Genomic DNA, 72,089 nt, shown 5'->3' on the forward strand with positions numbered 1-72,089 from the left:
GACTAGGGAGGGGAGCGCTCCCTTCCTTCCTTCTCCTTCTCCCTTCCCTTTTTCCTATTCCATATGGGAGGTGGAATCCTACTAGGACTAGGGAGTCCTAGTAGGACTCCACACTTGGGCGCGCCCTATGAGGGCCGGCCTCCTCCTCCCTCCATCCTTTATATACGTGGCCAGGGGGCACCCCATAGACACACAAGTTGATTGTTCCAAGCCGTGTGCGGTGCCCCCCTCCACCATAATCCACCTCGGTCATATTGTAGCGGTGCTTAGGCGAGGCCCTGCGTCGGTAGCATCATCATCACCGTCATCACGCCGTCGTGCTGACGGAACTCTCCTTCGAAGATCTGCTGGATCGAAGTTCGTGGGACGTCATCGAGCTGAACGTGTGCTGAACTCGGAGGTGTCGTGCGTTTGGTACTTGGATCGATCGGATCATGATGACGTACGACTACATCAACCGCGTTGTGCTAACGCTTCCGCTTTCGGTCTACGAGGGTACGTGGACACACTCTCCCCTCTCGTTGCTATGCATCACCATGATCCTGTGTGTGCGTAGATTTTTTTTTTGAAATTACTACGTTCCCCAGCAGAGTATTCAACCCAAATTTATTGATTCGACACAAGGGGAGCCAAAGAATATTCTCAAGTATTAGCAGTTGAGTTGTCAATTCAACCACACCTGAAAGACTTAATATCTGCAACAAAGTATTTAGTAGCAAAGTAGTATGGAAGTAACGGTAACGGTGGCAAAAGTAACAGTAGTAGTTTTGTAGTAATCGTAACAGTGGTAACGGAAAAGTAACTAAGCAAAGATCAATATGTGAAAAGCTCGTAGGCAATGGATCAGTGATGGATAATTATGTCGGATGCGATTCCTCATGCAACAGTTATAACATAGGGTGACACAGAACTAGCTACAGTTCATCAATGTAATGTAGGCATGTATTCCGAATATAGTCATACGTGCTTATGGAAAAGAACTTGCATGACATCTTTTGTCTTACCCTCCCGTGGCAGCGGGGTCCTATTGGAAACTAAGGGATATTAAGGCCTCTTTTTAATAGAGTGCCGGACCAAAGCATTAACACTTAGTGAATACATGAACTAAACTAAGGGATATTAAGGTCTTCTCTCCGTTTTTTTCCTCCCAGAACGTGAATATATAGAGTTGGAGTTGACGTCGGTGGAGCCTCGGGGGGCCCACGAGACAGGGGGCGCGCCCCGGGGGGCGAGCGCCCTCCACCCTCGTGGACAGGGGGTGGCCGTGTTGATTCTTTCGTCAGTATTTTTTATTAATTTCAAAAATATTTTCCGTTAAGTTTCAGGTTATTTCGAGAACTTTTATTTCTGCACAAAAATAACAACATGGCAATTCTGCTGAAAATAGCGTCAATCCGGGTTAGTTCCATTCAAATCATGCAAGTTAGAGTCCAAAACAAGGGCAAAAGTGTTTGGAAAAGTAGATACGTTGGAGGACAAGAAACGGTGTGTAATTATAACAGAGCTGGAGGATGTTTTCGTAAATGCTCCAAAGAACCCTTCCTGCCGGTTCCTCTCCTCCTCAGTCCCCACCTCTGAACACCGGCGAGCGCCGCCTTCACCGCCACCAGCACCAACTCACCGAATCCAGAGCTCCCGCCTGTCATCCCGCCGTCGCCCCGGCATTACTTCCGCTGTCGTCTACCTCGTGCCTCCCCGCCCGCAGGTCACGCACGACCCCTCGTGTTTCCCCATCTGCACCGGTGACCTCGACACCCTATCTACACCGGCCTTCGTCTCGGTATCCCTGCTGTTCTGCTCTTCACTCTTGGATTCAACCCACATGCAATATTTCATCTTCCTCATTACTACAGCCTCCCCGCCCCTGCCTCTGCTATCTTCTTTTCCCGGTTTTAAATCCTTCCACTTCTGTATAAGGTTACATAATTAATCTGCAAAAATCATACTGTGTATATTTCAGCAATATAGGTGAAATTTTGAGGCATGGAGGATGAAGAAAACATCGAGGACGAACTTTTGCTGGTGGAGTCGCAACTCAATGGACTACAAGGTCATCACTATCATCATCATCCGCCATTATATTATTATCTCTTTATTCATATTCCATAATATTTCAGTTAAATGAGATCGTTATCTGTATCCTTTGTCCATAACAACTCATTTGTAGAATAACCACGGTAGATCCAAGAATGAGAGGCAGGAAGTTGATATACAGCACATCTAATTTCCAATTGCTAGCCATCTGTGTGGAAACGGGCCAGCCACACTTGCCTGTACAACAACCCCAAATAGTCTATCAGCCGTATGCCTGTATGGTCCCAAGGATAAGCAATGACACCTTTACTTAACTGATAAATACCTATCATGAACCACATTCATACTTCTAAACGTGTAGTTTTGAACATGGCAACTTATTCCATGTACGTATATGGATGCGGCTAATGTCGCCACTATTACTGCACTTGGCCCTGGGTCCCTCTTGTCCTCTTCAATTGATGTTAAAGGGCATTTTGTTATTTTCCAGCAAGTGGTGTTATTTCAAACATAGAATCAGATGTCACCAGCTGTCTTTTCTGGTGTTTTTTTCTTAATTACACCTTTAACCTGTTTGAGTGCTACTGAGCTAGTTTTCCTCTTAAAATTATTATATGCAGACAAAATCAAGACATTACTTGATCAGCAAGAAGAATTGTATGAGCGCCAAGCACAGTTGAAGGCTTTGCTGGAAATATCTAAAACTTCCAGAGATACATCAAATAGTGCCCCTTCAGTTGCTCTGGAAGATTGGTCTGGAAAGTTCTCATGGGATTCTCAGGCTGATGACACTCGATTCAATGTATTTGGTATTTCTTCCTACAGGTCAAATCAACGAGAAGTAAGTTTGTAGCAGAAATAATATATTTATTTTTAATATTGATGTTTACTCTTTGATGAACTGCTTATTAACCCGCAAAAATTATCCAGGATATATATAATTTTAACACCACAAGTGACATCTTATAATAACTTTATTTTGTGAAGAATCTTACGTTTGAAATTCTTCATATACGTAAGATACTGCTTTGTAGCATGTCAATTGTTTTATCCGTTATCTGTTGCTCAATGCACTTTGATGTCTTTTTATTTTTTATCTCCCATTTCTTGGTAGTGTTGAACCTAATGCTATATACCAGAAACTATCTCAGTATTGTTAGAATTGTGTAGTTTTTTCTTGTTTTGCATTCTCTAAGCATGCTGTCCTTCCAGATAATTAACTCAATCATGAGTGGAAAAGATGTTCTGGTTATAATGGCTGCTGGTGGAGGGAAGAGTCTGTGTTATCAACTTCCAGCTGTACTTCGTGATGGAATTACACTTGTCGTCAGTCCTTTGCTTTCGCTTATTCAGGACCAGGTGTTTAAGACTTTTCTGTTCTTTTGTTGCCCTATATATGCTTGTTCTCACTCTTGAGGATTTGTGCTATTGTAGGTCATGGGACTGGCGGCTTTAGGTATACCAGCTCACATGTTGACTTCCACTACCAACAAGGAAATCGAGAAGTTCATTTATAAGGCACTTGAAAAAGGTGAAGGGGAATTGAAGATATTGTATGTGACACCTGAAAAGATATCCAAAAGTAAAAGGTTCATGTCTAAGCTTGAGAAATGCCATCATGCTGGGCGTCTTTCTCTTGTTGCAATAGATGTGAGTGATGATATTTTCTCCCTTCGTTGCCAATGCCAAAATATATGCTGTAGTCTTTCGTTTATTTTTTGATTATCTAATCTGCTGGTTTCATTGAACTATACATGATTGCAACACTTTTACATTATGGACCACGCAATGATCACCTTTTGACTGGCTAAAGTTGGATCTTGTGTGATACTTGCAGTGTCTAAGAATTTACTATTTACTTTGTGCTGGTTAATGTCGATAATGTCCATGTTTATTCAGTCTGTCTCTAACAATATTACTGTTCAAATATGTGTACTTTGCCTATTAAAATACTAAACTTTCCCTCACAGACTAAAATAAGAGATGCACAAAAAAAGTATGGTTTGCTCTAATAATTTGTGACATGTTTTGTCTACTCATACAAGAAGAGCAATTACTCTTGATTATTCTGTTGACCGTCCACATTTTTATTTGTAGTTTGTACCTCATGTAAGAATTATAAGATCAACCGTGCTTTCAAGCACAATATTATCTATCTAGAGTTACCCACTGACAACTATCATGTAGGAGGCACACTGCTGCAGCCAATGGGGGCACGATTTCCGTCCAGACTACAAGAATCTGGGCATATTGAAGATCCAGTTTCCCAGTGTTCCCATGATAGCTTTAACTGTGAGTTATGCAAGTGAACTCAAGTTAGAAGATGTAAAAGTTTGTGAAGCAGAAACTTTTGTTTTTTGTAGGCAACTGCAACAAGTAAAGTGCAAATGGATCTGATAGAGATGCTTCATATCCCAAGATCTGTCAAGTTTGTCAGCACTGTTAACAGGCCCAACCTTTTCTATAGAGTATGCTTCAGTTTACTTGATACAACCATGAGAAAGTCTATTGCAGAAGCACACAGGAGGGGAACATAGGATTTAACCAATTTACATGCTGATGCTCATCATGTAGGTATATGAGAAGTCATCAGTTGGAAAGGTTGTTATTGACGAGATTGCAAATTTCATAAGCGAATCATATCCAAATAACGAATCCGGGATAGTGTATTGTTTTTCCAGGAAAGAATGTGAACAGGTTCGTAGACCACACAATACTGAGATGCTTTCATTTGAATTATTTGCTGGCATGTAAATTAATACCTGTCATTCCAATAGCTGTAACTGTAACCTCTCCATTTAGTTTTAATGTGTGGTTTACATTCTTTCAGACTTGCGCTATCTGTTAGGTCATATAGACCCCTCCATTTGGTTTTAATGTGTGTTTTACATTCTTTCAGAGTTTACGCTATCTGTTACTCCCTCCGTTCCAAAATAGATGACTCAACTTTGTACTAACTTTAGTATAAAGTGAGTCATCTATTTTGGAACGGAGGGAGTAGGTCATATGATCTGATTTGTCAAATAGTAAACTAGTTGACTCAATGCTTGAAATATTTGTGGGTTTGGGAGGGGCATACCAACCGCAGGGTTCTATAGCACTGGCGGTGCTCAGGGTCAGACAGCGTCGAGCGCTATGTTTAGGTCAGCCAGCCACTTGACCAGTATGGGCCTGGGCCTGGGCCTCATGGGCCAGCAGGGATGGGCCACACATACAACACTCCCCCTCAAGAGAGGTGGTAGATATCTATCATTCCCATCTTATCACACGCTAAGCTGCATTCTCTGGTTCCAGCCTTTAGTCAAGTAATCTGCAATTTGTTGCCCTGAGCTCACATGCTCTATCTTGATAATCCCAGCATCCAGCTTTTCTTTGATAAAGAATCTGTCTGTCTCCACATGTGGTTATATCATGTTGAGCTTGGTTGTTTGCTATAATTAATTGCCGACTTGTTGTCACACCATACATTCATGCAACTGGTCTTACATATATTCAGCTCTTCTAATAGGTTCATTGTCCTGAGACATGGCTCTGTATTCAGCCTTTGATTTGATTTGGAAACAACAGGTTGTTTCTTGCTTCTCCAAGACACTAGATTTCCTCCTACAAAAACACAATGTCCTGAAGTTGAATGCTTGACCTCCAGGCAGCTAGCCCAATCAACATCACAATAACCATCTACAACAAGGTGTCCATGACTCTTGAACAACAGTCCTTTCCCATGAGTACTTTTCAAGTATCTCAAGATTCTATGTACTGCCTTAAGATGTTCACTTCTAGGCTCATGCATGTATCTGCTCACAACACTTAGGGCCAGTTCTTTTTTAAGCCTCCTCCTCCCCAGCTTTTCCCATAAGCCGCCTCTCTCATCCATTGGGGCTTCTGCACTAGTTATGGGATAACTAATTTAGAAGCCTCAACAAATTTACGAAGTGGCTTATTTTTTAAGCTGGGGAGAGGTAGCTTATTTTTTAAGCCACCCAAAAGAACTGGCCCTTACTGCACATTCAATATCTGGTCGTGTGTGACACAAGTATAATAATCTTCCCACCATACCCCATGTCATACACCACCTGTCTAAACTTGTCAAACCAAGCTCTTGGAGACTGCTTCAATCCGTAAAGGGCTTTCTTTAGCCTGCAAACCTTGCCAGCAGCCTCAGAAGTCGAGAACCCAGGTGGGATTTCCATGTAGACCACCTCCAGCAAGTCCCCATGCAAGAAAACATTCTTCACATCAAGTTGATGTAAAGACCACCCGAATTGCTGCACAGTAGATCAGAATCCTCATAGTGTTCATCTTCGCTACTGGGGCAAAGGTCTCATCGTACTCAATGCCGTATGTCTGGTTGTACCCCCTCGCTACAAGCCTTGCTTTCTACCTTTCAGTCTTTCTTTCTGCATTCTGCTTCACGGTGTACACCCACTTGCAGCTGACTGCCTTCTTTCATGTTGGGAGGGGTGTTAGTACCCATGTCTTGTTCTTACATAGAGCCTTCAGCTGCTCCACCATGACCACACGCCACTTTGAGTCCTCCTTTGCCTTCTTCCAGTCGGTTGGAATTGACATAGATTGAAGAGAAGCAACAAATGCTTTGTAGGCCGGAGATAATGCTTCATAGGAAACATAATTTCCAATATCATTTACATCGAACCCATACCGTTTCTGAGGTATCCCTGCTGTTGCTCGAGCAGTTTTTTCTGAAGCAATTGGCCAATCAGTTGACCCTTTTGCAGCCACTGACCCTTCAGCCTGATCCCCGTCAGAAGATGGAAATCACAGCAGTACTACCCCGTCGTTTCGTCAGTGACTGAGGTGCAATACCATTATATCGCTTCCGTGAATACACCTGCAGTGGTTCTCTTGCTCTGCTGTCCACCTCGGCACACTATCAATTTCGCCAGTGCAACACCATCATCTCACTTCCGTGAATACACCTCTAGCTGCTCCTCTTGCTCTGTTGTCCACCTGGGCACACTACCAATTTGAGCCGATGCACCAACCTGCACATCACCGGTGGAAGTCGATGCTTGTATCACAGGAGCCACAGGAGTTAATATTGAGCCGCCTAGTTCGCCTAGTGACTATTGCATCTGCATCTGCTGTGTGCTACTACTCTCCCCTCTTGACCAACCTCCGGTTGGAGACATTAATCAAGTCCTTCCAACATGACACCTAGATTAGTTTTCTTACCATAAAAAAGTTCCGATTCACGGAATGTAACATCCATGCTCACAAATGCCCTCTCAGATGGAGAATGGAAAGTTAGAGCTAGGGAGACAAACTTTGGAATCGAAAGGTTTTAGGCTTAGTAGAACCAAAACTGAGTACATGAGGTGCGATTTTAGTACTATTAGGCACGAGGAGGAGGTTTGCCTTGATGGGCAGTTGGTACCTCAGTAGGACACCTTTGGATATTTGGGGTCAATGCTGCAGAAGGATGGTGATATCGATGAAGATGTGAGCCATCGAATCAAAGCCGGATGGATGAAGTGGTGCCAAGCTTCTGGCGTTCTTTGTGACAAAAGAGTGCCACAAAAGCTAAAAGGCAGGTTCTATAGGACGGCAATTCGACCCGCAATGTTGTAGGGTGCCGAGTGTTGGCTGACTAAAAGGCAACATATTCAACGGTTAGGTGTAGCGAAGATGCATTTGTGTAGTAGCATAATCTGAATAACTGTTTCCAAAGAAAATTCTGAATAAATGGAAGGGCAACTGAATACGTAGACAAGAGCACACATTATGAAATGAATACATAACATTCTCGCAAAACGTCCATTGGTTGGTGGGCATGGACAGGATTATTGGTGTACTACTTCACAAAAGGGCAAAATGAGCTGGGATGGTAGATGGTGAAGTAAATTTTGGAAATGTACAGCATATAATGAATAGGGAATTATTTAATGGCATATGAAAAAACGAGTGTTACTCAGCAGTAAGCACATTTTCGTAAATTATATTGTAATATTGAGTATTTGAGTTTCATATGCTAGTATTTGTTGATAGATCTGCCAGTCGAACATGACTCGCTCTTGTAGTTTAAAGTGGCATTCATTTTCTGCAGTCTGGACCAGCACAATTTTCCTTTGTGCTCTTGCACGTTTTGTTGAAATCATGCACTTTGTTAGAGTTATAATATAAGTCATGTAAACCCCTTTGTATTTATCCCGTAGTATAAGGGGTTTCCTGCATATGTACCACACCTGTACATGTATATATATCGGCCTATGGCCTCATGGGAATACAAGTTGCTTATTCCTAACATGGTATTAGAGCTTTAGGTCTCTTTTTCGCACGCGCAACTCGTGCTCGATCCCGTCCCCGCCGCCGCCGCGATTTTTCTTCGCCTCAGCGTCGCCCCTCCCGCCAGTCTCCGCCTCCGCCAGCCGCCCGGTGCCCCTCCAGCCCGTCCCCGCCGGCCGCCAGGCGCCCCCCCACGCTAGGCGCCGCTCCCGCCGCCCGCTGGGTGCCGCCGATCCCGCCAGGCGCTGCTTCTCCCGCCCGCCAGGTGCCGCCGTTCCTGTCAGGCTCCTCGCCACCCGCCAGGTGCTGCTTCCGCCAGGTGCTAGGGCGGCTCCCGATCGCGCCCTCCCACCAGTTGGATCGCCCAGCCCCTCCCGCCGGTTCGATCTCCTCCTGATCGGCTGGGCTGCCGTCTGCGGTCTGCTGCGCCGTCGTCCTCGTTCGGATCTTTGCAAAAAAAAAACATGTCTGCTGCATCGGGCTATGTTTCTGTCCCTCGCTGTCCGGTGATCTTCGATGGTACTAACTACACCGAGTTTGCTGGCTTCATGCGCATTCACATGCGTGGCATCCGTCTCTGGGGTGTTCTTTCTGGGGAGGTCTGCTGTCCGCCACGTCCGGTTCCTCCGGTGACCCCTACTCCGCCGACTCCACTGGTTCTTCCTCCGGATGCTACTCAGGCCGCCAAGGATGCGGCTCAGATTGCTGATGAGGCTGCTGATCGTGCCTATGATGAGAGGGTTTTGGCTTACGAGGAGGCTCTTCAGACGTATCATGGTGCTTTGTCTGTTTATACCCAGTGGCTTGATGATGATGCTCGTGCTGCAGCTGTTCTCACTGCTAGTGTTCTGCCTCAGTTTGCTTCTGAGTTTCTGGGTCTTCCTACTGTCTTCCAGATGTGGACCTGTCTTCGTCAGCGCTATGAGCCCTCTGGTGATGCCTTATACCTTTCTGTGGTCCGTCAGGAGCATGCTCTTCAGCAGGGTGACTCTACTGTTGATGACTTTTATGCACAGAGTTCTGCTATCTGGCGCCAGCTTGATTCTCTCCGCAGTGCTGGTTGTCGTACTTGCCCTTGCTGCCAGGCTATCCAGGCCGATTTGGAGTTTCATCGTGTTTATGAGTTCCTGTCTCGGCTCCGTAAGGAGTTTGAGCCCCGGCGTGCTCAGTTGTTTGCTCGTGGCCGTATTTCTCTCATGGAGGCGCTTTCAGGGATTCGTGCTGAGGAGACTCGTCTACGTGGTGCTGGTTTGCCGGAGGTTCCCTCTGTGCTCGCTACTCGGGTTTCTTCCACTCCACCTGCTGCACCGCCCCATTCTCGCTCGAGTGCTCCGCCGCTCTTGCCCACTCTTTCTGGAGGCTCAGGTCGGCCCCGTTCACATTGTGACTTTTGCAACAATGATGGTCATATTGAGTCCCAGTGCTACACAAAGCGGAAACACCTGCGCAAGGCGCGATCATCCTCAGGGACTTCGTCATCTCCCTCGCCAGCTTCAGCCATTGCTTTGACCGAGCAGGATATTCTGAGACTTAAGCGTCTGCTCGCGGCTTCAGGTTCTTCCTCGACGGGTACTGCTGGTTCTGTGACTGATACTTCCCGCACTGAGCACCCGCCCTCTACACAGTCAGGTACATCCCCATGGGTTCTGGATTCTGGAGCTTCTTTTCATAAGTCCTCTCATTCTTCCGCTTTGTCTTCTCTTCGTTCGCTGGATTCTCCGGTTCATGTCTTCACTGCTGATGGTACTCCACTTTCTGTTGCTAGTAGAGGCCATCTTTCTACTCCTTATTCTGTTCCTGATGTTGCTCATGTTCCTCGACTTACCATGAATCTGTTTTCTGCCGGTCAACTTACTGATTCTGGTTGTCGTGTCATCCTTGATGTTGACTCTTGTTCTGTCCAGGATCGTCGCACGCACACTCTGGTTGGGGCTGGCCCTCGCCGCCGTGATTCTCAGGGTCTTTGGGAGTTGGACTGGCTTCATGTTCCTTCCGCTGCCACCACCATCGCCAGTTCCTCCGCTGCTGTCGCTTCTGTTACTGGTTCCTTCCAGCAGTGGCATCATCGACTTGGTCATCTATGTGGTTCTCGATTATCGTCTTTAGTTCGTCGAGGTCTTCTGGGGTCTGTCTCAGGAGATGTCTCTTTAGAGTGTCAGGGTTGTCGTCTTGGCAAGTAGATTCAGCTACCATATTCTCATAGTGAGTCAGTGTCTCAGCGTCCTTTTGATTTAGTCCATTCTGATGTATGGGGTCCGGCTCCTTTCACTTCGAAAGGTGGTCATAAATACTATATTATTTTCATCGATGATTTTTCTCGTTACACATGGCTTTATTTCATGACTTCACGTAGTGAGGTGTTGTCTATTTATAAGCGTTTTGCTGCCATGGTTCATACTCAGTTCTCTTCACCCATTCGTGTTTTTTGTGCTGACTCCGCTGGTGAGTATATCTCTAAGATGTTGCGTGGTGTCCTTGCTGAGCATGGTACTCTTGCCCAGTTCTCTTGTCCTGGTGCTCATGCTCAGAATGGTGTGTCTGAGCGCAAGCATCGTCACCTTCTTGAGACGGCTCGTGCTATGATGATCGCCGCCTCTCTTCCGCCTCATTTTTGGGCCGAGGCTATCTCCACTTCTGTCTACCTCATCAACCTTCAGCCATCCGCTGCTTTGCAGGGTGGCGTTCCTTTTGAGCGTCTGTTTGATCGCTCTCCCGATTATTCGATGCTTCGCTTGTTTGGTTGTGTTTGCTATGTTCTTCTTGCCCCTCGCGAACGCACCAAACTGACCGCTCAGTCTGTTGAGTGTGTCTTCTTAGGCTACAGTGATGAGCATAAGGGCTATCGTTGTTGGGATCCTGTCGGTCGTCGGATGCGTATCTCTCGAGATGTGACTTTTGATGAGTCTCGTCCTTTTTACCCACGCCCATCTTCCTCGGTCTTTTCCGTGGAGGATATCTCTTTTCTCACTTTTCCTGACTCCCCTATCACTCCCGTCGCGCCTGTGCCTATTCGTCCCACTCCCTCTGCTTCTCCACCCCTTGTCGATTCACCGCCACCATCTTCCCCGGTCTCCTCACCTAGCATGTCACCGGATTCTACACCTTCATCTCCGGTGACTTCTTCGTCGCCGCCCCCTGATTCTACCTTGGCGATTCCTCCTTCTCTTGTTCCATCTCTTCCTCAGCATTACACTTGTCGTTCACGACCTGTGGATGCTTCCTTGGATGAGTCGTCCTCTTCCTCTCAGCCTACTTATGGCTTGCGTTCTCGTCCTCGTCCGCCTATTGATCGCTTTGGATTTCCCACCGCTGGTGCTGCTGTTCTTGAGCCGACTTCTTACCGTCAGGCTGTTGTTCATCCTGAATGGCAGTTTGCGATGGCAGAGGAGATTGCTGCTCTTGAACGCACTGGTACCTGGGATCTTGTTTCTCTTCCTCCCGGAGTCCGTCCCATCACTTGTAAGTGGGTCTACAAGGTTAAGACTCGCTCCGATGGTTCTCTTGAGCGTCACAAAGCTCGTCTCGTGGCTCGTGGTTTTCAGCAGGAGTATGGTCGTGATTATGACGAGACTTTTGCTCCTGTGGCCCATATGACCACTATTCGTACACTTCTTGCCGTTGCCTCTGCACGCCACTGGTCTATATCTCAGCTTGATGTTAAGAATGCCTTTCTTAATGGTGAGCTGCGTGAGGAGGTGTACATGCAGCCACCACCTGGGTATTCTGTTCCTGATGGCATGGTGTGTCGTCTTCGTCGCTCTCTCTATGGCCTTAAGCAAGCCCCTCGCGCCTGGTTTGAGCGTTTTGCTTCTGTGGTCACTACTGCTGGTTTTTCAGCAAGTGTTCATGATCCCGCATTGTTCATTCACCTTTCTCCTCGTGGCCGGACTCTTCTTCTTCTCTATGTTGATGATATGGTCATCACTGGGGATGACCCCGAGTATATTGCCTTTGTAAAGGCCCGTCTTAGTGAGCAGTTTCTTATGTCTGATCTTGGACCTCTTCGCTATTTTCTTGGGATTGAAGTCTCTTCTACCTCTGATGGCTTTTTTATATCCCAGGAAAAGTATATCCAGGATCTTCTTGCTCGTGCTGCTCTTTCTGACGAGCGCACTGTTGAGACTCCTATGGAGCTCAATGTTCACCTTCGTGCTACTGATGGTGATCCTCTCCCTGACCCGACGCGTTATCGTCATCTCGTTGGCAGTCTTGTCTATCTAGCTGTCACTCGTCCGGACATCTCTTATCCGGTTCATATTCTGAGTCAGTTTGTTTCTGCTCCCACATCGGTTCATTATAGTCATCTCCTCCGTGTTCTCCGATATCTTCGGGGCACGATCTCTCACCGTCTCTTCTTTCCTAGCTCCAGTTCTTTACAGCTTCAGGCCTATGCGGATGCTACGTGGGCTAGTGATCCTTCTGATCGCCGTTCGCTTTCTGCTTACTGTGTTTTTCTTGGCGGTTCTCTCATTGCCTGGAAGACGAAGAAACAGATTGCAGTTTCCCGTTCGAGTGCTGAGGCTGAGTTGCGAGCTATGGCTCTTTTGACGGCAGAGGTGACTTGGTTACGGTGGTTACTTCAGGACTGGTGTTTCTGTCACTACACCGACTATGCTCTTATCTGACAGTACAGGTGCTATTAGCATTGCGCGTGATCCTGTGAAGCATGAGCTCACCAAGCATATTGGTGTGGATGCTTTCTATGTGCGCGCTGCTGTGCAGGATCAGGTCATTGCTCTACAGTATGTGCCTTCCGAGTTACAGTTGGCGGATTTCCTGACGAAGGCCCAGACTAGAGCACAACATGGCTTTTATCTCTCCAAACTCAGTGTTGTTCCTCCACCATGAGTTTGAGGGGGGGTGTTAGAGTTATAATATAAGTCATGTAAACCCCTTTGTATTTATCCCGTAGTATAAGGGGTTTCCTGCATATGTACCACACCTGTACATGTATATATATCGGCCTATGGCCTAATGGGAATACAAGTTGCTTATTCCTAACACACTTTACTGACAAACAGGTTGCCAAAGAATTGCGTGGAAGGGGTATTTCGGCAGATTATTATCATGCAGATATGGATGTTGTTGCTCGTGAGAAAGTTCATATGCGGTGCGTTGACAATTTTTATTCCTTTTTTCTCTGAGCTGAAATTTTCTCTTCGATGATGGATTTTCTGTTACTCTCATTCCAAATAGATCACATGCTTATCACAACATTAGTATGTACCTTAGATGTATTAGGATATGTTAGAAGAATTCTGTTTATCAACTTTATAGCAGTCTCCCTGCATGAACAAAATGAGTTTCCTTGTATAACTCTGAATTCTTCTCATATCATGTTGATAGTGATAGTTCTCCAGAAGTTGATGTCATTTATACCCATTCTGGATCCTTATAACTAAGGTGCCTCTGTGTTTATCTGAAAGATCAAATGGAACATTTTGTATAATCTGCACCAGTTGAAGTCAAAGCCCACTGACTTTGGGAGGGACAAACCTACTCGTTTAACACCCATTTATTTGGGAAACAAATGCCATATAAAGTTTTTTTTAGCTATACCTGCCCTGCCCATGAAAAATATATAAGAACTAATCAGAATGAGAGTCTACAGTTCAATAAAAAAACACTTTGCCTAATAACCACAGCATGTCCAACCGATCAATCACTGTTCTGAACAGTGAACCCCTGAACATGTGTAGCATGTTTCTGAATCCTAATTTAGTTGGAAATTACAAAGTTGTGTTGCTGACCTCTCTTTGAGTATCCATGTAAATGTTGATGCAAGAATTATTCTGGAAATTGGTATTTCATTAAGTATCACTTTGTTTGTCATGTTGGGCAGGGTGCCACACGCACAAGGATAAGGACAAGCAGCTGGCTGCTTGATTCCTCGATAACCTAGGGAATCCCATGCCAATTAGTTTCCAAGTTTGTTAGTGCTTGCCTTATGGTTTGAGCCTTCCTTTTCTCCCATCTCTCCATATACACAAAGGAATATCCATGTAATCGTACCCGCTATTGATAAACCAGAAAGTGGAGATTAAGCTCCAAACCCTAAGGACACGGCATTATTACATTGTTTTTCGTGTGTAAATCTGCATTTTGAGCTGCTATCTCTCTTATGGTTGCATATAACTAGTCCACTGTTTCTTTTCAACAGTTGGAGTAAAAGCAAATCACAGGTCATTGTTGGAACAGTATGTGCTCTCCCTCCCCCTCTGCCCCCCCCTCTCCTAGCATTTAATCTGTCCGGTACATTATGTAGGTGGCGTTCGGAATGGGAATCAATAAACCAGACGGTACGTGCAGTTTTGGACTTTGATCACAATGATGACATCTGTTCAAGATGTAGATCTATACTTAACTAATCTAATTATCTTGATGCCTCAAGTTTCCAAAAACTGATGAAAAGTTAGCCCATAAGCTTGGACTAGATACCCGTACCCAGTTTTTGCCTAGTTATCGAGGCATCCATGTTGCACTAGCACTTATGTGGTACTGGCACATGTCATCCATGTACTGTTCCTCTCTCCACCCTCCCGGCAACTCCTCACTCTATATTCCGTCTTACCTTTTTTCTTGTAGATTTATATCGATAGTAGCTACGGTTTCCACCATTCCACAGCTCTCCCCCGCCATTTATGCTCTACATCCCCTCTCCTGACACAGTAGTGACACAATTAAATTGAGTAAGAACACGAGGGAGTTGAGGCTGAATGGCTGATGTTTGATCTGTAGGACTATAAACCTTATAATTAGTAAATTATCCTTATGAGCCACCGCACAATCTCTTATCAAGTTCCTTTGTTCTCTTATGCCAATGCAATCCAGCATTTTCCCTATTACTGCGTTTGTGGAATATTACGAAACAAAGAAGCCCTAGACTTTGATTTACATTGGATCGCTATTTGCTAGAGATAGAGTTTGGGTTATATTTCATTTGAGATGTAGAATTGACTCTTAAGCCTCTTAGGAGGATAACCACATCGGATAAATCACATCTTTGAACCACTTTTACATGTTTGTGGGTATAAATATCTTTCTGAGTTCATTCACCTTCTTGCACCGCCTTCGCAAATTAAGGGACCTATGGTGCGATACTCCTTGATATTCATGTCCTTTCTCTTTGATAATCCTTAAAATAATTAATTGGTACTGTTTATTTGTTCTTGTTTTTGCCTAGTTCAGGAATGATTTAGTCATGCCATTTAGTCATTTACTGGATGTGCTCATGCCTTTCCAGTTGTCGTGGGATATTTGAACATAGGATATTCAATTATGTGCAATTCCTCCTGTATAATTTGAACAAGATTACTGGGGTACTCATTGTTGAGTCTGAAGCCGTTAGACTGGTGATATGGAGCAACTAGGATTATTATGTTTGCAACTATACTATATAGGAAACTAAATACATATTTCATTTGGTTCTGCAGTCAGGTTTGTGGTTCATCATAGCCTTAGCAAATCTATGGAGACATACTACCAGGTACATCTAAGTATTATGTTTTTCAGTTGTCTCACACTCTGACGATGTGGTCCCTTAAAATAGACTTCCGTGACTTCAGGAAAGTGGTCGGGCAGGGAGAGATGGACTGCCTTCAGAATGTGTTCTATATTATCGGCCTGGTGATGTTCCCCGCCAAGTGAGGCTAAACCGTCTTGTTTTTTCTTTGTTTTGAGTTCTGCGAGTTCCAATTTCCATAATCCCAGATTCCCTCTTGTTATGTTCAATGAACAGAGTTCGATGGTCTTCTATGAAAACTGTGGTCTGCAAAATCTTTATGACATAGCACGATATTGTCAGGTACATTTCGCAATCATGACACTGTCAATTTTTAAGAAGCCAGAAGCTAGTAGGACACTAAAATGGGTATCCTATCTGGATATTCATTATATGACATGGTTATAATAACTACTGCTGAACATGTGCGGGATAGGACAAATAAACTGTGCACAATGTCCACAACAACAACAGGTAAGCCTTTAGTCCCAAACAAGTTGGGGTAGGCTAGAGCTGAAACCCATAAGATCTCGAAACACCCATGTCCATGGCTAGTTCTTGAGATAGTTCTTTGGTGATATCAGATGTCTCTTTATGGACTCCTCCCATGTCAAGTTTGGTCTACCCCGACCTCTCTTTGACATTATCAGCACGCTTTAACCGTCTGCTATGCACTGGAGCTTCTGGAGGCCTGCGCTGTATATGCCCAAACCATCTCAGACGATGTTGGACAGGCTTCTCTTCAGTCGGTGCTACCCTAACTCTCACATATATCATCATTCAAGACCCGATCCTTTTTTATGTGGCCACATATCCATCTCAACATGCGCATAATGTCCATGGGGGAATTTTAATGTTATATGAACGTTCTTGCTAGATAATTACTCTTCAGGCATAGAACACAGCTCTCAGAAATACGATATCTCAGGATAGCCAATTAGGGATAATAAAGAGCCTTGGCACTGTTAGGAATAAGCAACTTGTATTACCATGAGGCCATAGGCCGATATATATATACATGTGCAGGTGTGGTACATATGCAGGAAACCCCTTATACTACGGGATAAATACAAAGGGGTTTACATGACTTATATTATAACTCTAACACCCCCCCTCAAACTCATGGTGGAGGAACAACACTGAGTTTGGAGAGATAAAAGCCATGTTGTGCTCTAGTCTGGGCCTTCGTCAGGAAATCCGCCAACTGTAACTCGGAAGGCACATACTGAAGAGCAACGACCTGATCCTGCACAGCAGCGCGCACATAGAAAGCATCAACACCAATATGCTTGGTGAGCTCATGCTTCACAGGATCGCGCGCAATGCTAATAGCACCTGTACTGTCAGATAAGAGCATAGTCGGTGTAGTGACAGAAACACCAAGTCCTGAAGTAACCACCGTAACCAAGTCACCTCTGCCGTCAAAAGAGCCATAGCTCGCAACTCAGCCTCAGCACTCGAACGGGAAACTGCAATCTGTTTCTTCGTCTTCCAGGCAATGAGAGAACCGCCAAGAAAAACACAGTAAGCAGAAAGCGAACGGCGATCAGAAGGATCACTAGCCCACGTAGCATCCGCATAGGCCTGAAGCTGTAAAGAACTGGAGCTAGGAAAGAAGAGACGGTGAGAGATCGTGCCCCGAAGATATCGGAGAACACGAAGGAGATGACTATAATGAACCGATGTGGGAGCAGAAACAAACTGACTCAGAATATGAACCGGATAAGAGATGTCCGGACGAGTGACAGCTAGATAGACAAGACTGCCAACGAGATGACGATAACGCGTCGGGTCAGGGAGAGGATCACCATCAGTAGCACGAAGGTGAACATTGAGCTCCATAGGAGTCTCAACAGTGCGCTCGTCAGAAAGAGCAGCACGAGCAAGAAGATCCTGGATATACTTTTCCTAGGATATAAAAAAGCCATCAGAGGTAGAAGAGACTTCAATCCCAAGAAAATAGCGAAGAGGTCCAAGATCAGACATAAGAAACTGCTCACTAAGACGGGCCTTTACAAAGGCAATATACTCGGGGTCATCCCCAGTGATGACCATATCATCAACATAGAGAAGAAGAAGAGTCCGGCCACGAGGAGAAAGGTGAATGAACAATGCGGGATCATGAACACTTGCTGAAAAACCAGCAGTAGTGACCACAGAAGCAAAACGCTCAAACCAGGCGCGAGGGGCTTGCTTAAGGCCATAGAGAGAGCGACGAAGACGACACACCATGCCATCAGGAACAGAATACCCAGGTGGTGGCTGCATGTACACCTCCTCACGCAGCTCACCATTAAGAAAGGCATTCTTAACATCAAGCTGAGATATAGACCAGTGGCGTGCAGAGGCAACAGCAAGAAGTGTACGAATAGTGGTCATATGGGCCACAGGAGCAAAAGTCTCGTCATAATCACGACCATACTCCTGCTGAAAACCACGAGCCACGAGACGAGCTTTGTGACGCTCAAGAGAACCATCGGAGCGAGTCTTAACCTTGTAGACCCACTTACAAGTGATGGGACGGACTCCGGGAGGAAGAGAAACAAGATCCCAGGTACCAGTGCGTTCAAGAGCAGCAATCTCCTCTGCCATCGCAAACTGCCATTCAGGATGAACAACAGCCTGACGGTAAGAAGTCGGCTCAAGAACAGCAGCACCAGCGGTGGGAAATCCAAAGCGATCAATAGGCGGACGAGGACGAGAACGCAAGCCATAAGTAGGCTGAGAGGAAGAGGACGACTCATCCAAGGAAGCATCCACAGGCCGTGAACGACAAGTGTAATGCTGAGGAAGAGATGGAACAAGAGAAGGAGGAATCGCCAAGGTAGAATCAGGGGGCGGCGACGAAGAAGTCACCGGAGATGAAGGTGTAGAATCCGGTGACATGCTAGGTGAGGAGACCGGGGAAGATGGTGGCGGTGAATCGACAAGGGGTGGAGAAGCAGAGGGAGTGGGACGAATAGGCACAGGCGCGACGGGAGTGATAGGGGAGTCAGGAAAAGTGAGAAAAGAGATATCCTCCACGGAAAAGACCGAGGAAGATGGGCGTGGGTAAAAAGGACGAGACTCATCAAAAGTCACATCTCGAGAGATACGCATCCGACGACCGACAGGATCCCAACAACGATAGCCCTTATGCTCATCACTGTAGCCTAAGAAGACACACTCAACAGACTGAGCGGTCAGTTTGGTGCGTTCGCGAGGGGCAAGAAGAACATAGCAAACACAACCAAACAAGCGAAGCATCGAATAATCGGGAGAGCGATCAAACAGACGCTCAAAAGGAACGCCACCCTGCAAAGCAGCGGATGGCTGCAGGTTGATGAGGTAGACAGAAGTGGAGATAGCCTCGGCCCAAAAATGAGGCGGAAGAGAGGCGGCGATCATCATAGCACGAGCCGTCTCAAGAAGGTGACGATGCTTGCGCTCAGACACACCATTCTGAGCATGAGCACCAGGACAAGAGAACTGGGCAAGAGTACCCTGCTCAGCAAGGACACCACGCAACATCTTAGAGATATACTCACCAGCGGAGTCAGCACGAAAAACACGAATGGGTGAAGAGAACTGAGTATGAACCATGGCAGCAAAACGCTTATAAATAGACAACACCTCACTACGTGAAGTCATGAAATAAAGCCATGTGTAACGAGAAAAATCATCGATGAAAATAATATAGTATTTATGACCACCTTTCGAAGTGAAAGGAGCCGGACCCCATACATCAGAATGGACTAAATCGAAAGGACGCTGAGACACTGACTCACTATGAGAATATGGTAGCTGAATCTGCTTGCCAAGACGACAACCCTGACACTCTAAAGAGACATCTCCTGAGACAGACCCCAGAAGACCTCGACGAACTAAAGACGATAATCGAGAACCACACAGATGACCAAGTCGATGATGCCACTGCTTGAAGGAACCAGTAACAGAAGCGACAGCAGCGGAGGAACTGGCGATGGTGGTGGCAGCGGAAGGAACATGAAGCCAGTCCAACTCCCAAAGACCCTGAGAATCACGGCGGCGAGGGCCAGCCCCAACCAGAGTGTGCGTGCGACGATCCTGGACAGAACAAGAGTCAACATCAAGGATGACACGACAACCAGAATCAGTAAGTTGACCGGCAGAAAACAGATTCATGGTAAGTCGAGGAACATGAGCAACATCAGGAACAGAATAAGGAGTAGAAAGATGGCCTCTACTAGCAACAGAAAGTGGAGTACCATCAGCAGTGAAGACATGAACCGGAGAATCCAGCGAACGAAGAGAAGACAAAGCGGAAGAATGAGAGGACTTATGAAAAGAAGCTCCAGAATCCAGAACCCATGGGGATGTACCTGACTGTGTAGAGGGCGGGTGCTCAGTGCGGGAAGCATCAGTCACAGAACCAGCAGTACCCGTCGAGGAAGAACCTGAAGCCGCGAGCAGACGCTTAAGTCTCAGAATATCCTGCTCGGTCAAAGCAATGGCTGAAGCTGGCGAGGGAGATGACGAAGTCCCTGAGGAGGATGATCGCGCCTTGCGCAGGTGTTTCCGCTTTGTGTAGCACTGGGACTCAATATGACCATCATTGTTGCAGTAGTCACAATGTGAACGGGGCCGACCTGAGCCTCCAGAAGGAGTGGGCAAGAGCGGCGGAGCACTCGAGCGAGAATGAGGCGGTGCAGCAGGTGGAGTGGAAGAAACCCGAGTAGCGAGCACCGAGGGAACCTCCAGCAAACCAGCACCGCGTAGGCGAGTCTCCTCAGCACGAATCTCCGAAAGCGCCTCCATGAGAGAAATACGGCCACGAGCAAGCAACTGAGCACGCCGGGGCTCAAACTCCTTACGGAGCCGAGACAGGAACTCGTAGACGCGATGAAACTCCAAATCGGCCTGGACAGCCTGGCAGCAGGGGCAAGTACGACAACCAGCACTGCGGAGAGAATCAAGCTGGCGCCAGATAGCAGAACTCTGTGCATAAAAGTCATCAACAGTAGAGTCACCCTGCTGAAGAGCATGCTCCTGACGAACCACAGACAGGTATAAGGCATCACCAGAGGGCTCATAGCGCTGACGAAGACAGGTCCACATCTGGAAGACAGTAGGAAGACCCAGAAACTCAGAAGCAAACTGAGGCAGAACACTAGCAGTGAGAACAGCGGCAGCACGAGCATCATCATCAAGCCACTGGGTGTAAACAGACAAAGCACCATGATACGTCTGAAGAGCCTCCTCATAAGCCAGAGCCCTCTCATCATAGGCACGATCAGCAGCCTCATCAGCAACCTTAGCCGCATCCTTGGCGGCCTGATTAGCATCCGGAGGAAGAACCAGTGGAGTCGGCGGAGTAGGGGCCACCGGAGGAACCGGACGTGGCGGACAGCAGACCTCGCCAGAAAGAACACCCCAGAGACCGATGCCACGCATGTGAATGCGCATGAAGCCATCGAACTCGGTGTAGTTAGTACCGTCGAAGATCACCGGACAGCGAGGGACAGCGACAAAGCCCGATGCAGTAGACATTTTTTTTTTTGCAAAGATCCGAACGAGGACAACGGCGCAGCAGACCGCAGACGGCAGCCCAGCCGATCAGGAGGGGATCGAACCGGCGGGAGGGGCTGGACGATCCAACTGGCGAGAGGGCTCGATCGGGAGCCGCCCGGGCACCTGGCGGAAGCAGAGGAGCCTGGCGGGGCGACGGGAAGGAGCCGCCCGGGCACCTGGCGGAAGCAGAGGAGCCTGGCGGGGCGACGGGAACGGCGGCACCCGGCGGGCGGCTGGCGGGCGACGGGAACGGCGGCACCCGGCGGACGGCAGCACCTGGCGGGAGGGAGAGGAGCCGGGCGGGCGACGGACTGGAGGGGCAGAGTAGCGACGCCGAGACGAAGAAAAAATCGCGGCGGCGGCGGGACGGGATCGAGCACGAGTTGCGCGTGCGAAAAAGAGACCTAAAACTCTAATACCATGTTAGGAATAAGCAACTTGTATTACCATGAGGCCATAGGCCGATATATATATATACATGTACAGGTGTGGTACATATGCAGGAAACCCCTTATACTACGGGATAAATACAAAGGGGTATACATGACTTATATTATAACTCTAACAGGCACATCTATTTTCATAAAGCAAGAAAATTAGTAAATTGCAATTTATCTCTTATCTACTACATCCTCCCAATCCCTAATCTAACCCTCACTCAGATCAGCGGTGCCGCCTGCCAGGAGAGCTATTTACCCTCAAGTGTAGTCCATGACATGTATAATAAGAGGCTAATTACACATGTCAGCTTCTGGATCCATTGGATCCAATCAACTCCATTGCAGGAGACATATTTAGGCTTTTATCAATAGGGCCACTATTTTAGCCTAGTTCAATTAGGTTGCATTTTGTATTGATGTGGACTATGATGATCCAGTTTTCCCAAACAACTTTTGTCCATTTTTGTGTTCGGGTAACCAACTTTTGCCTGCGTTTGTGGCTATTTTACCACAGCAGATTATAAATAGTTCAGCACTGCACAGTTAGCAACGACAGACTGAGCCTTGCGAGCTGACTGCTTAGAACAGAAGTATACCTAAAATTATGTGCCATTGAAGTCTATAACAAATGAACATTTCCAAGCGGTCATGGAAGGAAACAATGCAATAGCAGGGATGCTCGGCAAGGAGGAAAGTGGCAGTGCATCCCGTGAATAGCAGCATGGTCTTAGTAGAGGGAGGCAAAGGAGTCATGAATTCGTACAAGCGGCGAGGAAGTTGCAGATCTGCGAGCGGAAAGATAATTTCCTCCCTTTGGTCACAAGAAGTTGATCTAAACCCCAGAGATGACACAGAATGGGTATACAAACACACGGTCTATCTGGCCTTGGGAAAGGTTCCCACGTGGTTCCAGGACCCCCGAGGGTTGTAAGCTGGATCAGGAGGAAGAGTTGACAAGATACAAGATATTGGGAGGAATATGACATTAGAGAAGATGTAGATCTCACTAGACAAGTTCTCTAGAAAAACACGACCAAATCAAGTTAAATAGTGGGAAGGGCCTGTACCATTATCTTTCATATAACAAGAAAGAATATAATATTCCTGGTCTGGTAATTGGAGATAATGTGCGTTTGGTATTTTAAAAACAACAACAAGAAGAACAAGAAGAAGAAGAAGAAGAACAACAACAAAGCCTTTAGTCCCAAACAAGTTGGGGTAGGCTAGAGGTGAAACCCATAAGATCTCGTGGCCAACTCATGGTTCTGGCACATGGATAGCAAGCTTCCACACACACCTGTCCATGGCTAGTTCTTTGGTGATACTCCAATCCTTCAGATCTCTCTTTACGGACTCCTCCCATGTCAAATTCGGTCTACCCCAACCTCTCTTGGCGTTATCCGCATGCTTTAGCCGTCCGCTATGCACTGGAGCTTCTGGAGGCCTGCGCTGAATATGCCCAAACCATCTCAGACGATGTTGGACAAGCTTCTCTTCAATTGGTGCTACCCCAACTCTATCTCGTATATCATCATTCCAGACTCGATCCTTCCTCATGTGGCCACACATCCATCTCAACATGCGCATCTCCGCCACACCTAACTGTTGAACATGTCGCCTTTTGGTCGTCGAACACTCAGCGCCATACAACATTGCGGGTCGAACCGCCGTCCTATAGAACTTGCCTTTTAGCTCGTGTGGCACTCTCTTGTCATAGAGAATGCCAGAAGCTTGGGGCCACTTCATCCATCCGGGTTTGATTCGATGGTTCACATCTTCATCAATACCCCCATCCTTTTGCAGCATTGACCCCAAATATCAAAAGGTGTCCTTCTGAGGCACCACCTGCCCATCAAGGCTAACCTCCTCCTCCTCGTGCCTAGTAGTACTGAAACCGCACCTCATGTACTCGGTTTTAGTTCTACTAAGCCTAAAACCTTTAGATTCCAAGGTTTGTCTTCATAACTCTAACTTCCTATTGACTCCCGTCCGACTATCGTCAACTAGAACCACATCATCCGCAAAGAGCATACACCATGGGATATCTCCTTCTATATCCCTTGTGATCTCATCCATCACCAAAGCAAAAAGATAAGGGCTCAAAGCCGACCCCTCATGCCAGTCCTATCTTAATCGGGAAGTCATCAGTGTCGACATCACTTGTTCGAACACTTGTCACAACATTATCGTACATGTCCTTGATGAGGGTAATGTACTTTGCTGGGACTTTGTGTTTCTCCAAGGCCCACCACATGACATTCCGCGGTATCTTATCATATGCCTTCTCCAAGTCAATGAACACCATATGCAGGTCCTTCTTTTGCTCCCTGTATCTCTCCATAAGTTGTCGTACCAAGAAAATGGTTTCCATGGTTGACCTCCCAGGCATGAAACCAAACTGATTTTTGGTCACGCTTGTCATTCTTCCTAAGCGGTGCTCAATGACTCTCTCCCATAGCTTCATTGTATGTCTCATCAGCTTAATTCCACGGTAATTAGTACAACTATGAACCCCTTGTCTTGAAGATTGGTACTAATATACCCCGTCTCCATTCTTCTTCTGGCATCTTGTTTGCCCGAAAAATGAGGTTAAAAAGCTTGGTTAGCCATACTATCTCTATGTCCCTGAGGCCTTTCCAGACCTCGATGGGGATACAATCAAGGCCCATCGCCTTGCCTCCTTTCATCCTTTATAAAGCCTCCTTGACCTCAGACTCCTGGATTCGCCGCACAAAACACCTGCTGGTATCATCTAAGGAGTCATCTAGTTCAATGGTAGAACTCTCATTCTCCCCATTGAACAGCTTGTCGAAGTGCTCCCGCCATATATGCTTAATGTCCTCGTCCTTCACCAGTAGTTGGTCATCTAAGGAGTCATCCAGTTCAATGGTAGAACTCTCATTCTCCCCATTGAACAGCTTGTCGAAGTGCTCCCGCCATATATGCTTAATGTCCTCGTCCTTCACCAGGAGTTGGTCTGCTCCTTTCTTGATGCATTTGACTTGGCCAACATCCCTCGTCTTCCTCTCCCGGATCTTGGCCATCTTATAGATGTCCCTTTCGCCTTCCTTCGTCCCTAACCACTGGTAGAGGTCCTCATACGCCCGACCCCTTGCTTCACTGACAGTTCGCTTTGCGGCTTTCTTCACCATCTTGTACTTCTCTATGTTGTCTGCACTCCTATCCAGGTATAGGCGTCTGAAACAATCTTTCTTCTCCTTAATCGCCTTCTGGACATCATCATTCCACCACCAGGTATCCTTAGAGTCGCTTCTCCTTCCCTCAGACACTCCAAACTTCGCCGTGGCCACCTTACGAATGCAAGTCGCCATCTTCATCCACACATTGTCCGCATCCCCTCGTTCCTCCCAAGGGCCCTCCTTAATGACCCTCTCCTTGAATGCCTTAGCTACCCCCCCCCCCCCCCCCCCCCACCATTTCGTTCTAGCGACTTTGGCACACTTATCCCGCTGGACACAAATCTGAAAGCGGAAGTCAGCAACCACCAGCTTATGCTGAGGGACAACACTCTCTCCAAGTATCACCTTACAATCTAGGCACATATCACCTTACAATCTAGGCACATATCACCTTACAATCTAGGCACGCACGCCTATCTTCTCTTCTTGAGAGGATGAAATCAATCTGGCTAGAGTGTTGATCACTACTAGAAGTCACTAGATGTGATTCTCTCTTTTTAAAGAGGGTGTTAGCTACGATCATGTCGTAGGCTAGAGCAAAGCTTAAGACATCTTCTCCTTGATTCGTGATGCCATAGCCAAAGCCCCCATGCACCCCTTCAAAACCTGTGTTAGATGTACTCACGTGGCCATTGAGGTCTCCTCCTATGAAGAGCTTCTCGCCAATCGGTACACTCCTAACCATGTCCTCCAGGCCTTCCCAGAACTCCCTCTTGGTGTTCTCTGAGGCCTACTTGCGGGGCATACGCGCTGATAACATTGAGAACTAAGTCCCCAACTACCAGCTTGACCTGGATATTCCGGTCCCAACGTCTCTTGACGTCTACCACTCCATACTTGAGGCTCTTGTTGATCAAGATGCCTACACCATTTCTGTTTACAGCTGTCCCCGTGTACCACAGCTTGAAGCCGGTATCCTCCACCTCCTTTGCCTTCCGTCCCCTCCATTTGGTTTCTTGGATGCAAAGGATATCAACACCTCTCCTCACGGCTCACCACTGCATCATCTAGCTCCCGAAGCTTCCCTGTCAGAGACCCTACGTTCCAGGTACCTATGCGGATCCTCCTTAGCTCCTAGGCTCGGCTAGCTTCCTTACCCTTCGCACTCGTCGAGTCAAATGCGAAGACCCTTGCTCATTTTCCACTACATCTGGGCGCCGATGTGGCGCGTCGCTGAGAGATTTTCTTAATTAATGTCGTGCTACCTTTTGTTGCTGCTGGTCATGTTGTATTTGACAGTAATTTCTGATTGCAAGCTTGTTAAATTTTTGCAGTCTAAGAAAAACTGCCGTCGTGGTGCTTTCTTTCAACATTTTGGAGAGGCCGTGCAGGAATGCAACGGTATTTTCTCAGTACTTACGTCTATCCAAGATCTGAACTTTCTAAATCTTGATATTTGCATAGTTTCTTGCAGGAATGTGTGACAACTGTGTTTCCAGTATTGAGCTCAAGGACATAGATGCTACCTGTATGATGATTCTACCATTTTAACACGGAACTACACATTATTTAATTATAGCAAAAATAAATAAATAGAGATATTGTTTTTTGTGCATGTGTGTTATCCTCTTGTCGATGATGGGTGGTTATGTGACTTCTTGTTCAGACCATACAAAAATCATTGTTTCACTTCTCCAAGAAATGCAACAAAATGACCAAAGAGCTACATTGCTGCAGCTAGTGGATAAGTTCAAAACAAAGTGGAAACATTCAGGTAAATGTCCTCGACTAATACTTTTCTGATTCCAGTAAGTTGCTGAATTCTGTATTTTATGTTCTTTGCCTGGTAAATGTTGCATCACACAAGAGTCTTAAAGTATCTCCTCTGAGCCGAGCTGACACTACAATTGGGAATGCTCAAGCAGGTTGTTCAAATGAAGCAGTTGATCTTAAGAAGGAGGAAATTGAGCAGCTGATTGTTCAACTTATACTTGACCGTGTTTTGGTATGTGTATCTCCATTTTCGAATCTTATGTTGGTCGACAAATCACTCCTATTGGACTCTCTTTTTGTAACAGTTCATGGTAATGCTAAATGTCTATTTATATGTAAAAACTTCATAAGAACTATCATGGCTAGGATTACAAAAACCAGTCATAGATGTGACCATGATGCTAAACATATTGAGCGCTATATTTTAATGTTGGAAATTATTAAATTACCTGAAAACATTTTTATGCTTTTAAACAATTGGTGCAACACATCTTTTGCTCTTTGCATGTCGCAACCACTTGTTGCATCTCCAATGTGGGGAATTACCTATATAATGCCACTGCATTTCACAATCTAAACATTGTAGTTTGAGCTGTTAAACATCTTTTTATTTGCCCCAATGACCTGGATTGGCAACGATTGCTAAAATTCATCCTTTTCCCTCCCAGAAAGAAGAATTTCAGCATACTGCATATACAACCAATGCATATGTTGTCTTAGGACCACTGTGGAAGCCAGCATTGCAAGGTAAATGATTCTTTTTCTTGCAACAGTTCATTTTACTTTATCATCATTCCATGGAAGTCATTGAGTACATGTAAAGGCACACATGCCACTGTCTCCATTGCTGGCTTGTTGCTAAAAGAATTACAAAATTCTTGTGGATTATGGTGTGAACACGCTTTCACTATGCAGGGAACAGACCGGTGAAGCTAACTAGTGCTATTCACTCTCAAGATAGTGGTGATAGATTCAAAAGTGCAAAGCGCAATCAGATGAGCAATTTGGAAGCTAAATTGGATGACCTGCGTAGAACCATCTCTTCTCGTAATGGGGGCGTATTCCCGCATGCAGTTCTTTCCACGGAGCAAATTTCCCTGCTAAACTGCCATACACCAACCACTATTGCCGAGGTAAATCTTGGTTTAACTTGTTATTGCCAGCTAAGTAGATTGCCAGTGCATCTCCAACATGTGCATTTTTTTTTCTATCTCGTGCAGCTAGAAAAGCTGATAGGGAAGGTAAAGACCGACAAGTACGGTAGCGACATCATTGAGGTGATGCGGTCAGAAACTGGCAGTGGAAAGGACAGTGGTGATGGAGCTAAGAGGCAAAAGAAAGATAAGGGTGTTGTTTTCGTTGAGAGTAGCGAGGAGGAAGGCTAGCATTACCATGGGTGAGTCAAGTGTGCATGCTCTGACAAGGTAATATACATTTGATTTGAGAGGGTATGTTAGGTAATGGTCTGGGCTGAAATGAATTTTCTTGTCATTTTTTGAAAATTAAATAGTTTTTCTGGTTTGTTTTGGGAATGGTTTCATTTGGATGGGCTGGAGTAGGCAGATGAGAAATAGTTTGGTTTGGTTCAGGCTGTGGAAGAGGACGTTTTAGTTTGGTCTTGGGTAGGCTGAAAGTTTTTGTTGTGAATTCCTTTCAACCTGTGGTTCCTGTTGGTCCCATAGTTTTGTGCCGGCTATTCACCAACCGAGCCAGAGTGGCCAATCGCTCTCCACCTCCGCATTCGGCATGTTCTGCTTGTCAGTGTCATCTTCTGGCTCTCCACCTCCGCATTCGGCGTGTTCTGCTTGTCAGTGTCATCTTCTGGCTCTCCACTCCTATGTCATCTGGTTCTCGTTGGCGGCGTGTACCCAACATCTTCTGCTAGGCCATACTTGTTCAACATTGGTTGATATGATTTACTGGACAATGTGGACATGCTCACCTCGACAGATCTGAGCAAGAGATTTTGTTCCTAATCATGCCCTTCATCTTCAGCTCACACCATATGGATTAGTGCTCTCTGACTGCTCCACGTGGATTGAACTGGACGTATATGTGTGGCATATATGTAATTCTTGTGGTGGTCAGAAGTGTAGTTCTTGATGCTACTATGAGCTCTTAGATCTTCCATGGGGTCTCTTTCCTGAAACTCTGGAGATTTTCAATTGATTGAGCTTGTTTCCATACAGTATAAGGTTTATATTAGTCGGGCCTTCTAGTTTTGTATCCTCTGGCAGTATTTGTTAACTGAAACTCTGCATTCATGATTCAAACTTATAGTAACCTAATCCAAGAGAGTTGCATTTCTGCGCATTATGCCATTGTTCTTCCTGTTGTAGCTGAAACAAACTTTCCCAGTGGGCGCACCTCATTGTTTCTATCCTTATTCTCTGTACTAGGCTTATTTTTTATTTATCAGATCACTTGATGTTTCAGGTGGGAGAGTGTTTAAACAAACCATCCTAGAGTAGTTGAACGGAAGTAAGCAATATTAGCAAATGAGGACGAATGACTGACAACACGACAGTAGATTTTACTGAGCTGGTTGCCAGGAAGATAAGACGGTGATCAGAAGGGTGTAGAAAGATGGAGCCTCTGCTCACACCAAATGGAGTGAAGCTGTAAAACCCTAGGAGGATTATGGTAACGAAGCAGACGTGTTGGTGTGACTTGACTAGTCGTGGTTGGCTGAAATAACATTTTTTGTTGCTATTACCATTTTTCTGGCTCGAGAATATTGATTCTTTCAGAGGCTATACTGCTGATCTGTAGTGCACCTGAATGTTTCATGCGAAAGGGGTGAACTCCACATCTAGGGTGTGAACACACAAAGACCGTGGCTTCCACTTTTTTTAAAAAGAATTATAAGGCGTCCACATTTTGGTCTGAACATCGCTTCCTGGACAGTTTGATTGTTTGATCGGTTCGGCCGTGTGGTGTCGAGTGCACTGGTGGCTGGTGGTGTAGATTGGATTATGGATTTGTGGGAGCTAAGGGCATCACCAAAGCGGATCCTCAAACCTTCACTATATGTCTGGATCATAATGTCCGGATCACTTTTGCCATCCGACGGGGGCTGCATATGTCTACTTAGCAAAAGAGACAAGACAAGCATGTCATGGCTAAAGAATGTTAGAGCTAACGAACATTTCGTTGCGTATGAAAGAGTGTTAGAAATAATCATTACCCTTTAAAATAAAGTGCTAAAGAACGTTATTCCTACTCATTTAATCATGTAAGCATGGCATAGCTCGGTCTTCCTAACATAAAGTATAAATCATGATCACCCCGGTGCCAGACCAAGCTACTGTATCATACTTTTTCTCGGTTAGTTTTTTCAACTTCACTCAATACATGAGCGTGAGCCATGGACTTAGCACTTTGGATGGCAAGAAGAATGTTGATAGGGGTCTATAAGGAAAGATTTTTTTTTGAGAAAGTCTCGCATCAACTCGACGGATTGTTAGGCAATGTAGAGGCTTACAATCGATATTAATGCGAGGGGTAGGGATTACCATGCAACAGATGCAGTAGAGCTATAAGTGTATGAAAGCTCTCTATATGAAACTAAGTGGTGTGCATCCAACTTGCTTGATCCTGAAGACCTTGAGCATTTGAGGAAGCTCGTCGTATAGGAATATACAAGCCAAGTTATATAATGTAAAAATCCCACTAGTATATGAAAGCGACAAATCATGAAGATTCTATATGAAGAGCATGGTGCTACTTTGAAGCAAAGTGTGAAAAAAGGATAGTAGTGTTGCCCCTTTCTCCTTTTCTCTCATTTTTTTCTTTTCATTTTTCTTTTTTTGTTGGGCTCTTTTGGCCTCTTTTTTATATCCTCACTGGTAAGGACAACATTCTAATAATGATGTTCATCACACTTTTATTTACTTACAACTCGATAAACTAAAAGAATATGATTCTATATAAATGCCTCTGCAGTGTACGAGGATGTGCAATGATCTAGCGTAACATGTATAACAATAATGAACAGCGGCTTTGCCACAAAATACCATGTTAGCTCTATATGATTATGCAAAGCAATATGACAATGAATGCTCAAATCATGTAAACAATAACCGTGGAAGTTGCATGACAATATATCTCAGAATGGCTATGGAAATGTCATAATAGGTAGGTATGGTGGTTGTTTTGAGAAAATATATAGTAAGACTTATGTGTGATAGAATGCATCATATCACGAGATTTGGATGCACTAACGAAGTTTGCACCAAGTCTTGAGGTGAGAACGAGCAATGCACGACACCGAAGAGGGTAGGAAAATATGGAAGGGTGGAAGTGCTTGTAGTTCACAAACTCACATTAGTCATAAATAACTCAAGTACTTTTGTGAAAGTCTAGAAGCCCTTGAAGCAGAGTATTACTTGCATTCCCCTAGGAAGGAGGTTGGGAGGAGTTAACCATCACGCGTCCTTGAGTTGGACAACACAAAGGATCTCAATCAAGGATAAATTACGCTCCAACTTCCTGGCCATGCCATGACCGACATTTTTGATGGGGAACGTTGCATGGAAAAAAAAATCCTACAAAACACCCAAGATATATCCTATGGAGATGCTAGCAACGACAGGGGGAGTGTCTACATACCCTTGTTGACCGAAAGCGTCAACGATCTAAAGATCGTGGTTGGCGTAGTCGTACTCCTTCGGGATCCAATCCGATCCGAGCACCGAACGAACATCACCTCCGAGATGTCCACACGTACGGCTCGGTGACGTCTCCGCCTTCTTGATCTAGCAAGGGAGGGTGGAGAAGTATATGGGATCAAGGCCAACACGACGACGTGGTGGTGGTGATTGCAACAGAACTCCGACAAGGCTTCGCTAAGCAGCTGCACGGAGGAGGAGGAGGATATGGGAGAGGGGGCGGCCAAGGGTTGAAGGGTGCAGCCCCCTATGCCTCCCCACTATTTATAGGGGTGAGGGAGGGGGCGGCCAACCCTAGCCCCTCATCCAAGGGAGGGGCGGCGGCCCAAGGAGGTGGCTTCCCCCAAGCCAAAATATGACTTCCATATATAAATCTTTACCTCCGGACCGTTTCGGAGCTCCTCGTGATGTCTCGAATCCCATTCGGGACTCCGAACTACTTTCATACTTCACCATATGAATATCCCAATACTACCCTAGCGTTACCGAACGTTAAGTGTGTGACCCTATGGGTTCGAGAACATGCAGACATGACCGAGCCCCATCTCCGATCAATAATCAATAGCAGGACCTGGATGCCCATATTGACTCCCACATATTCAGCGAAGATCTTTATCAGTTGAACCACGATGGCGAGGATTCAATTAATCCTGTATACAATTCCCTTTGTTCTGCAATATGTTACTTGCCCGAGATTCGATCGTCGGTATCTCCATACCTAGTTCAATCTCATTACCGACAAGTCTCTTTATTCATTCCGTAATACAAGATCCCGTGACTAAACTCATTAGTCACATGCTTGCAAGCTATTCACGATGTTGTATTACCGAGAGGGCCCAGCGATATATCTCTCTATCACACGGAGCGACAAATCACAGTCTCGATCTATGCAAACCAACAAACACTTTCTGAGATACCTGTAGAGCACCTTTATGATCACCCAGTTACAAAGTGATGTTTGATAGCTCACAAAGTATTCTTCCAGCATTCAGGAGTGGCATGATCTCATGGTCTAAGAAACAAATACTTGACATGAAGAAAATTGTAGCAAATAAACTAAGTGACACGATCTAAAGCTAAGTTTATGGTTGGGACTGTCCATCATATCATTCTCCCAATGATGTGATTCCGTTATCAAATGACAACTCATGTCTATGGTTAGGAAACCTTAACCATCTTTGATCAACGAGCTAATCTAGTAGAGGCTCACCAGGGGCACTATGTTGTTTATGAATCCACACATGTATTTAAGTTTCTGGTCAATACAATTCTAGCATGGATAATAAACATTTATTATGAACGGGGAAATATGATAATAGCTTCTTTATTATTGCTTCGAGGGCATATTTCAAACAATTTTAATAAATAGGACATCACGAACCTTAGCATTGATATTTTACTAAGCAATGATTATCAACTAGTAAACCTTCATATTGTAACCTTAATATCGTTAATCACATGCATCATATTAAGTGATCTACATGCAACTTTTTATTATACCACCGTTATATACCTATTATTTTTGGATTAACCATATAGCTCATGAAAATTACCACTTCCTATTTAACTCTCAAAAAGATATAAGTAAAGCAAGAGAGTGCAAAAAAATTCTATAAGATAATTCTTGCCATGCTCAAAAGATATAAGCGAAGAACATAGATCATTCTATAAATTTAAGATGAATGTGTGTCTCTCCTAAAAGGTGTAATCATGAAACATTGATTGTGTAAGTAAGCAAACAAATCTAAAAAGCAAAAGACTCTCCAAGAAAAACACATATCATGTGACGAATAAAAATATAGCTCCAAGTGATATTGCTGATAGATTGAAGGTGAAAGAGGGGATGCCTTCCAGGGCATCCCCAAGCTTAGATACTTGGATCTTCCTTGAATATTACCTTGGAGTGCCTTGGGCATCCCCAATATTAGGGTCTTGCCGCTCCTTATCTTCTTTCATCGCCATCTCACCCAAAACTTGAAAACTTCGACCACACAAAACTCAACAAAACCTCATGAGATCCATTAGTATAATAAAATAAATCATTAACTTAGGTACTATCATAAATAGATTCATAATTGTTCTTACATAATGCCTATTTTTTTAATCATCTCTATAGCTTATACCTCCTATACAATCCATAGAAACATCAGAATAAGCACAGTATGCAATAAAAACAAAATCGGTCTAAAACAGAACAATACGTAATGATGGATTTTTTAGTCATACTTTTGTAACTCCAAAAATTGTGAAATTATCTCTGTTTTAAGCAATGAGCTCGGGCACATAAGCAAATCCTTGCTTCCCTCTATGAAGGGCCTATCTATTTATTTTTCATGTTGAGTCAATTCCATCTATCTTTCTTTTGGCACCATGTACTGAGTATGGGGATCTCTCTTAGCTTTGCATGCATTTTTCTAATAGAAATTTGTTGAGCATTGTATAAGTATGTTGGTTGTCTTCAAATTGGGGTACCTAGTTGTCATCTTTAATTCACTGTTTTCTTTATGTTTGCAATATAATCTTGAAAGGTTGCGAGATACTTCATTACCACATTATGATATGTTAAACTTATTAGAATGGTGTTACTTGTTATTAGATTATCATTGCCTATGTTATCAAATGTTTTGTTCTATTCGAGCATTCATAAATTATTTCCTTTTATCATTTACATACTCAAGGACGAGCAGGAATTAAGCTTGGGGATGCTGATACGTCTCCAACGTATCTATAATTATGAAGTATTCATGCTATGTTTACGATAATTTTACATGGTTTTAGTGCACTTTTATATTATTTTCATGGACTAACCTACTAATCTAGTGCCCAGTGCCAGTTCCTGGTTTTTTGCCTATTTATTTGTTTCACAGAAAAACCAAACCAAACAAAGTCCAAACACGATCAAAATTTGCAGTGATTTTTTATGGACAAGAAGAGACCCAGGAAGCTTTAGGGAAGTACTAGAAGGTGCCCAGGGGACCGACAAGCTCAAGGGGCGCGCCACCTGAGGTTATGGGGTCCTCACGAACCCCCTCGCATGAATCCAACGCTAAAAAATCTTATATATTCGGAAACCCCTGAAAGTTGACCTAGATGAGTTTTTCCGCCGCCGCAAGCCTCTGTTCCGAAGCGATCTCATCTGGAGCCCTGTTCCGGCACCCACCCGGAGGGGGAAAGACATCACTAGAGGCCATCTTCATCATCCCTGTTGCTTCCATGATGAGGAGGGAGTAGTTCACCCCCGGGGATGAGGGTATGTACCAATAGCTATGTGTTTGATCTCTCTCTCTCAATCTGTCATGTTCTTGATTTGGCAGGATCTTAATGTATCATGAGGTTTGGTAATATAGTTGGATCATATGAAGTTCTTCCCCTCTATATCTTTTGTGGTGAAGTGAGTATTACTCTTTGAGGTCTTTTTGTGATCGAATTGAATACGCTGGATTTGAGATCACTTGATGTATGTCTTGCTTGTGGATACCCGTGGTGACAATAGGGTAATCTATTGAGATCACTTGATGTATCTTTTGGTAATCAACTTGCGGATTCTCGTGGTGACATTGGGGTAATATAGGCATAGAGGTTGATACATGTATTCATCCTACTTTTTTTGATAAGACACTTTGAGGATAGTATATGATTCAATTATGTTAGTACTGTCGACAGATAGCACTAGTGAAAGCATGAACCCTAGGCCTTGTTTCCAAGCAATGCAATACCGTTTGTGATCATTGCTATTACTTGTTACCTTATTGTTTTTATTATTTCAGATTATAAAAAATCTATATCTACTATATATACTACACCTGTATCACCATCTCTTCGCTGAACTAGTGCACCTATACAATTTACTACTATATTGGGTGTGTTGGTGTAGTACTAAAAACGGTTGATCTCAGGTAGGGGGTCCCGAGCTGTGGATCTAGGGTCGATGGTGAACAGGAGACAAGGGACACAATATTTGCCCAGGTTTGGGCCCTCTCGAAGAGGTAAAACCCTACGTCCTGCTGGATTTTATTGATGATGGAGTATCGAGTATAGATTGATCTACCTCGAGATCATATATTGTGTTCTAAACCCTAAGGCTGGTAATTCTGATTGTGTCTCTACGGACTAACCCCACGGTTTATATAAGCACCGGGGGTATCTAGGGTTACACATGGTCAGTTACCAACTAGGAATATGTGCATGGACAACTGAAGTAGTCCTTGAAGTACACGCCAAGTTTCGGTAGAGTCTATCTTGATTACGCTGGGGTTCGAGGCTTCTAGAGTCCCTCCTTGCGAGATCGGTAGGTCATAAGCTCGACCCATGGACTGTGGGCCAACTAGGTTGGTACCCCTTAGTCCAGGACACCGTTAGTAGCCCGTGAACTTGTCTTCAAAGCCAGAGTCATCATTCTTCCTTGGGCTAATGTCTTCGACTTGGAGATGTCGGCTTGACAGGCGAGTTCTCCTTTCTAGGTAGCCTTCATGCAAACCCGAAATCTACTTCATTCAAAGCAATTACCGAGCTGCCCCTTAACGGGACCTGATACGTCTCCAACGTATCTATAATTTTTATTGTTGCATGCTATTATATTATCAGTTTTAGATGCTTTATATGCTATTTTATATTAGTTTTGGGAACTAACCTATTAACCCAGTGCCCAGTGCGAGTTCCTGTTTTCTGCATGTTTTTGGTTTTTAGGAAGTCAATACCAAACAAAGTCCAAACACGATAAAACTTTACGATCATTTTTTCTGGACCAGAAGGGACCCTAGAAGCCTTGGAGGAGACTGGGGGAGCTACGGGAGCGTCACAAGCTCACCAGGCGCACCCCCAGGGGGACGCCCCTGAGCTTGTGGGACCCATGGATCTCCGTTTGACCTAATTCCAACTCCATAAATTCGTATAAATCCTGAAACCAACAGAGAGCCACCCGAAAGACTTTTTCCGCTGCCGCAAGCTTCTATTATTCCGCGGTCATCTAGAGACCTTTTCCGGTACTCTACTGGAGGGGGAATCGATCACGGGGGGGGGGGGGGGCTTCTACATCAACCTTGCTTCCCTCCAGTGATGTGTGAGTAGTTTAACACAGACCTACGGGAACATAGCTAGTAGCTAGATGGTTTCTTCTCTCTTTGATCTTCAGTACAATGTTCTCCATGATCTCCATGGAGTTCTATCTGATGTAATGTTCTTTTGCGGTGTGTTTGTTGAGATTCGATGAATTGTGGGTTTATGATCAGATTATTCATTGAAAGTAATTGAGTCTTTTCTGAACTTTATTATTAATGATTTTTATAGCTTTCTATTCCTCTCCGATCTATCCATTTGGTTTGGCCAACTAGATTGATTTATCTTCAGTGGGAGAGGTGCCTTGTAATGGGTTCAACCTTGCGGTGTCCTCACCTAGTCACAGTAGGGGCAGCGAGGCTTGTAATTGTATTGTTGCCATTAAGGGTAAAACGACGGGGTTTATTCATATTGCTTGAGTTTATTCTGTCTGCATTATGTCATCTTGCTTAAAGCATTACCATGTTTGTCATGAACTTAATACCATATATGCATGCTGGATAGTGGTCGATTGGTGGAATAATAGTAGTAGATGCAGAATCGTTTCGGTCTACTTGCCACAAACGTAATGCCTATATACATGATCATTGCCATGAATAACATCATAACTATGCACTTTTCTATCAATTGCCCAATAGTAATTTGTTCACCCACCATATGCTATGTTTCAAGAGAGAAGCCTTTAGTGAAAATTATGGCCTCGAGGTCTACTTTTATCATATTACTAAAACCAAAAATACCTTGATGCAATTTATTAACTTTTATTTTATTTTGCAATTCATATATGTACCACTACCAGATTTGATCCTTGTAAGTAACGAGTTCAAGGGGATCTACAACCCTCTTGGCCGCGTTGGGTGCAAGTATTTGCTCTTGTGTGTGCAGGTGTTGTTCACTAGGCTTTGTGTGATTCTCCTATTGGTTCCATAACCTCGGTTCTCATTGAGGGAAATACTTATCATCTACTATATTGCTCCACCCTTCCTCTTCGAGAAAAATCCCAACGCAGCTCACAAGTAGCAGAAAGACTTTTTGGTGCCGTTGCCAGGGAGACATCATAAAAATCCTACAAGTACCTACTTTTTATTTGCTTTTATTAGTCTCGTCAAAAATATCAAAAAACACAAAAATATTTTACTTTTTTAGTTTGCTTGTTTGCTTGCTCTGTCACTATGTCTCAAGAAAACACTATGTTGTGTGACTTCTCAAATACTAATAATAATGATTTTATTAGTGCTCCAATTGCTTCTCCAACCACTAGTGTGGAGTCATATGATATTAATGCCGCATTGCTAAATCTTATTTTGAAAGATCATTTTTCTGGTAACCCTAATGAAGATGTTGCATCCATCTTAATACCTTCGCTGAATTATGTGATATGCAAAAGAAAAAAGACGAGGATAACGATATTGTTAAGTTGAAATTATTTCCTTTTGCGCTAAGAGATCATGCAAAAACTTTGTTTTCATCCTTGCCTCACAATAGTATTGATTCATGGGATAAATGTAAGGATGCTTTTATTGCCAAGTATTTCCCCCCGCTAAGATTATATCGCATAGAAACAAAATCATTAACTTTAAGCAACTTGAGCAAGAACATGTTGCACAATCTTGGGAGAGAATGAATTATTTTTTTGCGGAAAAACTTTCAATCTATTCATCTTCAATCATGGTAGTACAACGGACACTAGAAATAATAAAAATTACATCCAGAACTGTAGACCACCTAGCAACGACTACAAGCACTGAAGCGAGCCGAAGGCGCGCCGCTGTCATCGCCCCTCCCTCGCCCGAGCCGGGCAAACATTGTTGTAGTAGACAGTCGGGAAGTCGTCGTGCTAAGGCCCCATGGAACCAACGCACCAGAATAGCAACCACCGCAGATGAAGAGTGTAGATCAAAAGGATCCAACCTGAAGACACACGAGCGAAGACGAACGGCGAACAGATCCGAGCAAATCCACCAAAGACAGATCCGCCGGAGACACACCTCCACACGCCCACCGATGATGCTACACACATCACCGGAATGGGGACTAGACGGGGAGACCTTTATTCCATCTTCAGGGAGCCGCCACCGTCTCGCCTTCCTGAGCAGGACACAAACCCTAACAAAGCTCGAAAAAAGATATGAAAGCGGAGCCCTCCTGCCGGCAAGGGCCGAGATCCACTCCGCCTCCATGGCCCTAAGGCCACCGGAGACGGGACGGACCGGCGGCGGTGGGAGGCAAAGAACCCTAGTTTTGGGGAGGCGGCGGCTGGGTAGGGAGAGAATGAAATTAATGATTAGAAATTGTCCCACTCATGGATTAAGCTGATGGATGATAATACTAAACTTTTATGCGGGACTAATCTTTGTGTCGAGAAATATTCTAGACTCTGTTGCAGGTGGCACCTTTATGGGAATTACATTAGGAGAAGCCACAAAGCTTCTTGATAATATTGTGACAAATTATTATCAATGGCTAGAAACATGTATAGAATTGCTCATGATGTGGAAACTCTTAAAATTAAAATTATGCCACATAAAATGGATGCTACTGAAACCGTAAAGTCCATTCAAGTTACCATGAATTGAAGTAGAGAAAGAATCACAAGGATTAGAGCTAAGCGAGAGTTCCTAGAAAAAGCGATTCCACCCGGGTTTTATCATAATCTTGATGAAGATGTTAAAAAGATTGATGTGGAACCCATTGAAACTTTGTTTCAAAACTTGATAAAAAGGGACTGGAGACGAGTCAACTTTAGTTAGAAGGCGTCCCAATTGTTCGAAGGGTGACGATCTTAAAGATAAAAATGATAAAAGTGGGTTTGAAGAGTTCAAGACTTTAAATAGTGATGTGCCCACTACTTTGGATTACAAGGACTTTAATTATGATAATTGCTATTTGATTGAATGTATTTCCTTGTTGAAATCCATGATGAACTCGCCTAATGCTTATGAACAAAATAAAGCTTTTACTAAACATGTTGTAGAAGCTATGATTAAAGCTCATGAAGAAAAGCTAGAATTGGAGGTTTCTATGCCTAGGAAATTACATGATGAATGGGAACCTACTATTAAGGTTACAATCAAAGATTATGAATGTAATGCTTTGTGTGATCTGGGTGCAAGCATCTCCACTATACCAAAATCTTTATGCGACGTGCTAGGTCTCACCAATATGGATGAATGTTCCCTTAACTCGTATTTATAGGATTCAACTATTAAGAAACCATTGGGTAGAACAAATGATGTTCTTATACTTGCTAATAGAAATTATGTGCTGCTACTTGTGAGCTGTGTTGGGATTTCCTCGAAGAGGAGAGGATGATGCAGTACAGTAGAGATAAGTATTTCCCTCAGTTATAAAACCAAGGTCATCAATCTAGTAGGAGAACAAAGCAACACTATGTAAACAACACCTGCACACAAACGACAAATACCTGCAACCCAACGCGTAGAGGGGTTGTCAATCCCTCAACGGCTATGAGCAAGATTAAATTGTGTTGGTTTTGGTAGATAGATCTGACAAAAATACAAAATAAAATAAATAAAAGAAAATTGCAGCAAGGTATTTTTGGTTTTAATATATGATAGAAAATAGACCAGGGGCCATAGTTTTCACTAGAGGCTTCTCTCGAGAAAATAGCATACTGTGGGTAAGCAAATTACCGTTGGGCAACTGTCAGAAAAGAAAATAATTGCGACGATCCAAGGCAATGATCATTTATATAGGCATCACGTCCAAGATTACTAGACCGACTCCTGCTTGCATCTACTACTATTACTCCACACATCGACCGCTATCCAACAAGCATTTAGTGTATTAAGTTCATCAAAGAACAGAGTAATGCCTTAAGAAAGATGACATGATGTAGACAAGATAAACTCATGTATGAAATAAATCCCATCTTGTTACCCTTAATAGCAACAATACATGCGTGTCATGTCTCTTTTTGTCACTGATATTGAGCACCGCAAGATCGAACCCATCAGAAAACACCCCTTCCCATGGCAAGATAAATCAATCTAGTTGGCCAAACCAAACCAATAAATCGGAGAAGAAATATGAGGCTATAACAATCATGCATAAAAGAGTTCAGAGAAAACGCAAATAATATTCGTGGATAGATCTGATCATAAACTCACAATTCATCGGATCCCAACAAACACACCGCAAAAAGTCATTACATCAAATAGATATCCAAGAACACCTAGGAGAGCATTGTATTGAAGATCAAAAAGAGAGATGAAGCCATCTAGCTACTAACTATGGACCCATAGGTCTATGGTAAACTACTCACGCATCATCGGAGGGGCAGCAAGGACGATGAAGAACCCCTCCGTGATCATTTCCCCCTCTGATAGTGCCGGAAAAGGCCTCTAGATTGGATCTCGTGGTTCTAGAACTTGCGGTGGCAGAAAAAGTATTTCGTGGACTCCCTGATAGGTTTTGGGATTTTAGAGTATTTATAGAGGCGAAGGTAGGTTAAACGGGGGCTCGTAGGCCCCACTACCCACCAGGGCGCGCCAGAGGCCCCTAGCGTGCCCTGGTGCCTAGTGGGCCACTTCCTCATCTTCTCGTGACCTCCAGAAGCTTCCAGGGTCTCTTATCGCTAGAAAAAATCTTCAAAAAGTTTCGTGGCATTTGGACTTTGTTTGGTACTGATATTGTGCAAAGTAAAAAATAAGAAAAAAACATCAACTCGCACTGGGCGCTAAGTTAATAGGTTAGTCCCAAAAAATGGTATAAAGTTGCCTGTAAATGTATATAAAACATCCAAGATTGATAATATAATAGCATGGAACAATCAAAATTATAGATACGTTGGAGACGTATCAAGCATCCCCAAGCTTAATTCCTGCTCGTCCTCGAGTAGGTAAATGATAAAAATAGAATTTTTGATGTGGAATGATACCTAACATATTCATCATATATTCTTTTCTTTGTAGCATGGACATTTGGACTTGAATGATTCAAAGCAATAGTCTAATTTGACATGAAAACATCAATACTCAAGCATATCAACAAGCAACTATGTCTTTCCAAATATCAACGCTGAAGAAAGTTACCCCTAGCCCATTATGCTTAATCATTGATCCATTCATGAAACACTCTCAAATATTATCTACATCCAATACACAAGCATGACAATAGTGTTCCCTAGCTGGTGCTTTATAAGACAAGATGGAGACTCAACATAAAAAATAAAAATTGCACAAAAGTAAACAGATAGGCCCTTCGCAGAGGGAAGCAGAGATTTGTAGAGGTGCCAGAGCTCATAGCTTAAATTGATAGATAAAATTGTTTTGAGAGGCATGCTTTTCCTATCAACGAAAACTACCGAGAATTCCAAATATCTTCCATGCTAGATAAATCATAGGTGGTTCCCAAACAAAAAGTAAATTTCATTTCGTTTCCACCATTCTTTCACAATCCAAGGCTAGCCGCATCCACGGGTGCCTTTTATACCAACACTTTCCAAAGAATTTATTATCATAGCATTTTTTTCATTTTGGGACTGGGCATCCCTATTACCTGTCACACTCTCGTGCAATGACAAGTGAATAAACACTCATCGTGAGAATAAAATACATAGCATGGAAAATATTGGCCACCCCCTGCCGCTTCATGAGCGGTACAGGCACACAAAACAGAAATTCATTTTGTAGAGTTGGCACATACAAATTTACTTGGAACGGCATGGAAATACCGCATATAGGTAGGTATGGTGGACTCATTGGCACAACTTTAGGTTGAAGGAATTGGATGCACAAGCAGTATTGCCGCTTAGTACAAGTGAAGGCTAGCAAATAGATTGAGAAGCGACAAACCAAAAAATGAGAACGGTCATAAACGTGCATTGTAGCAACCAGACCTCAAACAGTCTGTGCTGCTGTGCACCAGTGTCATCCCTGGATCAGTAATGCTGACACGCACAGTACAAATGGAGGATTTATAACAGAGTAGCAATCACACACTTTTTACAACGAATATCTCAAGAGAGAAATAAGTATGACAAATATGGCTTAAGGCCATCTAAAAACGATAACAACGGAAGACTTGGAAGATAAGTGAGTCCATCAACTCCAACGGCATCACTGAGTATAAGACCACGACCTAAGGCACCTTACTCGTCGTCTGAAAAGTCTGCAACATGAAACGTTGCAGCCCGAAAACGGGTCAGCACATGGAATATGCTGGCAATGTAACACATAGAGAGTAATGAATATAATAATGCTATACTACATGCATATATGGCTGGTAGAAGGCTCTATGGTTACAGTTTTGCGAAAAGCTAATTTTTCCCTACTGCAAAGGAATAAATTTTATTTAACTATCATGGTGGTTGTTAAACATTGAGATGGTTGACAGCATCTCAATCCCAATTAAGTATCATCATTAACCCAACAAAATTAATTAAAGTAACATGATGAGATTCACATGATAATCCAAATACTAGATACTCAAGATATCCATAACCGGGGACACGGCTAATCATGATTAGTTTGTACACTCTGCAGAGGTTTGCGCACTTTTCCCCACAAGACTCGATCGCCTCCGCTTGATTCTCGCACTACATGTTGTTTGAGAAACGGATGACCGAGACACAGTCTTTCAGAAGTGTTTGCACCTTACGAACGGGTAGACCGTTACACCTACTTTCCCCTACATCTGCTAGTCTACCACTGTAAGAGTTCACACAACTTAATCAACTATGCTAGAGCCCATAATAGCTTGTGGCTACACACGGAAGTTTCTAGCATGAATAATCTCATGATCCCTTTGAACCTGGGTGGCGGTCCAAAAGAAAAACAGGCAATCCTGGAATACCCAGGTACCTCAATCCACCCAGATGTGAGTTTTAGTTGCCACCTTAAGGTTGACCATTAATTAACAATCTCACATCTGTCATGGTAACACTCAAACCCAATCCACGTCTACTAGCATAGCATAGCAATATGAGCAAACGTAGAAGTAACTCCCAAGGTTTGATAACAAAACAGGTAATAGGTACTACCTCAACTACTTCCCAATACCCACAATTTAATTAGATCCTAATCATGCAATTGTTTGAGGATTGGTCTAATGCAATAAAACTGGGTAGTAAAAGAGGTATGATCAAAGTGTTACTTGCCTTGCTGATGATCCGTGAAACCTAGAGATTCGAAGTAGCAAGCGGCGCACTTCGGGTACTCTATCGCAAACAAACAAGCAAACAATAAGCACTCATCTAATGCACAGGTAAAACTCAAATAAAGATCTAACCAGAAAGTTCAACTTAAGAACTCCGGTTTGCAAAAAGAATCGAATCAAACGAAGCAACAAAAGTCAAACGGCGAAAGAAACAAGCTTCATTTACTAATCTGGATCTAAGTCAAATTTTACATTAGCAAAAACTTGTTTGAATAGGTTAAACGGAAAGAGAATTTCGAGACGAAACTCTAGGCGCTTGAATCGCCTGATTCCGATAAACGAGCTAAAAGATAAACTAAAACGAAAAACAGATCAGAAATCGCGATCTGGGAAATCGCGGAAAATCCGACGAAAAAGAAAACTGACGAACAGTCAAACGAACGGACGTTCGTTAACTGCGGCTAACCGGTGAACACGTTCGTTAAACGAACGGATCGGTGAACGTTCACTAACTAACTAAACCAAAAAAAATAAACCAATCTAATAAAAAACCTAGGGTTTCAAAAAAAACCGAGGCGGTTTAAAAAAAACCGGACGGTCGGCGGCGGCTGCGGCTACCTCGTCGGGCAACTCCGGCGGGGCTCGGGGGGGGGGGTGCGGCGAGGGGCGGCGGGGCTCGGGGAGGCGAGGGGCGGCGGGCGACGGCGATGGGCGGCTTCGGCGCGGCTCCTCCGGGCGGCGTCGGGTGCGGGGCGGGGTCGGGATGAGGTGAGGAGAGGGCGGCGGGGCTGGGGTACTTAAGGAGGGGGGGTGCCGTGGGGGAGGGGGCAAGGCGGCGGCGGCGTCGTCCCCGACTGGGACTTGGGCGGCGGCGGGAGCTAGGTCTCCGGGAGGGAGACGGCTCGGGCGGTGGGCTGGGCCGTCGGCTGGGCTTCGGCCCAGTCGGCGCGCTCGGGATTTTTTTAAAATAATTTCGTCGAACTTAAGAAAAATCATAGAAAAATAAATAAAAATCCAAAAATGCCAAAACAAATTTTCACCGTCTAATTAAAATAATTAGAACGAGATGAACATTTTCTTGGCCTGAAAATGCAGTTTTGAAAACGTGCAATTTTTCTAATGCAAATAAAATTGTAAATAAAATCCGAATAAATCAAATATTTGATTTTAATATTTTTCCTCCAATATTTCAATTATTTTGGAGAAGTCATATTTTCTCCTCCCATTTATTTTAATACGAAATATTTTTCGGAGAGAAAAATAATTAAAACCAAAATCCTCGTTTCATTATTTGATAAAAATCAAATATGAAAACCGCGAAAAATTCCCCAACTCTCTCCGAGGGTCCTTGAGTTGCTTAGGATTTTCGAGGATTTTGCCAAAATGCAATAAAATATGCTATGCAATGATGATCTAATGTATAACATTCCAAATTGAAAATTTGGGATGTTACAAACCTACCCCCCTTAAGATGAATCTCGCCCTCGAGATTCGGGTTGGCTAGAAAATAGGTGAGAGTGGTTCTTCCGTAGATCTTCCTCTCGCTCCCAGGTGGCTTCGTCCTCGGTATGGTGACTCCACTGAACTTTGCAAAACTTGAGAACCTTGCTGCGGGTGACTCGGCTGGCATACTCAAGAATCTTAACTGGTTTCTCCTCATAGGTCAAGTCACTATCCAGCTGAATCGCTTCCAGTGGCACCGTATCTCTCAGTGGTATCTCAGCCATCCCTGCGTGGCACTTCTTCAACTGGGAAACGTGAAATACATCATGAACTCCTGACAATCCTTCAGGCAATTCCAGTTTGTAAGCAACTTCTCCCATATGCTCCAAAATTTTGTATGGTCCTACGAAACGTGGCGCTAACTTTCCTTTAACTCCAAATTGCTTAACTCCTCGAAGTGGTGATACTCGTAGGTTAACTCTGTCTCCGACTTCGTGAACTGTCTCCTTGCATTTAGAATCCGCATAACTCTTCTGCCTGGACTGGGCTACCTTGAGCCTATCGCGAATCAACTTCACTTTCCGTTCAGACTCTTTAATCAAATCTGGTCCAAACAACTGGCGGTCTCCAACTTCGTTCCACAACAAGGGTGTTCTGCACCTCCTTCCGTACAAAGCTTCGAAAGGGGCCATCTTCAAACTGGATTGGTAACTGTTGTTGTAAGAAAACTCTGCATACGGCAAATTGTCGTCCCAACTAGATCCATAATCTAGCGCACAAGCTCTCAGCATATCTTCCAAAATCTGATTGACTCTCTCGGTCTGTCCGTCTGTCTGTGGATGAAAGGCTGTACTGAACTCTAGCCTGGTACCCAAAGTTTCATGTAACTGATTCCAAAACTTTGAAGTAAACTGGGTTCCTCTATCTGATACAATGGTCCTCGGAACTCCATGCAGACATACGATCCTGGTCATGTATATCTTTGCCAACTTAGCACTGGTGTAAGTAGTCTTCACTGGGATGAAATGAGCTACTTTCGTCAAATGATCGACTACAACCCATATCGAGTCATAGCCTGAACGAGTCCTGGGCAATCCCGTGATAAAATCCATGCCTAGTTTATCCCATTTCCATTCGGGTATCGGCAATGGCTGTAGCAATCCTGCTGGCTTCTGATGCTCTGCCTTCACTCTCTGACATACATCGCAAACTGCTACATACTCTGCAACACCTTTCTTCATTCCGATCCACCAGAAAATATCCTTCAAATCCAAATACATCTTGGTATTTCCTGGGTGAATCGAATACGGTGAATCATGGGCCTCTTGCAAGATCAACTTCCTGATCTCCGGATCATTGGGCACATAAACGCGGTCCTCAAACCATAAGGTATCGTGCTCATCCTCACGAAATCCCTTGGCTTTTACTTTGCTCATCCTTCCCTTTATCTCGTCAATCTCCTTGTCTGTCTTCTGAGCTTCCCTGATCTTTTCCATCAAGGTAGACTGAATCTCCAACGTTGCTAAATAGCCTCTTGGAACTATCTCCAAACATAGCTCGCGAAGATCCTTGGCTAATAATTTCGGTAACTCTCCGGTCATGAGTGTTTTGACATGGCTCTTGCGGCTCAACGCATCTGCTACTACGTTAGCCTTCCCTGGGTGATAATGCAATCTCATATCATAATCCTTAATGAGCTCCAACCATCTCCTTTGCCTGAGATTCAACTCCTTCTGCGTGAAAATGTACTTCAAACTCTTGTGATCCGTATACACCTCACAGTGATTTCCGATGAGAAAATGTCTCCATGTCTTCAACGCATGCACTACGGCTGCTAACTCCAAATCATGGGTGGCATAATTCTTCTCATGGGGTTTAAGTTGTCGTGAAGCATATGAAACAACTCTTCCCTCCTGCATTAGCACTGCTCCAAGTCCTCGACGTGAAGCGTCGCAATATACTTCATAATCCTTGCGTTGATCTGGCAGAATCAACACTGGTGATGTAACCAAACGTTTCTTCAACTCTTGGAAACTAGCTTCGCATTCCTCAGTCCAATTGAATTTGGTGTCCTTCTTTAACAGCTCTGTCATGGGCTTAGCAATCCTCGAGAAATTCTCAATGAACCTCCGGTAGTATCCTGCAAGTCCAAGAAAACTCCGGATCTCTCCAACTGATGCGGGTGATTCCCAGTTTGTCACAGTGTCGACTTTGGTGGGGTCTACTGCTATTCCTTCTCCGGATATAACATGTCCGAGGAATCCAACTTCCTTCAACCAAAACTCACATTTGCTGAACTTGGCGTATAACTGATGTTCTCTGAGCTTCTCAAGTACCAAACGCAAATGTTCCTTATGCTCCTCTTCATTCTTTGAGTAGACCAAAATATCATCAATGAACACTACGACGAACTTATCCAAAAACTCCATAAACACTTTGTTCATCAGGTTCATGAAATAGGCAGGTGCGTTAGTCAGACCAAATGACATAACGGTATACTCATATAGCCCATACCTGGTGGTAAAAGCCGTCTTAGGTATATCCTGCTCTCGAATCTTTAACTGATGGTATCCTGATCGTAGATCGATCTTGGAAAATACCTTAGCTCCTTGTAATCGGTCAAACAAATCATTGATCATCGGCAGTGGGTACTTATTTTTGATGGTCACTTCATTCAATCCTCGATAATCAACAACCATCCTCAACGATCCATCTTTCTTCTCCACTAGAAGTACGGGTGATCCCCAAGGTGAAGAACTTGGGCGAATATAGCCTTTATCCAGTAACTCCTTAATCTGCTTCTTAATTTCTTCCAAATCCTTAGCGGGCATCCTGTACGGTCTCTTAGATATCGGCCCTGTGCCTGGCAAAAGTTCAATCAAAAACTCTATGTCTCTATCTGGTGGCATGCCTGGCAACTCTTCTGGAAATACATCCGGGTAATCCTTCACCACTGGTACTTCTTCCTGTACAACTCCTGATAAGGAATTTACTTGAGTCCTCTTCGGCACATGCCGGGATACATACTTAATCCTTCTCCCTTCTGGGGTGGTAAGCAAAATCGTCTTACTGGCGCAATCGATGTTTCCCCCATACATCGATAGCCAATCCATACCCAATATTACGTCCAAACCTTGCGACTCCAAGACTATTAGGTCTGAGGGGAAAACATGCCTACCTATGGCCAATGGCATCTGAAAACATCCTTGGCTTGCCATATACTCTGCTCCTGGCGAGGTTACTAACATAGGTGTTCTGAAGAACTTTGGTGGGCAACTTAAACTTATCCACAAATCCCCTTGATATGTATGAATGCGATGCACCAGTATAAAAAGAACGATTGCAGTAAATGACTTAACCAAAAACTTACCTATTACTGCATCTGGCTGAGCTTCAACCTCCTCCACGCTAACGTGGTTCACATGTCCTTTGTTGAAAGGGTTCGGCTTCTTCCCAGAGCTTCCATTGCCATTTCCATTCTGGGCTTCAGGACATTCATTGGCATAATGTCCAGTCTTCTGGCACTTAAAGCAAGTGACTTGGCTCAGGTCTCTCTTAGCTGGGGTTGAAGGGTTGGTACGGTTCTGGCCGTTGCTTCCTCCATTCCCATTACCATTCTTGGGGCCATTATGGTTGTGCGAACTACCTCCTCCATGGGTATGCTGAAACTGTCCTCCCGATTTCGGGGTAAAACGTGGCTTCTGCTGAGCTCCAGAATTGTACTTCCCTTGTCCATACTTCCTCTTACGGTTTTCAATCTGCTGTTGCTTCCCTTCAATCATGAGAGCTCTATCTACCAACTCCTGGTAGTTGTTGAAGGTTGCTACCATCAACTGCATACTCAGCTCATCATTCAGTCCTTCCAGAAACTTCTCCTGCTTGGCTGCATCTGTAGCAACGTCATCTGGAGCATAACGTGCTAACTTACTAAAGTCCTCCACATACTGGCCTACGGTGCGTCCTCCTTGGCGTAGGTTGCGAAACTCACGCTTCTTCATGGCCATAGCTCCTGCTGAAACATGGGCAGTACGGAAAGCTTGCTGAAACTGGTCCCATGTGACAGTGTCAATAGGGTGTGTGGCTGTGTAATTCTCCCACCATGATGCTGCGGGTCCATCAAGCTGATGGGCGGCAAATCGCACTCTCTCCGCATCTGTGCATCCTGCAGTGGTCAACTCCCTTCCAACTTTGCGGAGCCAATCATCTGCAACAATCGGCTCGGTGCTGCTGGAAAACACCGACAGATTTAGCCTCAAGAAACGGGCTAAGTGATCAACAGGTGGTGGTGGATTGTTGTTGTTGTTGTTGTTGCCTTGGTTCTGTACTAATACTTGCATCAGGGCATTCTGCTGCTGAATCAACTGAGTGATCTCCGGTGGGAAAACAAATCTGGTGTCGCGTCTCGGAGGCATCTGATAGGTTTAGAAAAGATGAGAATTTAGAATAGAATGAGGTCTAGAGGGAAAACACTACCCATATGCATATGAGACAAACACAAACAATATCACTCAATCAAACAAGGCATACAATCGATCTAACTATCGTTACAAAGTGCTCGGTCTATACTATATACATGGGGGAAATACTACTACTGATTATGGGGGTCTACTAGAAATTTTGATCGGTCGAAGACTCCATGATATCTGCTCCAGCTTCATCAACAAAGTCATCTTCACTGGGGTCCGAGTCTGTGTCGTCAATGATGATGTAGTTATCCGGGCAAGTAGAATCGTCATCTTCTCCTCCCGGTGCTGGGTCTCCCATGAATACTCCGATCTTCTTTATCAGGTCGTCATTCTTTTCCAACAACGTGGCGATCTCCTCCTCATATCCATCGCGCGTAGACTTGAGTTCTTCCTCCAACTCCGTGATCTTGGTCAATGCCTTCTTCAGATCTATCATGTCTGCGCACATCTGGTTCTCCTGGCGACGAATGTGTTGGTTTTGCTCCTGGATGAAAGCTGCAATTGATCCATCCTTCTTGGTGCTGATCATCTCCCATTGCTCATCTCGGCGTCCACAAATCTGATAAATAGTATCCTTAAGCTCCCTGTGGTAGACTTCTCCAATGCGTCCCATAGAGATGTGGGCTGCCATGCTCTTCCCTAAACTCCAGGTTGGTGCATCAAAGGAAAACTCTATAGGTTCAGTGACTGGCGTAAACGTCCTTCCTGGAACTTGAACTTGAATCTTCCAGCGCTCCTCTTCTGGTAGTGTGGCTTTGTAAGTCCCGGTGAAGCTTGGTATTCCGATGTTCAGGTACTTAGTGACTTCCTTCAAGTGTCGTCCAAAAGGTGTATCTTCATCCGGTTGCATGAACTTGTTCCTTGCATCCGCCATTCCTAAAAGAGTAGAAAGTGGAGAGGAGTCAGAAATGAGAAGAGAGTAGTGTTCTAGGGTTTAAGCTTAGTGGTCGTGTCCTACAGTCAGCGTGTGCTCTGATACCACCTTTGTAGCGACCAGACCTCAAACAGTCTGTGCTGCTGTGCACCAGTGTCATCCCTGGATCAGTAATGCTGACACGCACAGTACAAATGGAGGATTTATAACAGAGTAGCAATCACACACTTATTACAACGAGTATCTCAAGAGAGAAATAAGTATGACAAATATGGCTTAAGGCCATCTAAAACGATAACAGCGGAAGACTTGGAAGATAAGTGAGTCCATCAACTCCAACGGCATCACTGAGTATAAGACCACGACCTAAGGCACCTTACTCGTCGTCTGAAAAGTCTGCAACATGAAACGTTGCAGCCCGAAAACGGGTCAGCACATGGAATATGCTGGCAATGTAACACATAGAGAGTAATGAATATAATAATGCTATACTACATGCATATATGGCTGGTAGAAAGCTCTATGAATACAGTTTTGCGAAAAGCCAATTTTTCCCTACTGCAAAGGAATAAATTTTATTTAACTATCATGGTGGTTGTTAAACATTGAGATGGTTGACAGCATCTCAATCCCAATTAAGTATCATCATTAACCCAACAAAATTAATTAAAGTAACATGATGAGATTCACATGATAATCCAAATACTAGATACTCAAGATATCCATAACCGGGGACACGGCTAATCATGATTAGTTTGTACACTCTGCAGAGGTTTGCGCACTTTTCCCCACAAGACTCGATCGCCTCCGCTTGATTCTCGCACTACATGATGTTTGAGAAACGGATGACCGAGACACAGTCTTTCAGAAGTGTTTGCACCTTACGAACGGGTAGACCGTTACACCTACTTTCCCCTACATCTGCTAGTCTACCACTGTAAGAGTTCACACAACTTAATCAACTATGCTAGAGCCCATAATAGCTTGTGGCTGCACACGGAAGTTTCTAGCATGAATAATCTCATGATCCCTTTGAACCTGGGTGGCGGTCCAAAAGAAAAACAGGCAATCCTGGAATACCCAGGTACCTCAATCCACCCAGATGTGAGTTTTAGTTGCCACCTTAAGGTTGACCATTAATTAACAATCTCACATCTGTCATGGTAACACTCAAACCCAATCCACGTCTACTAGCATAGCATAGCAATATGAGCAAACGTAGAAGTAACTCCCAAGGTTTGATAACAAAACAGGTAATAGGTACTACCTCAACTACTTCCCAATACCCACAATTTAATTAGATCCTAATCATGCAATTGTTTGAGGATTGGTCTAATGCAATAAAACTGGGTAGTAAAAGAGGTATGATCAAAGTGTTACTTGCCTTGCTGATGATCCGTGAAACCTAGAGATTCGAAGTAGCAAGCGGCGCACTCCGGGTACTCTATCGCAAACAAACAAGCAAACAATAAGCACTCATCTAATGCATAGGTAAAAATCAAATAAAGATCTAACCAGAAAGTTCAACTTAAGAACTCCGGTTTGCAAAAAGAATCGAATCAAACGAAGCAACGAAAGTCAAACGGCGAAAGAAACAAGCTTCGTTTACTAATCTGGATCTAAGTCAAATTTTACTGTAGCAAAAACTTGTTTGAATAGGTTAAACGGAAAGAGAATTTCGAGACGAAACTCTAGGCGCTTGAATCGCCTGATTCCGATAAACGAGCTAAAAGATAAACTAAAACGAAAAACAGATCAGAAATCGCGATCTGGGAAATCGCGGAAAATCCGACGAAAAAAAACTGACAAACAGTCAAACGAATGGACGTTCGTTAACTGCGGCTAACCGGTGAACACGTTCGTTAAAACGAACGGATCGGTGAACGTTCACTAACTAACTAAACCGAAAAAAATAAACCAATCTAATAAAAAAACCTAGGGTTTCAAAAAAAATAAAGTAAACCGAGGCGGTTTTAAAAAAACCGGACGGTCGGCTGCGGCTACCTCGCCGGGCAACTCCGACGGGGCTCGGGACGGGCTCCGGCGGGGCTCGGGGGGGGGGGGGTGCGGCGAGGGGCGGCGGGGCTCGGGGAGGCGACGGGCGACGGCGATGGGCGGCTCCGGCGCGGCTCCTCCGGGCGGCGTCGGGTGCGGGGCAGGGTCGGAATGAGGTGAGGAGAGGGCGGCGGGGCTGGGGTACTTAAGGAGGGGGGTGCCGTGGGGGAGGGGGCAAGGCGGCGGCGGCGTCGTCCCCGACCGGGACTCGGGCGGCGGCGGGAGCTAGGTCTCCGGGAGGGAGACGGCTCGGGCGGTGGGCTGGGCCGTCGGCTGGGCTTCGGCCCAGTCGGCGCGGTCGGGATTATTATCTTTTAAATAATTTCGTCAAACCTAAGAAAAATCATAGAAAAATAAATAAAAATCCAAAAATGCCATAACAAATTTTCACCGTCTAATTAAAATAATTAAAACGAGATGAACATTTTCTTGGCCCGAAAATGCAGTTTTGAAAACGTGCAATTTTTCTAATGCAAATAAAATTGTAAATAAAATCCGAATAAAATCAAATATTTGATTTTAATATTTTTCCTCCAATATTTCAATTATTTTGGAGAAGTCATATTTTCTCCTCTCATTTATTTTAATACTAAATATTTCTTGGAGAGAAAAATAATTAAAACCAAAATCCTCGTTTCATTATTTGATAAAAATCAAATATGAAAACTGCGAAAAATTCCCCAACTCTCTCCGAGGGTCCTTGAGTTGCTTAGGATTTTTGAGGATTTTGCCAAAATGCAATAAAATATGCTATGCAATGATGATCTAATGTATAACATTCCAAATTGAAAATTTGGGATGTTACATGCATTGAACATACTTAACACTGAATGATACACCACAAATAGGATATATCATTGCATAACTATTGACTTTACGTGCATGCCTAGGGAATCACAAACCTTAACAGCAATATTCTTACTAAAGCATAATTACTCACCAATATGACTCACATATCACTATCTTCATATCACAAAACTATTGCAAGGAATCAAGTTTATAATATCCAATGATCTTCCTGAAAGTTTTTATTATACCCCCTGGGATATCTATCACTTTGGGACCAAATTCATATCTCATGCAAATTACCATTACTATTCTTAACTCTCAAAAAGATCTAAGTGAAGCACAAGAGCATAAATATTTCTTCAAAAAAAATTCAAATCTAAAAATATTATAAGTGAAGCATGAGAGCATATTTCTTTAAAATATAACCACCGCTGTGCTAAAAAAGATATAAGTGAAGCACTAGAGCAACTACCTAGCTCAAAAGATTTAAGTGAAGCACATAGAGTATTCTAGAAAATCATGATATGCGTGTGGCTCTCTCAAACAAGTGTTTTTTTGCAAGGATGATCGTGACAAACTAAAAAATAAAAACAAAGCAAAGACTCAGATAATACAAGATGCTCCAAGCAAAACTCATGATATGTGACGAATAAAAATATAGCTCCAAGTAAAATTACCGATGGTTGTTAGAAGAAAGATGGGATGCCTTCCGGGGCATCCCCAAGCTTAGTTGCTTGGGAGTCCTTGAATATTACCTCGGGATGCCTCGAGCATCCCCAAGCTTAGGCTCTTGCCACTCCTTATTCCTTCATCCATCATGATCTCACCCAAAACTTGAAAACTCAAATCACCCAAAACTTAACAAAAACCTTCATGAGATCCGTTAGTATAATAAAGCAAATCACCACTTTAAGTATTGTTGCAAACCCATTCATATTTTTTATTGCATTATACCTACTATATTCCAACTTTACCATGGCTTATACCCCCCGATACAATCCATAGATTCATCAAAATAAGCACACAATGCAACAAAAACAGAATCTGTCAAAAAATAGAACAGTCTATAGTAATCTGAACTTTAACCATACTTTTGTAACTCCAGTAATTCTGAAAACTTAGGACAACATGGAAAATTTGTATATCAATCATGTGTAAAAACAATTCAGAATTTTATCACGCTCCAACGAATTTTAACAATTCTGCTACTGGACACAAAAGTTTCTGTTAATGCACAGAATCAAATCAACTATCACCCAAACCATCCTAAAGGCTTTACTTGGCACAAACACTAAATAAAATACTAAAACACAATCATAACATTAGCATAATTGCATATTTATTGAAAAACAAAAAGGAAAACAAAAAAGTAAAAGATAACTATTGGGTTGCCTCCCAACTAGCGCTACTATTTTACGCCCCCAGCTAGCATAATGCATAGTTTCAAGTGTTGTCATCTTTCTTCTTATTTTCCATTTATGTGTTTTCATCAGTTTTTTTTCAAATATAACATGAAACACATCATCCATAGAAATTTTAGCATTAGCAAGTTGACCGTCTGCAAATCCCGCCAGCTACAATCCAAGAATATTGTTGATTAACATCATTGAAAACTTGTTGGATCATACTCAGAGGAGGAACTTCCTTTTTTAAGATTCTCATCAAAGATGCGATCATTGTGAAGCAAATACCTTAATAAATAATCACTATTGTAATGGATATCATTTATTACCAGTTTTGCATGGTTCATACCATAAAAATCAAAGACCTCCCTAGCTTCCCGCACTATGTGATCAAACTCATTAATAAGGACAAGGGTAGCTATCTTTTTAGCTCTAGGATCTTTTATAACAGGCAACTCATAAAACAATCTTTGCAAGGTAGGATGAGTGCGAATAAATCTTCTCTCTCAAGTTTAAGAACAAGTGCGGAAATAGTTCTGCATAAGTTTTAGTTCTTTTAAGTATAGGAGCATCATCACAAGTCAAAGTTCCAATGCAATTAAAGAATTCTTGGATGACACTTTTTCCTATAACATTCCATTGTCCCGAAACAAAAGTTTTAGCATAAAGATTAGTGGAACTTCCAATTTTAGGAGTTCTACCATCATCCGTTTATTCCATACCAAAATCACTCATGATGAAAGTTTCAAAGCAAGCAAACAAGGAAACACACAAAAGGCAAACGGAAAATATTTTTGTATTTTTGTAAAAACTTTTTAGAAGTGGGGGAGATGAAATGAGAGGAAAATGGCAAATAAAGGAAATGCAAGGAGATGAAAGTTTATGCGTAGGTACTTGATAGATGTTGATGATGTCTCCCCGGCAACGGCGCTAGAAATTCTTCCTGCTACTTGTGAGCTGCGTTGGGGTTTCCTCGAAGAGGAGAGGATGATGCAGTACAGTAGAGACAAGTATTTCCCTCATTTATGAAACCAAGGTTATCAATCCAGTAGGATAACCAAGCAACACTATGTAAACATCACCTGCACACAAACGACAAATACTTGCAACCCAATGCATAGAGGGGTTGTCAATCCCTCAACGGTTATGAGCAAGATTAAATTGTATAGGTTTTGATAGATAGATCGGAAAAAAATACAAAGTAAAATAAATAAAATAAAATTGCAGCAAGGTATTTTTGGTTTTAATATATGATAGAAAATAGACCCGGGCCCATAGTTTTCACTAGAGGCTTCTCTCGAGAAAATAGCATACGATGGGTAAACAAATTACTGTTGGGCAATTGACAGAAAGGAAAATAATTATGACGACATCCAAGGCAATGATCATATATATAGGCATCACATCCAAGATTAATAGACCGACTCCTGCCTGCATCTACCACTATTACTCCACACATCGATCGCTATCCAGCATGCATCTAGTGTATTAAGTTCATCAAAGAACGGAGTAATGCCTTAAGCAAGATGACATGACATAGACAAGATAAACTCACATATGAAATAAATCCCATCTTGTTACCCTTAATAGCAATGATACATGCATGTCATGTCTCTTTCTGTCACTGAGATTGAGCACTGCAAGATCGAACCCATCACAAAGCACCCTTCCCATGGCAAGATAAATCAATCTAGTGGGCCAAACCAAACCAATAAATTGGAGAAGAAATACGAGGCTTCTTGTTCCCGCGGCCCTCCCGGCCCGTCGCCGCGCCCCCGCACGCGCCTCCGCGCTCGGTCGCCTCCTCCTCCTCGCCGCGGCTCCCCGCCGGCCGGCGCCGCCCCACTGCGGCCGGCCCCGCCGAAGGACCTCGCCGCCGTCGCCGCACCGCACCGCCGCCGCCGCGCTCGAGGTCGCCGCCGCCTCCCCGCGCGTCGCCTCCTCCACTTCCCCCTCCGGCCACCGCCTCCCCAACGCCGGCCGCCCCTTCCTCCTCCACGCCGGCGAGGCCGAGCCCGAGCCCGAGGTCCTGTTCCCCAATCTGGATCCAGTCCACCGTAGAGGTTGACTTCTCCCGTGCCAGTTTTTCTTCCAAGTCTTTGATATTTTGCAATAAGTGCCCATGTTCATCAGTGCATAACTCCTTGCATGTAGCTCCGTTTCGCGCGTGTAATATGTCAAATTGTTCGTCTCGTGATGTTCTTCATTTTTTTCAATTGAACTATGTTCATTAGAGGTCATCTTGATGCCCAAATCTCTGTTGCAAGAGGGCTAGTTGCTGTTATCTGCTGGTTCTTAACAGAACTTGGAGATTTGTTATTTTTGTATCATTTAATCTGTGCATCTTATGGGCATGAGCTCTACATGTGTTTTGTTGTATGACATGCCATATTTCTAAGGGTGTATGCCATGTATTTTTGTGATCTCTGTGGTGACTAGCACAAGCATGCAAAGTAGGCTCCGTAATGTTTCTGATTTCAGGGACTTGGCGATTTCTCTAAGTCCTTGTCTGCTGTTATTTTGTTGCCATGTAAACTTGATGCTACAGAGAGATCCATGCATACTTTGGAGATGTTTAGTAAGGATGTTTTGTAGATATTGTTGTAATTGATCCATTCCTGCCCTTGTTTACAATTATGGAGTGCCATAGCATGACTCAATCTTGCTCTACATTTGCTATAAAATATTTCTGGCAGATTGTTTATGTGTTATTCAATTTTGCCAAGCTTGTTGTAGTTGATCCATACATGCTATGCCTTTGTTCTTGCCATGGATAGCTTCATAAACATGCCAGCTTGCTATAGGTATGCTTTTTTTGTCATTCATTGCTCTGTAGTGAGTGCATCAAGCTCACAAAGAGGCCTACATATTATTGTTTCTGCCATGCTCTGTTTTCCGCTAATGTCTGAAACCTGATAACGAAACTTGCTATGTTTACATGCTTGCCATCATATCTTATGGTCCTTTTTGGCTTATGGTCAGTAAGGGACTTTTGTCATATGCATTTAGTAGAACACTTCCATGCCTTGCTTTGCTATGTTAAGTTCCTGTAGCATGTTCATTTCATGCTCTGAACATTGCTACCTGATGCTGTTTTTCTGCCATGTCCAGTTTTTCACTGAGTCTGTGAACCTGTTATCTTTTGCACTTTTGCCATGCTTGTTTGAGCTTGATATATTGTGAACTAGCCGTAGCTCAGTGTTCATCTTTTGTCAAGCATCTCCTGTAGATTACTGCCATATGCTTTTTTGCTACGTTGGAGTGCTGTAGCATTGTTACTTGTTGCATTTTAAGTGCTATCATGCTGTTAACCGCAGATTCGTGTCATTCTTCTTTTGCTTGCCATTTGCAAACCGTGCATCCGTTTTCGGTGATCTTTATATCGATTTCGACCGAAATCATCTCATCTTTCTAGTGGCATGCTTGGTTTGCCAAGTTACTTGCCTTGTTCATCATTTTCCTTCCGGAGCACGCATATGCATCGCATATCATATCTTGCATATCATACATGTTTTGCTTCATGTTGCTTGTGCATTTCTCGTGATTGATTGTGGTTCCGTTGCTTGTGTTCTTGTCTTGGGTAGAGCCGGGAGACGAGTTCGTGAACGAGGAACCTGTTGAGTACGCTTACGAGGATCAAGCTTTCGACAACTCTGAGAACCTTGCAGGCAAGATGACCACCCCTCGAAAGCACTTCTATCTTTGCTTTGCTAGTTGTTCGCTCTATTGCCATGCTGCGCTACCTATCACTTGATATATCATGCCTCCCATATTGCCATGTCAGCCTCTAACCATCCTTTCCTAGCAAACCGTTGTTTGGCTAAGTTACCGCTTTTGCTCAGCCCCTCTTATAGCGTTGCTAGTTGCAGGTGAAGTTGAAGTTTGTTCCATGTCAGAACATGGATATGTTGGGATATCACAATATCTCTTATTTAATTAATGCATCTATATATTTGGTAAAGGGTGGAAGGCTCGGCCTTATGCCTGGTGTTTTGTTCCACTCTTGCCGCCCTAGTTTCTGTTATACCGGGATTATGTTCCTTGAGTTTGCGTTCCTTACATGGTTGGGTGATTTATGGGACCCCCTTGACAGTTCGCCTTGAATAAAACTCCTCCAGCAAGGCCCAACCTTGGTTTTCCCATTTGCCACCTAAGCCTTTTCCCCCGGGTTTTCGCGAGCCCGAGGGTCATCTTATTTTAACCCCCCCGGGCCAGTGCTCCTTCGAGTGTTGGTCCGAACCGAGCAGCCTGCGGGGCCACCTCGGGGAAACTCGAGGTCTGGTTTTACTCGTAGCTTGACTTATCCGGTGTGCCCTGAGAACGAGATATGTGCAGCTCCTATCGGGATTTGTCGGCACATTCGGGCGGCTTTGCTGGTCTTGTTTTACCATTGTCGAAATATCTTGTAAACCGGGATTCCGAGACTGATCGGGTCTTTCCGGGAGAAGGTTTATCCTTCGTTGACCGTGAGAGCTTATGATGGGCTAAGTTGGGACACCCCTGCAGGGTATTATCTTTCAAAAGCCGTGCCCGCGGTTATGAGGCAGATGGGAATTTGTTAATGTCCGGTTGTAGAGAACTTGTCACTTGACCCAATTAAAATACATCAACTGTGTGTGTAGCCGTGATGGTCTCTTCTCGGCGGAGTCCGGGAAGTGAACACGGTCGGAGTTATGTATGACGTAAGTAGGAGTTCAGGATCACTTCTTGGTCATTGCTAGATGACGACCGCTCCGTTGCTTCTCTTCTCGCTCTCCCTTGCGTATGTTAGCCACCATATATGCTTATTGCCTGCTGCAGCTCCACCTCATTACACCATCCTTTCCTATAAGCTTAAATAGTCTTGATCTCGCGGTGTGAGATTGCTGAGTCCCCGTGACTCACAGATTCTACCAAAACAGTTGCAGGTGCCGACGATGCCAGTGCAGATGATGGGATCGATCTCAAGTGGGAGTCCGATGAGGAATGTGGTCGTTACTATGTGTCTTTTCCTGATGATCAGTAGTGGAGCCCAGTTGGGACGATCGGGGATCTAGCATTTGGGGTTATCTTATTTTCATTTGGATCTTGACCGTAGTCGGTCTATGTGTGTATTTTGGATGATGTATGAATTATATTTATGTATTGTGTGAAGTGGCGATTGTAAGCCAACTCTTTATCCCATTCTTGTTCATTACATGGGATTGTGTGAAGATGACCCTTCTTGTGACAAAACCACTATGCGGTTATGCCTCTAAGTCGTGCCTCGAGACGTGGGAGATATAGCCGCATCGTGGGCGTTACAAGTTGGTATCAGAGCCAAATTGGTTTATCATTACATCAACATGGGAAGGGTGCTTCTTCTCCAATTACATCAACATTACATAAAGCGTCTCCAAGATGCGCTTCTATCCTTGGTGGGACCTTCGTGTTCGATGGGATAGGGTCGCATCTTGGGCGTGACAATAACAATCATGCATAAAAGAGTTCAGAGAAAACTCAAATAATATTCATGGATAGATCTGATCGTAAACTCACAATTCATTGGAACCCAACAAACACACCGCAAAAAGTCATTATATCAAATAGATCTCCAAGAACACCGAGGAGAACATTGTATTGAAGATCAAAAAGAGAGAAGAAACCGTAGGTCTATGGTAAACTACTCACGCATCATCGGAGGGGCAACAAGGATGATGAAGAACCCCTCTGTGATTGTTTCACCCTCTGGCAGAGTGCCGGAAAAGGCCTCTAGATTGGATCTCGTGGTTCTGGAACTTGCGACCATGGAAAAAGTATTTGATGGACTCCCTGGTAGGTTTTGGGATTTTAGAGTATTTATAGAGGCGGAGGTAGATCAAACAGGGGCTCGTGGGCCCCACTACCCACCAGGGCATGCTAGAGGCCCCTGGCAGGCCCTGGTGCCTAGTGGGCTAGTCCCTCATCTTCTCATGGTCTCTAGAAGCTTCCAGGGTCTCTTATCGCCAGAAAAAATCTACAAAAAGTTTCATGGCATTTGGACTATGTTTGGTACTGATATTCTGCAAAGTCAAAAACAACCAAAAAACAACAACTGGCACTAGGCACTAAGTTAATAGGTTAGTCCCAAAAAATGATATAAAGTTGCTTCTAAATGTATATAAAACATCCAAGATTGATAATATAATAGCATGAAACAATCCAAAATTATAGATACATTGGAGACATATCATGTGCCCGTGGATTTCATTGTGCTTGATATTGAATGCAATCTGTCTTGTCCTATAATACTTGGTAGGCCTTTTCTACGCACCATGGGAGATATTATTGATATGAAAGAAGGAAATATAAGGTTCCAATTTCCATTAAAGAAAGGGATGGAACACTTTCCAAGGAAGAGAATTTAACCACCATGTGAATATATTATGAGATCTACCTATGGAATTAATATGAAAGATGACAATACTTGAAAGAATGCATTACCCCTAGCTAGGGGCATAAAACAATAGTGCTTCTTGGGAGGCAACCCAATAGCTATTTTAAAATTTTGCTTTTACTTTCTCTTCTTGTGTGTTGATACAATTTTTTCTATTGTAATTATTGTGTTTTCTGTTTTAGTTAGTGTTTATACGAAGTAAAGCCTTTGGGATGATTTGGTTGATAGTTGACTTGATTTTGTGAAAAAAAACTTTTGCGCCCAGTGTTGGAATTACTATAATTCACTAGAACATGGTAAAATTCTGAAAGTTTTACACATGATTGATACACAAATTTCCCATGTTTTCTTAATTTTTAAGATTTGTTGAAGTTACAGAAGTATAATTTTTTTTGAGATCATTGCAAACTGTTCTATTTTAGAAAGATTCTATTTTTTCTTGCATAGCGTGCTTGTTTTAATGATGCTATGGAATATATCGGGGGGTATAAGTCATGGAGAAGTTAGAATACAGTAGGGATTATACAAGATTAATTATGAATGAGTTTACAACAATATATAAAGTTTATGATTTGTCTATTATACTAACGGATCTCACGAGGTTCCTGTTAAGATTTGTGTGCTGAAGTTTTCAAGTTTTGGGTGAGATCGCGGTGGATGAAGGAATAAGGGGCAGTAAGACCCTAACCTTGGGGATGCCTAAGGCACCCCAAGGTAATACTCAAGGAAGACCCAAGCGTCTAAGCTTGGGGATGCCCCAGATGGCATCCCCTCTTTTGTCTACAATTCATTATTGGTATGTTACTTGGAGCTACATTTGTATTCATCACATGATATGATTTTTACTTGGAGCATCTTGTGCCATAGTTTCCTTTGCTTGGTTGTTAGTTCGCCAAAAACATTGTTTGCTAGACACACCTTTTGAGAGGGACACACATTCATTATGATTTGTTAGAATACTCTATATGCTTCGCTTATATCTTTTGAGCTAGGCAGTTGCTCTTGTAATTCACTTATATTTGTTAGAGCACGACGGTGATTACATTTTATAGAAATGACTGTACTCTCATGCTTCACTTAAATCGTTTTGAGAGTCTTAAATAGAAAATGGTAATGAGCACGGATTATAAGACTAGTCGGAAAAGGATAGGTATTTAGGATTGATATGATAAAAACTTCCATGTATATCACTAAATATGAAATGTATGTGTTAATTATATTGATGTCGTAATATGAAAGGGTATGAGTTCATGATCATTGTTTAGTAAGAATATCAATATCAAAGCTTGTTATTAACTACTCATTTAAGTGTCCAACATGGCATGGTGGGGAGGTTTGAGCATTTTTTTGTCTGATATGAAATCCTTGAGTGTTATTATAATCGAAGGTGCGCGATGGTTAACTCCTACCAACCTCCTCCCTAGGGGCATGCAAGTAGTACTTTGCTTCGAGGGCTAATAAACTTGCAATAAGTATATGAGTTCTTTATGACTAATGTGAGTTCATGGACAATTACACATTCCTACCTTTCCGCAATTTGCTATACTCTTCGGTACCGTGCCTTGCCCTTTCTCACCTCGAGAGTCGGTGCATCCAAATCACGTGATATGATATGCTCTATCACACATAAGCCTCCTTATATCTTCCTCAAAACAGCCACCATACCCACCTATCATGGCATTTCCATAAGAATTCCGAGATATATTGCCATGCAACTTCCACCGTTTCATCTTATGACATGTGTGTTCATCATCACATTTATTTGCATGATCATATAGAGCTTACATGATATTTGTGGCATAGCCACTGTTCATCATTGTTATACATGTTATGCTAGATCATTGCACATCATGATACACTGCCAGAGGCATTCATATAGAGTCATATTGTTTATCGAGTTGTAAGTAAATAAAAGTGTGATGATATTCATTATTAGAGCATTGTCCCAGTGAGGAAAGGATGATGGAGACAATGATTCCCCCACAATTCGGGATGAAACTCTGGACGGAAAAAAAGAAAAGAGGCCAAAAGATCCCAACAAAAAAATATGAGAGAAAAAGAAAGAAGGGGTAATGCTGGTATCCTTTTACCACACTTGTGCTTCAGAGTAGCACGATGTTATTCATATAGAGAGTCTCCTGAGTTATCACTTCCATATAGTAGTGGGAATTTTTCATTATAGAACTTGGCTTGTATATTCCGATGATGGGCTTCCTCAAATGCCTGAGGTCTTCATGAGCAAATAATTTGGATGCACACCCACTTAATTTCCGTTGAGCTTTCCTACAACTATAGCTCTAGTGCATCCGTTGCATGGAAATCCCTACTGCTGGCATTGATATCGATCGATGAGCCTCTCCATTGCCTATTGATCCACCGAGTTGATGCGAGAATTTCTTCCTTTTTCACTTCTCCTATATATCTCTACCACCGCCTTCTATTCCACCTATAATGCTAATGTCCATGTCTCATGCTCATGTATTGAGTGGACCTAAAAATGCTGAAGTGTGGTAAAAAGTATAATACAATTGCCTAGTTTAACACCGGGCTGCTCATGATTTATATTTATGCGGTGAAGGCGGAGTCATGTTGTGCTTACATAATTCAGTGAGTAGGGATAACATTCGTTGAGCATCGTATATTTTGAAAAAAGTAATCATTATGTTCTTATATTCATGGATACTATTATGTTGATATCAGTTACTTCATCGTTTCTCAATATTTATGTCGTAGAAGAGATTACATGATAAATATGCTAGGTAGCATTCAATATGAGAAATTCTGTTTTTTTATCATTTACCTACTCGAGGATGAGCATGAATTAAGCTTGGGGATGATGATACGTCTCCAACGTATCTATAATTTTTTATTGTTTCATGCTATTAGTTTTAGATGCTTTATATGCAATTTTATATCATTTTGGGAACTAACCTATTAACTCAGTGCCCAGTGTCAGTTCTTGTTTTCTGCATGTTTTTGGTTTTTCAGGAGATCAATACCAAATGAAGTCCAAACACGATAAACATTTACAATCATTTTTCTGGACCAGAAGGGGCCCTAGGAGCCCCGGGAGGAGACCGGGGAAGCTACGAGAGCGCCACAAGCCCCCCAGGCATGCCTCCTGAGCTTGTGGGGTCCATAGAGCTCCGTTGACCTAATTCCAACTCCATAAATTCCCATAATCTTGAAACTAACAGAGAGCAACCCAAAACACTTTTTACGGTGCTGCAAACTTTTGTTCTTCTGCGATCCAATCTAAAGGCCTTTTCCGGTACTCTGCCGGAGGGGGAATCGATCATGGAGGGCTTCTACATCAACCTTGCTGCCCTCCAATGATGTGTGAGTAGTTTATCACAGACCTACGGGTCCATATCTAGTAGTTAGATGGCTTCTTCTTCTCTCTCTCTCTCTCTCTCTCTCTGATCTTCAGTAGAATGTTCTCCAAAATCTCCGTGGAGTTCTATCCGATGTATTCTTCTTTTGCAATGTGTTTGTTGGTATCCGATGAATTGTGGGTTTATGATCAAACTATTCATTGTAAGCAATTGAGTCTTTGCTTTACTTTATTATGCATGATTGTTATAGCTTTGTATTTCTCTCCAGTCTATCCATTTGGTTTGGCCAACTAGATTGATTTATCTTCAGTGGGAGAGGTGCTTTGTAATTGGTTCAATATTGCGGTGTCCTCACCTAGTGATGGCAGGGGTAGCGAGGCATGTACTTTTACTGTTGCCATTAAGGGTAAAACGACAGGGTTTATTCATATTTCTTGAGTTTTTTCTGTCTACATCATCTTGCTTAAAGCGTTACTCTGTTTCTCATGAACTTAACACCATAGATGCATGCTGGATAGCGGTGGATTGGTGGAGTAACTGTAGTAGATGCAGAATTGTTTTGGTCTACTTGTCATAGACGTAATGCCTATATACATGATCATTGCCATGAATAACATCATAACTATGCGCTTTTCTATCAATTGTCTGATACGTCTCCAACGTATCTATAATTTTTGATTGGTCCATGCTGTTATATTATCATTCTTGGATGTTTTACAACAACTTTATATCATTTTTGGGACTAACCTATTGACATAGTGCCCAGTGCCAGTTGCTGGTTTTTTCTTGTTTTTTACATCACAAAAAATCAATACCAAAAGGAGTCCAAACGCAACGAAACTTTTTGGAGAGTTTTTCTGGACCAGAAGACACCTGTTGGGCCAAAGAAGTACCAGAGGGGAGCTCCGAGGGGAGGACAACCCACCAGGGCGCGCCTGGGGTCCCAAGCGCGCCCAGGTGGGTTGTGCCCACCTCGGTGGCCTCCCGCACCGCCTCTTCACCCTATAAATACCCAAATATTCCAGAAACCCTAGGGGAGTCAACGAAACACAATTCCAGCCGCCGCAAGTTCCAAAACCATGAGATCCAATCTAAACACCATCACGGAGGGGTTCATCATCCTCATTGGTGCCTCTCCGATGATGCGTTGAGTAGTTCATCATAGACCAACGGGTTCATCATCCTTATATTATTTTGAGAGAAGAAATTTTGATGCTCATGTTCTTCACTTAAATTTGTTTGAGCTTATCAAAAGCAATTGCAGCATATGAAACTAGTCCCAAAGTGATAGATATTCAAGAGGTATATAATAAAAACTTTCATGAAGATCATTGGACAAAATAAACCTGATTCTTTGTAATAGTTTTGAGATATGATGATAGTGATATATGAGTCATATTAGTGAGTAATTATGCTTTAGTAAGAATATTGGTGTTAAGGTTTGTGATTCCCTATGCAAGCACGAAAGTCAATAGTTATGCAATGATATTACATCCTACTTATGGTGCATTATTCGGTGTTAGTTATGCTCAATGCTCGCTTATGTGATTTTTCGTTTCTTGGTTGGATGCTTCTCAATCTATTTGCTAGCCTTCACTTGTACTAAGTAGAAATACTACTTGTGCATCCAAAATCTTTAAACCCAGTTTTGCCATATGAGTCCACCATACCTACCTATATGCGGTATTACTGTGCTGTTCTAAGCAAATTTGTATGTGCCATCTCTAATTTTCAAAATAAATTTCCTTTTTGTGTGCTCGTACCGCTCATGAAGCGGCAGGGGTGGCCAATATTTTCCATGCTAGATGTGTTATTCTCAAGATGAGTGTTTATTCACTTGTCATTGCACAAGATTGTGGCGGTAATAGGGATGCCCAGTCCCGAATGAAAAAAGGAATTTATTTTATGTTGTCAAATAATAAATTCCTTGGAAAGTGTTGGTATGGAAGGCACCCGTGGATACGGCTAGCCATGGATTGTGAAAGAATGGTGGAAAAAGGAATAAACTTTATTTTGTGTTTGAGAACCGCCTATGATATATCTAGCATGGAAAGTGTTGGGAATTACTCAGTCGTTTTCGTTGACGGGAAAAGTATGCCTCTCAAAAAAAATTCATCTATCAATTTAAGCTTTGAGCTCTGGCACCTCTACAAATCCCTACTTCCCTCTGTGAAGGGCCTTTCTATTTACTTTATGCAATTTTTTTATTTGAGTCTCCGTCTTCTCTTATAAAGCACCAACTAAGGGGGCACTATGATCGTACTTGAGCATTGGATGTAGCTAATATGCGAGTGTGTTTCATGAATGGATCAATGATTGAGCATGATGGGCTAGGGATAACTTTCTTTAGTGTTGATATTTTGAAAGACATGGTTGCTTATTGATATGCTTGAGTATTGCAATCTTCATGTCAAAACTAGACTATTGCTTTGAACCATATAAAAGTCCAAATGTCCATGCTATAAAAGAAAAGAAAATGTGATAAACATGTTAGGCAACATTCCACATCAAATATTCTGTTTTTATCATTTACCTACTCGAGGAAAGCAGGAATTAAGCTTGGGGATGCTGATACGTCTCCAACGTATCTATAGTTTTTTATTGTTCCATGCTGTTATATTATCATTCTTAGATGTTTTACATCAACTTTATATAATTTTTGGGACTAACCTATTGACATAGTGTCCAGTGCCAGTTGCTATTTTTTCTTGTTTTTTACATCACAAAAAATCAATACCAAACGGAGTCCAAACGCAGCGAAACTTTCTGGAGAATTTTTCTAGACCAGAAGACACATGTTGGGCCAAAGAAGTACCAGAGGGGAGGTCTGAGGGGAGCACAACCCACCAGGGCGCGCCTGGGGGCCCAGGCGTGCCTAGGTGGGTTGTGCCCACCTCGGTGGCCTCCTGCACCGCCTCTTCACCCTATAAATACTCAAATATTCCAGAAACCCTAGAGGAGTCAACGAAACACAATTCCAGCCGCGGCAAGTTCCAGAACCACGAGATCCAATCTAAACACCATCACGGAGGGGTTCATTATCCTCATTGGTGCCTCTCTGATGATGCGTTAGTAGTTCATCATAGACCTACGGGTCCGTAGGCAGTAGCTAGATGGCTTCCTCTCTCTCTCTTTTGATTCTCAATACAATGGTCTCTTGGAGATCTATTTGATGCAACTCTTTTTTGCGGTGTGTTTGTTGGGATCCGATGAACTTTGAGTTTATGATTAGATCTATATATCCATGAAAGTTATTTGAGTTTTGATCTCTTATATGCATGATTATTTATAGCCTCGTATTTCTTCTTCGAATCTTTGGTTTAGTTAGGCCAACTAGATCAATTTTTCTTGCCATGGGAAGAGGTGCTTTGTGATGGGTTCAATCATGCGGTGTTCTTTCCCAGTGATAGAAGGGGCAGCAAGACACGTATTGATCATTGCTATTAAGGATAACAAGATGGGGTATATTCCTACATGAATAGATCTTGTCTACATCATGTCATCGTTCTTATTGCATTACTCCGTTTCTCCTTAACTTAATACACTAGATGCATGCTGGATAGCGGTCGATGTGTGGAGTAATAGTAGTACATGCAGGCAGGAGTTGGTCTACTAATCTTGGAAGTGATGCCTATATATTGATCATTGCCTGGATATCATCATAATTATTTGTGGTTCTATCAATTGCCCAACAGTAATTTGTTTACCCACGGTGTGCTATTTCTTGAGAGAAGCCACTAGTGAAATCTACGCCCCCCGGGTCTATTCACTAATGCAGGATGGTGCTAATGCGACACTACGATCAGAGACCCTTTGACAAAACTATGTGTGATGCATTAATCGCAAATGGTGATGTAAAAACCCGTCAAAAAAGATGCAAAACATTTGCGATGGCGGAGCCATCGAACACGGTTCAGATTTTAGTTACGTGTGAGATGCGGGGCGTACGGTTGATCCAGAAGAACTGTTTGTGATGAGGCAGAACAACAGAAACGGGCAGCCATATCAATGTGTGTGTGCGTTATATGGCATACAGTTCGCTCCGATAAACTGTGTGCTATTAGGGAATGCAACAGAAACGGTCAGCCAGATCAAGGTGTGTGTGATATACGGCATATGGTTCACTCGGACGAACTGTTTTCGATTAGGGAAGAGAACATAAACGGTTCAACTTAACAAGATGTGTGTGATGTGCGGCATACAGTTCACATAGATGAACTATTTGCGATGAGCCAAAATAACACAAATGAGTCGTGTAAACAAGATGTGTGTGATACGCGGCAAACAGCCGACTCGGATGAACTGTTTGCAATGAGAAATTACAACACAGATGGTTACTACAGTTAGTTCGTGTGTGATTATGTGTGTACAAAAAACTTTGAAAAATGCAAACTAGTTGCATGCGGTGGCTAGGAGTATCGCACACGATGCGTCTGCGAGTACTCGTGTGTGATGATTAGTAACTTACACATACGTTTCCTTATGTTAACACATGTGTGAATTTGCAATATGGACAGTTAATATGCAACTGCCTTCTGGACATCGGGCACACACTTAAACTCAATGAACTGTGTACGATACTAATACTTTCCATGAAAATTTAAGAACTTGGCTAACAACATTTGAGTAACATATATATAGTGGTTACACTATTCGACAAAAGGAGGATCTTTGTAACACGGTTTTGACAACCATATGGTCCATATCTACATACTTAACATAGTAACAACTATCACATTTTAAGAGGCTGAGGGCCAACAACCATATGGTCCATATCTACATACTTAACATAGTAACAACTAGCACATTTTAAGAGGCTGAGGGCCAACAACCACAACTATCCGCTGGAAGCAGCTTGATTACGGCGGCCCGGCATCTCGTCAATGTAAAGGAAGAGCCCTCATGTGCCTTGGTAGAGCATGAGTAGAACAATGTCTCCAATTTTCCAATATGGATGCATTGCCACGACAAGCAAGAACTTGTTAATTTGAATGGTTCCATTTCTACGGGAAATGCAGTACTTTGCAATCACTTTGGCGTTATTAGCAGGCACAAGTGTAATTCGACCATGCCGGGAAATCGATCCAGGAACTGCTACAGCAGGCAATTTCTGTTGAAATGTAGAATAAAAACCAATTGTAACATATCGTTGAAGATATATATAGTTTATGATCATCAACATTAAAATAAGTTTTTTAGCAGCGTTTTGTGCACACAATTGGTCTTGTTCAATGTGTGCACCATAGGTATAACTAGTCCCATCCAAAATCCAGCGTACATACGCTGTGCTATCTCTATCAGATTATCAACAAAGTATATAACATGCTTCAAGTCCTTCCAGTGAAATTTGGTACGCTTAGTAACATACAGATCGTTCACTATGCATCCAACATATCCTGCTTAAAAGGTGGAAAGGTATTATTTATTCAGAACATGGCAGAAGAATATATAGTGCGCATAAATTGGTAAATAGAATATGTTACTGCCTAGGAACGGAGTCAGAAAATGAAATCACAATTGGTTGGTTAAATAGTGATCAATTAGTTAGAATAAATACCCCGATTTTGCTAAGTAATATGCCAGCATGGAGAAAGTTGAAAGGACACTAACCTTGATCAGACTTTGATCGGCTGATGACGTTGGGGAAGTAAACATCCATGTTAATTAGACCAGGCTATGGTGCAGGCACTAGAATTTATTGCTAGCTTTCAGTTCATAACACTTAGACATTTTCTCCAAAGGTCCGCATCAAAATAGGAGTGACCATCTTTATGAAGTTTTACGCTAACCGTCATTGTAAATCCATGTTCTGTTGTCAATATGACATCCATGGAGTCATTAACAAAGTAAATCCCAAGATTTCCTTCTACTCCTATTCTTGCAAAGCAAGGGATGTACTGCTTGAAATGAAAATTAAGATCGTAAATTAGATATATTGAAATAACAGAGCAAGATGCAAATATGGGAGTAACTGATAGAACAGATCAATATGTAGATGAAAGCAACATACAAAAATATATAATTATAAATAGATAATGTAACAAATATTTGATGCAAATATGAGAGTAACTGAATGAACAATACATCATATATTTGCCTAATATAGGGGGGGAATTGGCTTCGACATCTAGGCTGCACGTGGCAATCTACCTTTTATTCAAATGTAGCAACAGATGGTATACGTTCACGAATTTAGGCCATGCCGACCGTGGTAGGTTGATAGGAGTGCTCCCTGAAGTCATTCGGAATGGTGAGACAGAACTTCGTTTCCGACTAGCCACGACCACACTTGCCCGATTTGTGCTCGCACTGTGGACACATGAATGAACACCCATGAATCAGCTAGAACAAAAATGGATCCACTGTGATTTCTACCGGTTGATTAACAGCGACGGACGGACTGCGATAAGAGATGAGTGAATATTTTGCTAAGTTGATTACCTTCTCCATGAGAAAAATCCCTGGCCCAATCCCACAGAAAACCCCAATCGACCATAGTCTAGACTGTCGGTGCAGATAGGCGGCGGAAAGCGTTAGGGGCGATATCCCGTGCCGTTTGGAGTGCGACCTCCGCCCACCGACAATAGTCGTCGATCTTAGGGTGGCTGTCGGGATAGAAGTTGATGAGGTGCCGAGTTGCGGAGGAGTCCGCGGCGAGTGGGTGGGGACGAAGTGGGCGAGGGTTTTCTTTTTTCCTTTTGCATGTATGGGTGAACACACATGATTCACAAAGGCGACAGAGATGAATTGCGTGCAATAGTAAATCACCGAGATTGAAGGGGAATCCAAATTTCCTTTGTCCTTTGTCCATGAGTTTTTCTACGATGAACATAAACCCTGCAAATCACCGTGTTCAAATTTGGCACTTTTCCGGGTTCATTTACAATATTTAGGGGATTATGTGCATTTTCTAGGCATTAATGCACATAATTCAAATTCAAATAATTGGTGCATGAGAACGGTTTGGAAAACCATGATCGTGCTATTTAGTAAATTCTCATGCCTTTTACAAGGAATGGGCAGATATTTCAAGGAAATGTGTCGCAATAGTCAACCATAAATGCATCATTTACTAGGTACTATACAAAAATGAAATACAAGCTTGGAAAACATGACGCCTGGCGTGGTGCCATGGTATGGCCTCACCATGCCCTGGTAAAAAATTGAGAATATTTGGCTTATGTCGTCATGCACGCTATTCATAAATCGAACCATCACCGAGGAAATTTCATGGTTTCGAGGGGGAAATCAGCAAGATTGAAGGGGCCGGGAATCCAAATTTCCTTCCTAGCTTGTCAGTCAGTTTTTTCTACAATCAACATACCCCCTCAAATGCAACATGTTCAAATTTGGCATTTTTCCGGGCTCATTTACCATATTAGGGGATTATGTGCATTTTCTAGGCATTAACCCACATAATTCAAATTTGAACAATCGGTGCATGAAAAGGTGCACAAGAACGGTCTGGAAAAACTATACTCGTGGTATTTAGTAAATTCTCAAGCCTTTTAGAAGGAATGGGCAGAGATTTCAAGGGATTGCGTGGCAATAGTCAACCACAAACACGTAATTTACTGGGTTATCAACTATAGAAAAATGAAATAGTGCTTGAAAAGCATGACGCCTGGCATGGTGCCATGGTATGGCCTCACCATGCCCTGGTAAAAAGCTGAGAAGGTTTGATTTATGTCGTCATGCACGCCCTTCATAAATCGAACCATCACCGAGGAAGTTCCATGCTTTCGAGAGGGAAATCACCAAGATTGAAGGGGAATCCAAATTTCGGTCCTAGTTTGCCATTCAGTTTTTTCCAACGATCAACATAC

The 72,089-nt window shown here is 43.3% G+C and overlaps 1 protein-coding gene across 2 annotated transcripts; it reads left to right on the forward strand.

Annotated features, from left to right (window-relative positions):
- The first annotated feature begins 1,513 nt into the window (after positions 1-1,513).
- LOC123096715 (ATP-dependent DNA helicase Q-like 2) lies at positions 1,514-29,550 on the forward strand. 2 transcript variants are annotated; one of them, XM_044518476.1, is made up of 22 exons: positions 1,514-1,780; positions 1,961-2,050; positions 2,655-2,875; positions 3,247-3,393; positions 3,469-3,684; positions 4,222-4,326; positions 4,398-4,502; positions 4,609-4,731; positions 13,299-13,387; positions 14,438-14,459; positions 14,543-14,576; positions 15,711-15,763; positions 15,843-15,920; positions 16,016-16,081; positions 26,222-26,288; positions 26,362-26,415; positions 26,554-26,661; positions 26,813-26,892; positions 27,329-27,407; positions 27,576-27,793; positions 27,881-28,084; positions 29,097-29,550. In XM_044518476.1, exons 2-21 carry the CDS (start codon positions 1,984-1,986, stop codon positions 28,043-28,045), a joined length of 2,097 nt encoding a protein of 698 aa, XP_044374411.1. In that variant the 5' UTR covers positions 1,514-1,780; positions 1,961-1,983; the 3' UTR covers positions 28,046-28,084; positions 29,097-29,550. The 2 variants fall into 2 exon arrangements, with proteins under 2 accessions (XP_044374411.1, XP_044374410.1); XM_044518475.1 differs by having other exon boundaries at positions 1,515-1,780; positions 14,438-14,474.
- Positions 29,551-72,089: the final 42,539 nt, after the last annotated feature.

This window comes from Triticum aestivum, chromosome 4D (genome assembly GCF_018294505.1).
Source record: "Triticum aestivum cultivar Chinese Spring chromosome 4D, IWGSC CS RefSeq v2.1, whole genome shotgun sequence".
NCBI lineage: Eukaryota > Viridiplantae > Streptophyta > Magnoliopsida > Poales > Poaceae > Triticum > Triticum aestivum.

Bases quoted from the DNA above. Each gene is read 5' to 3' on its own strand.
- LOC123096715 (XM_044518475.1), top strand. From the start codon at position 1,984: ATGGAGGATGAAGAAAACATCGAGGACGAACTTTTGCTGGTGGAGTCG. The intron at 2,051-2,654 runs GTCATCACTATC...TATTATATGCAG, and splicing joins GCAACTCAATGGACTACAAG to ACAAAATCAAGACATTACTT. The intron at 4,503-4,608 runs GTATGCTTCAGT...CTCATCATGTAG, and splicing joins GGCCCAACCTTTTCTATAGA to GTATATGAGAAGTCATCAGT.